The sequence below is a fragment of the Humulus lupulus genome, chromosome 6 (assembly GCF_963169125.1).
Source record: "Humulus lupulus chromosome 6, drHumLupu1.1, whole genome shotgun sequence".
NCBI classification, from domain to species: Eukaryota; Viridiplantae; Streptophyta; class Magnoliopsida; order Rosales; family Cannabaceae; genus Humulus; species Humulus lupulus.
Window position 1 is genome coordinate 34,697,751 of NC_084798.1, and position 72,089 is coordinate 34,769,839.

General features: G+C 38.0%; 1 protein-coding gene and 1 non-coding gene across 2 annotated transcripts; one reads left to right on the forward strand and one right to left on the reverse strand.

Annotated features, from left to right (window-relative positions):
* Window positions 1-24,752: 24,752 nt before the first annotated feature.
* Window positions 24,753-27,101, forward strand: LOC133784961 (uncharacterized). Its single transcript, XM_062224225.1, has 2 exons — window positions 24,753-26,577; window positions 26,674-27,101. Exons 1-2 carry the CDS (start codon window positions 24,753-24,755, stop codon window positions 27,099-27,101), a joined length of 2,253 nt encoding a protein of 750 aa, XP_062080209.1.
* Window positions 27,102-33,706: 6,605 nt separating this feature from the next.
* LOC133787284 (small nucleolar RNA R71) lies at window positions 33,707-33,813 on the reverse strand. The gene has a single exon (XR_009872314.1). It is a non-coding gene; the product is annotated as a small nucleolar RNA R71 (small nucleolar RNA).
* Window positions 33,814-72,089: the final 38,276 nt, after the last annotated feature.

Here is a 72,089-nt window from a genome sequence, read left to right on the forward strand (position 1 = left end):
TCGATCTGCTACAGGTTAAGAACTTTACACATGCCTTAATATATGTCCCTTCATCTCAGGCCATCACTATAAAGCTTTCACATCATGTAACCCTTTCACGATGCCTGAATGAAGCTAATAAAAGAATAGCGTGAGATTCATCCGGAATCTCTCAGTTAATCTCAATGTCCATCGGATCCCAAATCCGATCTCTATACCACCATAAACTCATGTCTGTCACCAAACAACCTTTAGCTAATCCAGCTAAAGCTTTCCATTCAATCTTGCCCGTTTGTGGCTCACTTAACCATCTTTCCCTTTATCTTTCTTGAGATAATAATCTCAAACAATAAACTGGCCACCTGGCCCACCAGAAACTCTACTCCAGTTATGGACATATTCTTTAATCAACATGTTACATAGGCAAACATTTTTTCTTTATCACTAGGATGTCATAACAATCCACTAACTGATCCTGGTCCATACAGACCCAGCACTTTCTTCCCAAGGCACCTGAAATATCTTTACTATCCATGGACCTTCCTGTCCCCAAGGCACTTTTCATCCTTGGTAATTCTCCGCAGAGAAAGCACCACTATTCCATCGTCCAAGACGATCATAAATCCCATTCAAATAAACCTTTGAATGCTCTATTCATCTGACTCACAAACACTTAGTATCAAACAATTCTCAAGATATGCTCAGCACTCGCAGTGCTCTAATCTGATACCAACACAACTCTTTACTTGATTTCCTCACTTTGATCTCTAACTGGTCTTAACCAGATCCAAGATCCACTTCAAAGGATTTCATCTTACTCAGCAATTAAACCTTTAATTCTTATAATTCCACTGAGCCACTCAAAACAGTGTTTACATCTGATTCCATCTCCGGTACTAAACCAATCACCATTCTAATCTTCTTTTAATAAAAAGAAGGCCTGGCAGACCACTTGGGAACACATTCAGAGCTCACAGACTAGTCCAGTCTGTCCTGATCTCACTGGTACAATCCAGGTGATATCCATCACACTAGCTAAGAGTTCCATGCATCCCCCTGCACAAACTCTAGCTCTCACACCCAGTATCATGAACATATCAAACCATACACAGTGCCGATTTCCAAAAGACTTTCTGCTCACAAGCTCAAGAATTACTATACTTTCCTTGCTATTTAAAGTTGTCCCGCAATTACTTAACCGATCCACACCCTAGATCAACCATAGTCAGTCATAACTAACTCATGGAACCAACGATGAGTCCTTTCCATAACCCAACTTATCTCTTAAGTTGCCAATACCGTATTACTTTTCCCATCACAACGTAACCATGTGATCTATATACACCATATTTATACCCTTCTCTGTATACATACCAACAAAAGAATAACATGGTGCCAAAGCCAAACAACATAATTCACAACTTAGAACTAGAAAACTGACCTGTCACCCCCGAGGAACTAGTCTCGGTCTCAGACTCTAATTGCCCTGGAATAAACACTCGAGCTGGAGTCGAGCTGTCTATCCTCCTTTGCTTAAGCTCTCTTAGACTTGGACAAATCCTTCTTAAGATGCCAAACCATTCTACATAAGAAACATGCTTGTGCTCGGCATTCTCCCAGATGATGCCTCTTGCACCGAGTGCACTTTTGACGAGTCTTCCAGCTTTCCCTGTTACTTGTCCCAATAAGTGGAGATACCACTATCTGAGCTCTGTGCTCTACAACACCCTGCTGCCCAACCACTATACTCTCAACAGCAAGGGCCTTCTATACCACCTGAGCATAGGTAGAGACCTCATACACTGGGGCAGCCCTAATGCCCTGAGCTATTCCAGGATTCAACCCCTGAATAAATCTTTCCTTCCGGGCCACGTCTGTGGGTACCTTGTCTAAGGCAAACTTGGCCAACTCATCAAATTCAGCAACATACTCAGTCACTGATGCATTACCCTGAACAAGATTCAGAAACTCATTCATCTTGGCAGTCTTAGCCACATCACAGTAATACTTCTCATTAAACAGCTGCCTAAATTCTTTCCAGTCCATCACAGCTGTGTCTCGTGTTTGGGATACTACCTCCCACCATGTCCGGGCATCATCCCGCAGTACACATGTAGCATAGATCACTCTATCGTGACCCACCAGTCCCATACTATCAAGAATGGAGCTGATCATACCCATCCATTGCTCAGCTCTGAATGGATCTAGGCCTCCCTCAAAGATCGGAGGATAAAACTTCAGGAATCTTCCACAGAGAAATTCCCATCTATTCTCAACCCTAGGCTGAGCTGAAATTGATGCCACCCCTGGCATAGGAAAGGCAGAGGTACTACCCAACAGTCTCCGCTGTTGCTTTAAATACCTGATCTCTTCCTCCTGCCTCTGCAATCTTAATTGCAAATCTGTAAGCGTCTGCTGAACATTCAAAGATGCAGACGAAGAACTGATACCCTGGCTGTAACTCCCAGCCCCTGTATAACTATCACCAGGCCTCATAATCTGCCTTGAACATAAACCTGCTGATTCAATCTGCAGTCAATAACTTGATCCATTAATCACAATTAGCATATCAAGGGCTTTCCCCCACGGGATAAACCTTACCACACCACAATCATAAACCACTTGCAGTGCTGCAACACATGCCCATGGCATTCACACACACTCATAATCCCTGCTCTTCCAATACCCAAACCATGCTTCCAATCCCAGCATGCAAATAACACAATTATATATATATATATATATTCACAGAGCAGGTAACCATATGATCACAGTCATATATACATATATACTCATGGAGCATATAATCATATAGTCAAGAGCCAGGCTCTATCAGAATCTCATGCTTCCTAATACAATATGCAGGTAAAGCATTCACATTTTACTCAAACAGCTATACACATAGCTACAGAAATAGTTACCATTCCTTGAGTGAAGCTATCTTCAGTGATGAGTGTACATGCCCAGCTTGTCTTCAGGAACCATAAACCTTGGCTCGCTCTGATACCAAGTTGTAACGCCCCAAACTCCAGGGACCGTTATGGTGTGCCTTGTAAACAGTGCTAAACTCGCTAATCGAGTCATTTGGCCAAAACGTGTAACTAAGTATGATTAGCGGTTTAGGGTCTAAACATTTTTGGTTAAGATGTAACGTTTCACTAGAACGTTTAATATATACGTTGGGATCCCGAAAATATAATTTCAGAGTCTATTACAGAAAATATTTACAACAGGCCGTTCTAAGCGGCAAAACAGGGTTCAACCCTAGTTCCACTTTAAACCTCGGCCGTGGCGGACGAGCAGCTGCATATGTACACATCATCACCTAAGCTCTCCAACTCAAGGATGGTCCAGCTTCCTTTTGCCTTTACCTGCACCACGTAGCACCCGTGAGCCGAAGCCCAGCAAGAAAACACAATAAAGCATGATATAATATCAACAACGATCATAATAACCATTCAGGACTATCAGTCCAAGCAAATAGGTGACAATAGCCAAAAGTCACAATAATGAGCATCGCTCCTTCAAGCCATGTGACGATAGGGTCACCAGGGCTCAACTGATACATGATCCTTCCATAAGTTTGATTAGGACAGGTGCAAGGTGATTAGTCACCAACATAACCTTCCTCACGACTCTAGAGTCGAAGCTATGGACAACGTCCCTTAGCCATGTGACAAACGGTCACCGGGGTCAATACCTTGGCCATAGTCATCTGGTCGTAGACCAGGCAAGCGCTTATAAGTTCTTCGACCCTTTGGGTCGGTCTAGCATTAATACCCCATATGAGTCATTCAATGCATGATTCTCGACTTAAGCTTGATTAGGACAGGTGCAAGGTGATTAGTCACCAACATAACCTTCCTCACGACTCTAGAGTCAAAGCTATGGACAACGTCCCTTAGCCATGTGACAAACGGTCACCGGGGTCAATACCTTGGCTATAGTCATCTGGTCGTAGACCAGGCAAGCGCTTATAAGTTCTTCGACCCTTTGGGTCGGTCTAGCATTAATACCCCATATGAGTCATTCAATGCATGATTCTCGACTCTAGAGTCGGTCCCTGACTAGTCAGTGTCTTTCACTAGTAAGACATGCCACCAATCACATATCACATGTTCCACATCCATAAACGAGGCATTTAGCATGCTTACCAAACAGATAGTAGTGCTATTAGGGCCATGCATAAACACAGAGGCTCAAGCTCTGAACAGTATCATACTCAGTATATAAAGCATGTCCCAAACACATGTTTCTCATGCATCATATGTAATAAATCCAACAATCCAACATGCACCAATAACAGCCATGCATGTCACGTTTAATAGTCAACCAACATGCATCAAGAATAGCCATGCATGTCTCATACTCATTAATCAACCAACATGCACCATAATAGCCATGCATGTCACATATACACAGGGTGCAGTTTTCTTACCTCAAAGTCGAGCTAGAATAATTATAAGAACAACCCTTGAGAACGATCAACCTTTAATCCTTTAGCGGTCACCTAGTCATAACCAAATATAAGGTATCATCAATAAAAACGATCAACATAAGTTCCCAAATCAATATCTAGCCTCCGGGACATCAATCCCCACTTAACCAAGTAGTAGGATCAACCCCGAGGCCTATGGTAAGCATCCCCAAGTCAAAAACCCTATTCTGGCCAAATCTGCCCTGATGGGCCGCGGCTCGCCATAGCCATGCCGTGGCTCACCTTCCTGACAGAGCCAAACCCTTCACAAAAACGCACGTAGGCCGCGGCTCACCATAGCCGTGCCGCGGCCCATTACCAAAACCAGCAAGCACCAGCTTGCGTTCCCCTGCGTTTTCCTTCGAAACCAACCCTTCAAACCAGTCCCAAACCTCAACCTAATACCCAATTTAACCACCAAACATCATCTACAACTCACCCACATCAAAACCCAAGTTAAACCTCAATTAAACTTCCATTAATTCCAACTCTTTATCAAGAAATGACAAGCTGAAACTTAAATAAAAAACATAGTATAACCAGGGATTTCATGGCTGAAACTTACCTCAAACTTGGTTTTGATTCCCCTTTAATGGCTGAATCACGACCCTAAGCTCCCACCTTTGATTCCCTAGCTTAACTCCTCAAGTTGGCTCCAAAATTCCAAAGAGAAAAGGAAGGAAAATGGTACACGGGTGAGGGAGAGGAAGAAGGTTATTGATGCTCTGTTTTATTTTCATTCCACAGCCTTCTAAAACTCAAAAGGCTGATACATATCCTTTGCCAAATGACCTAAATGCCCCTAGGTCACTTAAGGCTTCTAAAATCACCCCAAGGGCAAAATTGTCCTTTCCAACCTATACCGTTAATTATAATTAACGCTCTCTAACTCCCGCTATTCTCAATATTCCCCAATACCAATAAATCACATCCCATTACCCTTTAATTCCCGGTAATGCTCTAATCATCAATTCCACCTCGAGTCTCACCCCGAGCCTCGAACTTAAACCCGTTATGACTAGACCGAACACTTACATCACATGATCGTCTCATGTCGATTAGCTCGAACCAATCCACCTTATAATGTGGCTATATTAATTAATCACAATCATGCACCCAAAATATACAATTACGCCCGCAGTGGCCAAATTACCAAAATACCCTCATAATTAACATATGAGCCCATATGCATGCATTCACCATCATATAATAATATAATTCACGTAAACATGCATATAATCATTAAATACTATAATAAATCAATTATGGCCCTCCCGGCCTCCTAATCAAGGTCCTAAACCTCATTAGGAAATTTGGGGCATTACATAAAACTTGTTCCATCCCCACCAGTGGTGTTCACAAACTTTCACTCTCTGAAGGTACTTTTCAAGACAAGACACTGTATAGGAGTACCTTGGGTGCCTTGCAGTACTTAACTCTCACTCGGCCTGATGTTGTGTTCATCATAAATAAGCTATCCCAATTCATTCATGTTCCTACTAATGTCCATTGGGAAGCCTGTAAACGGTTGCTGAGATACTTAAAAGGGACGATCTCTAAAGGTCTTTTTCTTCGACCAGCTCCTCGATTGTCCATTGAAGCTTATTCTGATGTTGATTGGGCCAACTACATTGATGATAGGCATTCCACTGGAGGGTATGCAGTGTTTCTTGTACCTAATCTTATAGTTTGGTTTGCTAAGAAGTAGCAAGTGGTTGCTCGATCCTCAACGGAGTCTGAGTTCAGGGCTTTGGCTAATACATCAGCATAAATCAAGTGGCTTCTCTCATTACTCACTGAACTACAGGTTCAACTTGCTGATATTCCCATCATCTGGGTTGATAATCAAGGTATCGATGCATTAGCTGCTAATCCTGTTTTCCATGCCAGGTGTAAGCACATTGAGATTGATCAACACTTTGTGCGTGATCAAATTTTGAATAATGAAATCTCTGTTCATTATGTCCCTTCTGTTGATCAAGTTGCAGATGTTCTCACCAAATCTCTGCCTAAAAATCGGTTTCATTATCTCAAGACCAAACTCAAAGTTGTGAATACTCCTTTTCATTTGAAGGGGATGATAACCAACTAAATAGTTAGTTCAAATTAGTTGGTTTAGGCTTACTTTTCTGCTATTTTTGCTTTGTGTATTGTTTGTAACTAATTCTGTTATAACAGAATTCTAATTCCTGTAAAGCCTTGATATATAAATAAAATCTTCTCTCTGAATAATGTAATGATTTTTTCAAGCATTGTTTTGAGGTTTTCTCTCAAAACTTCTTCTCTCTGTAATCTTCTATATGCCTCAATTATATTAGGAAATGTTTCAATAACATTGTAACGACCCAAATTTACTAATAAGGCTTAAGGGCCTTGATTAGTGTGTCGGGAGGGCATAATCGGAATATATGTGATTTAATGATTTAAAGCATGTTGTATGGCTATTTGAATATTTGAGATGCATGGCTATGTGTATTAGTATGCATGTAGGCCCTAATTAGTTTAGAAAGGGCATAATTGTAATTTTGGCTCATTGAGGGCATAATTGTATATATATGCGATAATTGTTGAGACCACATTATTATGTGGATATATTTATAATCTGTGAGTCAAGATGATCCTGGTGAGCGAGTTAGCGAAAAAGTCACGGCGAGGATTTATACCCTGCTCGGGGCGAGCCTGGGGGTATAAATGGGAATTTAGAGAGTATATTGAGGTTAATTTTGATAATGAGGAATATAATTGGAGATTATTTAGGTGCTCGGAATTAAGCAGAAAATATTAGAGACATTCGATGAATTAGTGGGAATTAGGGTGAAATGACCAAAACGCCCTAGATGCACTTAAAGGTTTAAAATTAAAAGGGAGGGCATTAAGGTCATTTGGCTTGCAAGAGATAAGTATGCTGAGGCTTTATACTTAGTGGGAATTGTAGAAAAAGGTAGAAGGTTGAGGAAAGAAAGAAAAGAAGGAAAAGGAAGAAAAAGAAAAGGAAGGAAAACATAGCAGTTTTCTTAGGGTCAGTTGGTGATTCTCTCACCCTTTCTCTTCAATTTTCTTGGAGCAAAACTCAGAAGGGAGCTAGGTTAGGCTGAGCAATAAGAGTATTGAGCTAAACTTGAAAGGTTGGCAAGGGATTAGCAAGAACACATCAATATTTGAGGTAAGCCTTTAGAGTTTTCAATTCCTGGTTTGGTTAGCTTAAACTATGGTGTCTAAGCTGAGTTGATGGGAACTTTAGGGGAATTGAAGCCAAGGAATTGGGGAAGAACAAGATAAGGAGGTCAAGAAGTTAACTTGAAATCGAATTTCCATCAAAGGTATAAATTATGAACTTTAAACTTTGAAGTTTTGACTGTGTTTTGCTGAATTCTGAAGTCTAGGAGTGACTATGGTGAATTTTGGGATTGGAGGTGCAGGTGGTTAGATTTTATGTGGTTATGATGCTTGGGATGAGTTAGACATGTTATTGAGCTTGATTTTGAGTTTGGTGAAGGTTTGGGGAAGTTTTGGTTAAGTTTGGCTCGGGAAATCGCAGGAAGGGAAAATGTGGTGTTGGCAGTCTGTGACTAGGGCTACAGCGCTAGCCTTTGGGTGCTGTAGGGCTAGGCCAAACTTGTTGAGGGTATTTCGGTTCTGTTTGTAGCGCTGTAGCGCCCTCCAATGAGCGCTGTAGCGCTACCTTGTCTTCAGAAATTGATTTTAGGGTTATTTACAAGGGTTTTTGACCAAGGGTTCGGGGTTCGATTCCACCACCTTGTTTGGTGGAATTAGGACTTCTCGAGGGCTCAGGATTGGTCCCGAGGCTAGGTTATGGACTTGAGGATTGGTGTTGACTTTGGCCTATGATTGTGATTAGGTTCGCGCTAGGGCTATGGAAGGATCGTTCTTGAGGATTTCATTGAGCAAAGTTAGCAAATTCAAAGGTAAGAAAACTGCACCCGGTTATATGTTTGTGATGGGAATAAGAGCTCCTGATATCTGTATAATGTCAATGATGGTATTATGCCATGGGACATGTGATAGCGGCCTAAGGGTGCTGTACACAATATTTGCGCATAGGGCGCGGCTTGGCCACTGGTACCCGAGGACAGCTTAATATTCACTGAGCTCGATTTAAGTGGGCCGAAGTTAGTGGGATAACGGAGGGTGCGACCTGAGGGCGCTAACCCTAGTTATCATTTGTGAATTGATGTGTGATATGAGTGGATATGTTTGGTATGCTGAATACTTAGTTATTCTGAATGTTTAAATGGTTGAGAACATGTTTATGGAATATGTGGTATTGAATTATCAGTTGATTACTTATGCTCTATTGTTGTGTTTTCTTGCTGGGCCTTGGCTCACGGGTGCTACGTGGTGCAGGTAAAGGCAAAGGCAAGTTAGACCAGTCCTGAGATGGAGAGCTGCGGGGCTGAATGTACATAGTCAGCTGTTCAGTCACCATGATCGAGGAGTGGATCAGGACAGAGATTGCCAAATTGTCTGTTTTTCCTTAATATGGCTAATACTGTATTTATTTCTTGAATCTTTTGTAAATGGTTTTAACCTTAATATTTTTGGGATCCCGTGTAAACAGGAAATTTTTCTTTATAAGAAATGTGACTTTTGAGACCAAAACATTTTAACCCTAGTTCCATTATAGTTTCAGAAACACGTTCTTAATTAAATGACTTGATTAGCAAGTCTGGCACTTTTATAAACACACAGTGTAACGGTCTTGGCTATCCACGGCGTTACAAACATGGTCAATATTCGTTCTTGTATTCATGCTTCTATGTATGAATTCTTCCTTGATTTGTCCACATGTCTCACAAAGCTTCAACCGGAATGCTTTATCACATTTCTTTGGAGGATATGGTATAGAAGGAATAGATGGGTCCATGGGGCTCCATGCTTAAGGAAGAGTTGGTGGTCAACTGATCTTTGAACTATATGGATATAGTTATTATAAAGCTAATGCCACACATGTTATTGGTGACAGGCGGAATGGACAGAGGAGTAATGACCATATACCACGTTGGGTGGTACCCCAAGTTGGAATTTTGAAAGTGAGCATTGAAGCTTCAATCAGCCATGGTATTGGGAAAGTGGGGTTTAGTATGATTATATTAGAGATGCTTATCATAATACATTGAGTTCGGCTGTATGGCCTGTACATGCATCATTTCATCCTGGCTTAGCTGATATAATTCTCATTTTTGTAATGATTTTTATGATATTTCTTTCCATTATTGTGCTAGACTTGCCAATGATACAGCTCATTCTTTGGCAAAACTAGCACTTTCGATGGATGAACATTATGTATGGTGCCCTGGCTACCCCTTATGTATTCATTTGTTTATTCAGGTTGATGCTCATAATCAATAATCAGTGTTTGGTACTCTTTTTTCCTTTGTGAGTTTTTTCCTAATGGGTTTTTCTCTTAAAAGGTTTTAATGAGGTCAAATTTTCTAAAAAAACAAGAAGAAAATATTACAAATACTAATTTTCAAGTTCCTTTCTCTCCAGAAACTGTTTTCCTTTTCTTTTTTTCTTCTAGCAATTGGTCTCCTAACTTCTATACCCTCTCCTCATTGCTAGCCAAAGTTCCGCCATCATACACCATCGCCTTAGTGTTGCTAGAGTTCAGTTGTGTGGTGGGGTGCCTCAAATGTATGGTTATTATGTCGTCGTTTGGTAGAGTTAGTTGTTTTGTGGTCACAGAATTGAATAGGTTGAGGAGAATGGTGAAGATATAGGTTGTGGCTAGAAGATCAAGGTTGTGGCTAGAAGATCAATAGTGCTCGGCCATAGCAATGGATGACGTGTTTGTTGCTGCACTTTTGTTGTAGTTGTGTTGTTGATCTTTTTTTATGTGTTGCTTTCTATCTAAATTTTATATTAGTGTTAATAATGGTATTTTATTTACATGTGATTCTTTGATGAATTTTAAATTTATTATTTATTTGTGAAATTTGTAAAAACCACCATATAAAAAAACAATAATTCTTCTACATCAAGTATTACTCGAAGTAGTAGGATTTTTGTAACGTCTCAAATTACCTAATAAGGCTTCGGGCCTTGATTAGGAGGTCAGGATGGAAAATTATGTGATTTAATTATGAAATATGTGTTTATGTGATATATATGCGTATCATTATATGAGTACGTGAGTTGTATTATAATATGACTAGATATGCATGTGAGGTCGTTTCTTATTAGAAGGGCAATTTTCGTAATTTGGCCTGTCACGGGTATACTTGGAATATATGTGATATATGTGTGAGACCACATTATTATGTTGATATATTTGGATTACTCTACACGAGGCGATCCTAGGGAGCAAGTTAGCGGGAAAGTCATAACGGGACCAAATACCAGACTCGGGGTGAGTCAATGGGTATTTTGGGTATTTAGTACATTATCCGGATATCGGGTAATGGAAATAAATAGTTGATGATATATTTTGAGTTAGTGAGATTATGAGAGAATTTTGGAGATTATGAACATTTTACCCTTGGGGACATTTTTGGTACCTCGAGCCTCGAGATTTACTTAAAGTTACTTGAACTCTAAGTAACCTCACAAAACACAGAACACTCAGCAGCCTTAGAACTCTCATCAGCTCTCTCTCTCTCTCTCTCTCTCTCTCTCTCTCTCTCTCTCTCTCTCTCTTCTAACCGTTCCCTCACTCTCTCTATCTTGGGTGTGGATTTCTTGAGGAAAACTAAGGGTATTCAAGGAAATTGAAGGCTTGAATCTAGGGTTGGATTGGTTGCAACTAGGAGATCATTAAACACAGCTAAGGTAAGCATCAATTTATGTTTTGACTGAGTTCTATTTTGGTTTTTCTAGTGTTCTTGAGCTTTGAGGCTCAAGGGGTTGATTGTGAGTTTTGGAGAGCTTTTGGTCAAGTTTTAGGTTGGGGTTTTGTTGCTGGTAATATGTTGATGTTGTTCTGGGTTGAACTATGGTTTAGGGAAATGTTTAGGATTATTTTGGGTAAGATTTGGCTTAAGGAAAAAGTTGGAAATATGGGTTCGTAAGGTCGCGCTGCAACCTTGTTCTTGGTTACGTCGTTAAGGAACATAGTTAATACTGTATTTGTATTTATTTGGTTGATATATATGATTAATATGTATGCATTGTATTGTCTAAGGTATGCTTATCTGTGTCTGGTTATCTGTTTATCTGATTGTCTGAATATCTGGTTAAGGCATTGGCTAATTAGTTAAGGGCGGAAATAGCGCGTTGTGCCTTGGTCGAGAGGCTTAGGCCTAATCAAGGACGTTGACCGACCCTATTACATTGATCGACCCTATGGTCACTTGGAAAAGAACAAAGCGCTTGGCTAGCTCTATGGCTAGTTACTCAGAGCTAGGGCAAAGGGCCCCTGGTGACTTTATGGTCACATAACTAGGGCATAGGGCCCCGGGATGACTCTATGGTCATCTATTCAGGGCAGCGGGCCCCAAAATGATCCCATGATCATTTAATTGTAATTGAAAGCATGCATGAGTAGATTATTACTACTGGGCATGCTAGATATGCATTTAGAATCTGTATTTACTTTTCGTGCACATGTTTAAGTTTTCTTGATGAGCCTCAGCTCACGGGTGCTATGTGGTGCAGGTAAGGGGAAAGGGAAGTTGGACCAGCCAAGAGTTGGAGAGCTTTGGTGGCCACGTGTACATATGCAGCTGCTCAACCACCATGACCGGGGTTATCTTTGAGGAACTAGGGTTGTATCCCTTATTTTTTCGGCTAGGTCGGCTTGACTTGTATTTTGGACTTGTATATAACCCTTTTAAACATCTGTTTATGTATTTTTAGGATCCCATGTATATACTAAACTTTTAAATGAAAAGTCAACATTTCTTTTGACAAAAACTTTTTAACTCTAACCATTGTCACCAACCTTAATTACACGTTTATAACCAAGAGACTTGATTAACAAGTCTGACACTATTTAAAGTACACAATGTACGGTCCTGGACTAGGAGGATGTTACAATTTTGGTTAGAGATATTGTTTATCCAAAAAACAGGTGTGGATGACTTGGCAAGAATTTTCAACACGTGGCAGAGACGCTGCTCGCCTATCGACCAGAGATACTTCCATACGCGGGGTTCAATATTGGAGATCTTGTACTCCGGAGAGTTTTTCTAAACACCCGTGACCAAGCTGCTGGAGTTCTCGGACCTAATTGGGAAGGGCCATACCAAATTGACGAAGTCCTTCACCCAGACACCTATAAACTTGCACACTTAAATGGAGATCTTGTTCCTCGCTATTGGAATGGAGAATACCTGCGCAAGTATTACCAATAAACAATTCTTCTTAAAGAATTGGCTTATATTAATTTTACCTTTTTACAAGTTTTGAACAAGGGTCGGTCATTTTATGTGACTGATCGATTATAAATGTAAGATCTTATTGATCACTCGTACATGCATGTTTAGCCCATTTATTATGAGAATTATAAGGGACTGTGCGCAGCCAGTCATTTCTTGCCAATTATTGTATTTATTACAAGTATATGCTCATTACGTGTGTTGTTTTGCTGTATTATAATTCTAATTATATTGCTACGAGCAGTAATGTTCGAACAGGTTCTGGTCAAGGCAAGTGAGCAAGGTCCTAAAGCTCCTCGATCACTTGGGGGGCATATAAGGTACAAGTAAGCAAAGCATATCGCTAAAAGGTATGTAAACACATGAGAAAAATAAGTGAAAGCATGCTAGGGTACTTAGAGTATTTTTCAGAATTTATATTTTGATAAATCAATCCAAAGTGCTATGCTAAGTTCGGTCATGTGAACAGATATTATAATAAAATAAAAAGTATTATAATATCAAAAACGAATTACTTTACACCGCGAGCACTACTGCTCGGATGTAATTGTCTGATTAAAAGGAAAATAGATGCCCATGCAGCAATAAAAAATTAGTGTCTTTACATCACGACCAGTAGGTCGTGTAATTAAAATATCAAAAGAAAAAAGGGAAAAAGACTAAGGGGCTGGAGGATCTTGAGGAACGTCCTGGTCGACAGCTGCGTTAGCTTCATTGTCTCCACCATCTATCCTTGTTGTCAGGGAAATCTCCAGGGAAGCAGGTACTTTAGCCCTCTTTTCTTCCTCCAGGTGAATGGCACATTGAGACATTAGAGTCTGCCTCAGGCGTTCTGACACATAGTTGAAGTTAGCCTCCCGGTTGTGCTTCCAGAATTCGTAAAAGCAAAGATGAGTGGCTTCCTTGTACTTCTTCAAGTTCTTGACTTCAGCTTCCTCAAGCTCCTTCACGCATTTCTCCAGCTCCTCCGTCTCCTGCCTGCTCGCAATCAATTCAAGCTCGAGCTATTCGGCCTTCTGGTAGTTGAGTTTGGCGCTTTCCCTGAATTTTTCTTTATCTTCGTTAGATTTCTTCTGGCCATCCCGAACCTCCAGCAACTCTTCGGTCAGAGTGGCTTTTTGCTCGAGCAGTTGCTCTTTCTGCTTAGACAGCTCTGTATTCTTCTCAAGCAACTCGCCATTCTATTTAGTTAGCTCGTTGTTCTACTTGAGCAACTCAGCATTTTTCCCTTCGAGTGCTTTCTTAGCCTCGACGAGCCTGGTGTCGAAATTTTTGGCCCGGGACACCATCGCTCCAGCACGGTGCCAGCCAGCATTCATGGTCAATAGTCCCTGTAATCTGATAAAAAAAGGATAAAGTGATGGCAGAGAATAAAAAATAAATTATCCAGCACCAGGGAGTGTCTTACGCTAACTATCTCATTCAACCCGCAGTTGAGTATTTGATTAGGCTCCATAGAAATGGTTTCAGTAATAGCCTCCTGATTACATTTATGTTTGGAGAGCTTGTATATCCTCTCCCTGGCTGAGCTAACCACGATGCTGGACAGGGAGCCTTCGGGCTGATTATGCCGCATCTGACTGCTAGGGGTCTGAGAAGTAGGCTGCTGGTTTACGGGTGTTGGAGGATTGGAATTTTGGTCGACCAGAGGGGTTGAGGCTGGCTGCTCGAGTGGTGATGGCGGTGGTGTGTTCTCCTTCGAAGGGATGGCGGCTGGAGGGTCATCGGTTCGAGCCTTCTTTGAGGTAGTTTTACTGCTCTCCCCTCGAGCCCTCTTGCTGTCCTTTTTCTTGCCAGAAGATGCGGCAACAGCTTATAATGCTCAAACACATCCTCAAAGTCCATATCTACACAAAAGGAAACAACACGAATAGTGAGACAAGGTATTTGTATGGGGCTAAAAATAAAAGTGAAGAGATTATAAGTAAAGTACCCGCACTACAACTACTGGTCGCTACATTACTTAATGAACTACTCATTGCCTGGAAGAAATCTGAACTTAAGATTGGAGTATACTTAAAGTTGCCATCCCCGTCAAATAGATGACAGGGAATTGACAAACTATCTAAAAGCGAAATATCAGTACCGTTCTCATCGGAAGACTCGTCAATGGGAGCGGGAGGTTCAGTGGCCTTCTTTTTTCCTTTTCCCTTTGGGGCAGGGGGAGCACCAGCCCGCGGGGTGCTGGAAGGTTCCCTGATTGTTACTCCAGTGGCCCTCATCGGAAGAGGTTGTTCCACGGCTGTGTGCTGCTTGGGAACCTCTCTGCCGGTAGCACTCCCCGCTGTTGACTCCTTCATGTCCTGATGAGGGGCCAAAAGGCCGACCAGCCTAAGGTTAGCCTCTATGACCAGATGTTTGACGCTTTTTTCCACGTCAGTCATACTGGCCAAGAGGGCTGATCTCAACTCCATGTCTGGAGTTGGGTCTGGCCGCAGTCATGGGCCTGAAATGCATTAGAAGTCTAAGAAAATGTGGAGGAAACACTAAATAAATATCAACAGCCACTGGTACAAAGGCATTACCTCCTTGCGTGAAGGCCAGATTGTGCGCGACCATGTCGGTCGTGAAGAAGTACTCCTGGTAGTACCTCCCCACATTCGATATATGGGTGGTGTCAGTCAGGAAGGTGCGCCCAGTTTCCTGATGACAGAAGTGAAAGAACCCCGTACCTTCTTGGTTGGGGTTAGATTTGAGGTCAAACAAATAGTTAACCTCATGAGGAGTTGGCACGGGCCATTTTTTGTGGCTGTAAAGGATATAGAGTGCAGCGAGCATTCTATACCCATTAGGAGTTATTTGAAAAGGGGTGACTCCGAAATAGTTTGCCACCCCTTGGAAAAATGAATGAAGAGGCAAGGTAGCCCCTGCCTTAATATGGTATCTCGACCAGGCGCTGAAGGCGCCTCCGGGAAAGTTTGCCCGTTGGTCGTGGTTGGGTTGGACTAAGGTTACCCCCGTGAGACCATACTTCTTGATGTAATTGGCGATCATCCTGCTCGTCACCTGGCTCTCAGGTACTAAATACCACTCAACATTTGGTTGAATGGCATGTCGGGGCTGAGCGTGTGTTTGGATATTGGGGTTAGGAATATTTTCAGCTCGACCACTGGTCGAGGGAATTTTAGCCCGAGGAGCAGACCGATTTGAAGGATTGGGAGTTTTCTTTTTCTGGGCTGTAGTTTTAGCTCGAGCCATGTTTTGAATAAGGACATATGGAGTGTTTAAAGTGGTACGAGAAAATGGAATGTTAGTTATCAGCGATGATGGTTGCTCTTTGCATTCAAGCAGTTGAGCCAATAAGTCGTCGTCGATGGGTCTTTCTCCTCCCCACAGATATTGCATGAAAGCTGCGAACAGAGAAAGGAGGAGATAAGACACACATCTTAAAAGCTTGTGTTAAAAGTTGGAATAACGTTGCTCGCATATACGACCAGCAGCATTCTGACAAAAACACTAAGTTCTATGCGAGCAGTTTGAAAAATAGATTGAAAAGAGGAAGTAAAAAGTTTTTTTTGGGAAAAGCTTTTTCAACTCCGGAGGGGTGGGAAAAACCCAGTTTTTCACCTAGCCTAAAAATCAAATTTTTACTTTGATTTTACGCCTTAAACTTACGATCTTGACTATTAAACTGGATCCTAACTCCTACAGAGCAAAACTACGCTACCCTATCAAGCATCAATCGGTATACACACAATCCTCATGCATTTCTACCCAAGAACACGAAAAATTTCAGAACTCAAAACAAGCATGTAACAGTATGCATGGCATGTCAGAGAGCATGAAAGTTGAAGAAATTTACCTAGATGAAGATTGGAGGTTTTGAAATGAAGCAACTTTGAGCGTGCGAATAGAGGATCTTTAGAACAAGCGACGGATGATCTTCAAAGTTTCTGAGCTCTAGGTTGAAGTTCTTGAGGGTTCTTGGCAAGGAAATGGCAAGTAAAAAGTGAAAAAGTAAATTTGGGGATTATTTATAATGGTTGAAAGGTGATAAAAATGGGTAATCATGAGTTACCTTGTCAAGGCATGGGGAAGTGTAATAGCCGTCAGAAGGGTTACTTGGAAACCGAAAAAGGCATGATTGGACGTGATTAGGTCACCTTTTTCGAGGAAGCACGAGTGACTCTAACAGATTTCGTGGGGCATTCGAAAGGTCAGTTCCCTAAGTTTACTTATTGCTGGTCGCAATAAATAAACTTGGGGGGGGGGGGTAAATGTTTATCCAAAACACAGCTGTGGATGACGTGGCAAGAATTTTCAACACGTGGCCGACATGTGGCAGAGATGCTGCTCGCCTATCGACCAGAGATACTTCCATATGCGGGGTTCAAGTTTTATATACGACCAGCCTGGTCGTATACTCCATTTATTTATGTATAAATTTGTATAGTTGTAATGATAGCTGAGAATATCTCTTCATTATAACCTGAATATCTGTTTATTAAGGAAAGATATGATTGATTGACTCATGTAACCCTCATTGAGTCTATAAATATGCAAGAAATAGCTCAAGGGGGGATCTTTTTCAAATCCTCTTTTCTGATCTGAGAAAAAGAGAATTGTATTGCTATTATCCATCGTCTGTATTGTTTCTCCTTCTAAGGTTTGTGAAACTCAAGAACCCTAGTTCTTTGATCACACATTTGAAGCTCAACATTAATAGTAGCATCAAGTGGACGTAGGCCATTACCAAACTTTAAGGCCAAACCACTATAATTCTTGGTGTTCTTTACTTTCCATTAGATTGTATTTTCAAGCATCGTGCTATTTTCCTATCGTATATTTGACTCCGCGTCGTTGGCTAATTTGATGGTCAACAGATATCATATTGTTCTTTCTTTTTATTAGGACTTTTGGGTTTATTCATGGCTTATACTATATAGTCATTTCTTTTGATGGATTTATATTTGTTTTTTCATGAGCATTATGTGTTCGACCAATAAATAGACTATATATATTTTTAAGTATTGGTCAAATGCTCAAGGTCTAGTTGGCTATTATTGGACATCATAGCTGAATATTCAAAATTCAGTTATGACAGTTGGTGCTCGGGCCTTGGAGGTGTTTTTTTTTCAGTCACTTACATCACATGTCTATATATAAGGCTCCTCTTCTGTCATTTCTTAATTCAATTCAGTTTTCAATATTCTTGTAATATTGAGAGTGAGTTTTAGAGAGCCTAGAGAGTTTTTGTTCTACTGTAATAGAGTGGTTATTGGAGCAAGACTCCATTGATGTACATAATTGAGAACTCAGGTTAATAAAGAGACTTCATAGCCCTTGTGGCTGGTTTGGCTATGGAGTAGAGTGGTGTCTAGCCAACATTCACTTGAACCACGTATGTGCATTGTGTTCTTTATGTTTTCATTTTGTTTTGGGTATTGATTCCTTGATTAAAACCAGTTTGTGTTTTATGCTTGATAATTGATATCTGATCAATTGTTTCTGGTTTTGTCTTGTTGTTTTGTTCTTGGTTTTGAGGTTGTGTTTACAACATATATATATATATATACACATATATAGGAAATTTCTCTTGTGCGGGCTTCAATTTCGACCATACCTATAGGGCTTATTTTTTAGCCTTTGATTTTGGATCTAATGGCTATAACATATTTGGTTTGTTGGGTGTAGGTGGGGCGTACACTAAACCAAAATGTATGTGATTTATATAAATGGAATGGAGGGTGTGTGGGGCCCAATGATCTTGTCAGGCATTAATTGAATGCCTCCTTAATTTACTCCTTTATATTAGTTGTCTTTTCCAAAAGCATTTTTTCTATCTATGTTTGAGTGTCTTAACTTGTCCACAGTATGTCTCATTCTCAAGCTTTTGCAACATTCTTTGAAGCTGAATGATGAACAATTTGGAGACCAAGGGAGGGAAAGGCAGCATGATTTGAAGCAGTCATTGTAGAGTGTAGATGGCTCCGACGAATGGGTTAGTTTGGGTTTGAATCATGCTCTTGTATATTTCTTGGTTGGGTTTTTTTTATTCTATGCTTGGTGGGTCTATTTGCCTTCAGAAAAAAATAAAATTCATTTACAGGGGTGGAACAAAATACTTTACGAAATGAAGACATTAGCTTTGCTGGAGGTTGTTCTGGCCAAAAGCTTCAATAGTTTGCTCCAACAGTGACTCCAACAGTGATTTTATATGTATATGTATATATATATATTTCTGAATATAGTTGCAGAACTTCATCCCACCATTCTTCCTCCTCCCTTCTATTTTTTCCTTAAGCCCGAAAGAAACGTCTTCCAACCTTCCAAAAAAATCTCACATCTTTAATCCATTAAAAAATTGGCCTCACCAATTGTACTCATCATTAATGCATATCCCAAAAAATCTGACTAATTTTTTGAAATAGTCAAATTGATTATTAATTACTAATTTGGTAAATACTATCCTACACGGCTCCTCACGAAACACCAAGACAAAATAACAATGTGTCAAAAGGAGATGGGTCACAAAACAGTCCTATGGTACGGTTGAAATTGAAGCCCGCACAAGAGAAATCTCCTATATATATATCCTTAATATTACTATTGAATAGAATTTTTATTTATCTTTAAAAAATACAAAAATAAAAGCAAAAATTATTCAAACAATTATTTTTTAATAATAATAATAAACTAAATAATATAAAAGTTTTGTAGATGTGCTAAAAGCTAAATGCTTATTTAGGATGACTTTTTTTGTGGAGACAAAAAAGAGAGGTATCGATCCCACTAATTTTTTAATTTGTATATTCGTTATAATCAATTTTCTGTACGATTTTTTTATCTATTATATTTATATTCATTCATGTTTTTAAATTAGAAAAATTCTATAGAGTTTCATTCCACTATAAAATAATATTGATATCACATCATAGAGCCAATGTCCAATTAGCAGTTCTCATTCAAAGATGGAGCATAACACCAGCGATGACAAAAAGACAAATAAGAAGCCGCAATAATAAGAATATATGACCATAGTAATGAGAATAAACACAGAACAATCTATATCGCACATTAAAAATTCTGAAAATGATCATAATACGACATCAAACAAATTCTAATCCCATTTTACTTCTATAAGATATATAATGCATGGATATGGCTTAACCTCTGGATGATATGGAATACTCATCCCAAGAGAAAAATACCTATTTAAATATTATTATATATATTGGACAATTTTTCTACAGGACTTCACTTTAAGCCCTATCGATAGGGCTCTCAGTGTTTCTTGATCCGTGAACAGTTTTCGGCGCGACTTTTTTTTATGACCGTGTATATTGTAGCTATTTAGAGCATCCTGCAAATTTTCAAAAAATTCCGAATAGTTTACAGTACTGAAAACTAGGTTCAAACATGTTGTTTTCCACGCGCATAAAAAAAATTAGTCATGCGTGCAAGAACATGTTTGAACCTAGTTTTCGGTACTCTAAACTATTCAGAATTTTCTGAAAATTTGCAGGATGCTCTAAACAGCTACAATATACACGGTCATAAAAAAAAATCGCGCCGAAAACTATTCACGAGTTGTAAATACTGAGAACCCTACCAGTAAAACTTAAAGTAAAACCCCTATAAAAAAAAATTCTTATATATATATCAAATAGTAGAGTTCTTTGGAAACAATTAACGATAATATATTTATTATTAATATATATATTATTTAAAAAAAAAAGATATCCTTCATTAAAATAAATCATCTAGTGCAAGGTCAAGGATCTTAATCGGTAATAAATTAACACCATTCCATTCCCTATTATTATCACCTAATTAATGGACATTTGGCATTAGAATAAGCTACTATATTTGCCTTTCTAGGAATAGGAATATAAATTATCCCGGCAGGAACCCATACTCAATGGGGCATGGATTCCCCACCTAAATGAGGGTGGGAATGAGAACAACTTCTTATTTCATAATGTTAAACGGGACAGGAATGAGGATGACACTCTCGCTCCCTCCAACGAGGCCCTGTTAATTTTTTTTGCAATTTTTTTTTATTTTATATATATATCTCTTTATGTGTTTTATAACATATTAGTAACATTTTAAAGATTTTTATTTTTATTTTAAACAATATTTGGTATTTTGAATTATTAACATAATACATATAATTTTTGCGTAATTCACTTTTTTTATTTTTATTTTTTAAATAAATGGGTCCTCACATGGATTTTTCGCCCGCCTCCAGCGAGGCATATGTGAGGATGGGGCGACAAATGTGAATTAAAATAGTTAATAGAGAGGGGACGAGTAAATGGGAGCACTCCTTGCCCCATTTTCATCCCTATCTAGGAAAATAATACAAATTTACATTAAGCAAAAGACACAATGATTCTTTAAGACAATTAACAAGATCAATAATAAGGAGAGAGAAAGATCATAATTTGAGGAAACCTAACTAATTTTTTGCATTACACTCAATATAGTTGATGAGTGCCTATTTTATACACTTATTTATGTCTTTTTTATCTTGATTTGGTGTGCTTATTTCAAGATTTTATGTGGATTTGACGTGTTATGTTAAAGTCTGCAAGAATGAACTTAATTGATGATTTTGTGGCCAACTTGGAACTTCAAGCCGAATTTTGACCATTATTCATTTATATTATGGAAACCTCTTAGAAATGGAAGTTGTAGATCTTATTCTCAGATTTCCATAGCTTTTTAAACTGTTGCATGTGGAGTTTGGATGCAAAATTATGAATGTTTTACTAAGCAGTGTCAAAATCGATGAGTGAAACGAGCTGAAAAAAATCAAGTCTACTAGAATTGGAGGCGCCAATGCACGTAGACTGCTGCCAGTTACATTTTGCGAGCCTCGAGTCAGAGCTTCAGGCGCCATTGCGCCTTGCGCTTAAATTTAAATTTTTAATCAATTTTAAATGCAATTTTGAAGGTAATTTCTTGTGGGCTATAAATATAAGCTCAAGGTTTCATTAAAGAGACTTTTGGAATGTTTTGGACGCAGATAATACATTTGGAGAACAAGGAGAAGACGAATTCAAGTCAAATTGAACATCTAATCTAGTTTTTTCCTCTTACTTTTATTTTTAGTTTAATTAGTTATGAACATGAATGCTATTGACTTAATGTTTGTGATCATGAACTAAACATATTTTCTAGAGTATTGATGGAACTATTTTAGGTTATTGAATTAAGGTTTTGATATTATTCCCATGAAGTTTCTCTAATTTGGTCGTGCATTCTTTTGTTTAATGTTATGTTTTGAATGATTGATCACCATTGAATTGAATTGAGATTTATGATTTTACACTTGAGATAGTTAATCTTAGATTGGACCTAGAATTGCATGACATAGGAAAAATGTGAGATTGAGAGCTTTCATGGTGTCTATGAGTTTCATTAAAAGAACCATATTGCTTAATGAATTCTTGTTTAATTAATATTGAATAGAGATATCTTGTTTATTAATTAAGAATGACTTCATTTACACTTGGGAAAGGTAGATAATTTAAATTAGGGTTCTTGAAATTACAAATTAGGGGAAATAGATTGTGATAGTTGATAAACTAAGATTCGTAATTTGAAATAAGAAAATCAATATTCTAGGTTTACATTCCATGACTTTCAATTCGTTCATCGTTCTTATTTTATTATTTTATTTATTTTATTAAACATTCCTATTTTTATTTCTCTAATTAAAATTAAAGGCTTAAAAGTTTAGTAATTAACAAAATTAATAAATCAAACAATGTAAGTTCGACATCCTTTTTTCAATTAAAAATATAATACAATAGCATCGTACGCTTGCGGTTAATAAAATATGTATCAATTTTTTGGGGCCATTGCCGGGGAATGAAATTTTTTAATTTTTGCTAATACTATTTCTACAAGTTTTTGTTTTATATTAGATTTCATTTTTATTTGTTCCTAACTTCATCGTTGCTCTAGAATTGTACACAGTTTATGCGAAGAGTTAGAAGCTCTACTTTAATTGAACCTTTTGATCCTGAAATTGAAGGTACACTCATAAAGATTAGGGCAAGACGAAGGTTATTTGCAATGGAGAATAACATTCAAGTAGACAACAATGCTGGTGCTAATGATGGTGGAGCTAATGTCCAAGCAAATCCACCACCATAACAACAAATGGCATTTCGTGACTTTTGTATGCCCGTTTTTAATGAGAGCCTCAGTGGATTTGCTAATCCCACTATTCCTGCTAATAATTTTGAGTTGAAGTCGGCATTGGTAAATATGGTGCAATAGAATCAATTTGGGGGTACTACTGAATATCCTAATATTCATCTAGCAATTTTCCTCGAGGTTTGTGCTACAATGAAGGTGAATGGTGTTTCTAATGCTGCCATTAGATTGCGTCTCTTTCCTTTCTCTATTAGAGATAGAGCAAGGAGTTGGTTGCAATCTCTACCACCAGACTCCATTACTACATGGGATGAAATGGAAAGAAAAATTCTAGTGAAGTTTTTCTCGAAGTTTTTCTCTCCATCAAAATCTGCTCAATTAAGAAGTAATAGGAATATATCATGCAATTAAAAATATAAAATTATACATATAATATCTCACAATTAATTGTACCAAAAATAAATTTTGTGTGAACAATAACTAAAATAATCATCCAAAATTAGCACAATTAGCGACATTTATATGTATGGAAATAATAAATGCAATGAATCCATATAATTAATTTACATAATTTATTAGTAATTACATGCTAATAAAGACAATAAATTATTCATACAATATTTGGTAACTTAATAAAATAATTGTATCATACTTAATTGTAAAATATTAAATATAATTACATTTTCCAATTAGCTCAATTATTTAATTGCATGTATAATAAATAAATATCATGTCATAAATATACCAAATCAAATATGTTTGCACAATTTAAATTAAGGAAAAACAAATTTAATTCATACAAACTAAATATGAGCATAATTAGAGTATTTCACACAATTTAATTCATCCAAATATTGTATATATTTATTTTAAATATTCATAAATAACATAAGCAAAACTAAAATAGGCATAAAATAAAAAAAATGCCTAAGAATTAAATTATGAATTTTTTTCCAAAGTTAGATTTAAATATATCTGAAAATCTGGGTAAGAATATCTAAAAATGATTTTTCTAAGATGAAGTAGTAAAAATGGTATTTTTGCAAAAACAATGGTACTTTTCAAAACTATCAGGAAAATGGTATTTTTGCAAAATAAAGTCATCTTCAACCTACATCCGTGTCATTTTTCCCGGTTGCAGAGCCACAAACCCATGAACATGATCCCGCACTGAAAGTGCTCATCCGGGGGCCTATAGTTGACTTTTTTCGTCCAAAAAGGTTAGAAAATCCATTTCTTAAGGATTTCAAATGTTATTTTGCACCAAAAGCAACTTAAAATTCGACTTATTATATTTTAAATCCACAACCAAAATGCAAAAATAGATTTAGTTATTTAACTTGGAATTTCTTAGTTTTTAGTGCTCATAAACATTAGAAATTGACAAACAAATAACAATATGTAATAAAAACGATTCAAACATGAAGCAAAAATTTCCATAAGAAAGTTTTTAAAAATGTATATAATCGAATTCAATGTATAACAAGCCCAATTGAAGAATATGTATATATATTTTCCAAGAACACTCAAATCTTAAAATTTGTTTTGTCAATTTTTAATTTCTCACATATATTAGAAATCTATAACTAAATGGTTTCTAAAATCATTTTGATTTAAAAAATAACTTAAATTTGAAAAACAAATTTTGAGGAAATGGAAACTAAAATATATATGGTTTATACGAATTCATAGGCCATCATAAAAAAAAAAAATTGCACAAATATTAGAAATATTAAGCTGAATCATTTCTAATAAAAAAACATGCAACAAAATACTATTTTTTGCCAAAACAAAATAAAGAGAGCATCTCCACAGGTAAACAGGGGTACATGGCCCTCAAATTAGATATGAGCAAAGCATACGATCGTGTGGAGTGGGACTATTTACAGGCGGTGCTTCGTAAGATGGGATTTGATGAAAAACTGGTGAGATTGTTCATGGTCTGTATCACTTCTGCCAAGTATCAGATTACTCATGCTGGTAAAGTGTTTGGTCATATTATTCCGGAGAGAGGGTTGCGCCAGGGTGATCCTTTATCCTCATATTTATTTATTATTTGTACAGAGGGCTTTTCAGCTCTGTTACAGGATTATGAGGACAGGAGTCTCCTTAATGGCATTCAGGTTGCTAGGGGTGCTCCTAAGGTATCTCATATGTTCTTTGCAGATGATAGCTACATTTTTTGTAAAGCTTCAAATATGGAGGCACACCAAGTTTTGCAGCTTCTGGGCATCTTTGAGAGGGCTTCTGGGCAGAAAATAAATTATGATAAGTCTTCTATTTTCTTCAGTAGGAATACATTGCCCCAGGTCAGAGATACAATATGTGGTGATATGTCCATTCATGAGGCTGACGATAATAGTACCTATTTGGGGTTACCTAATATATTGGGACGCAATAAGTCGGTGATCCTAGGCTATCTCAAGGATCGAATACGTCATCGAATCCAAAGTTGGGAGAGTAAATTTTTATCAAAAGCAGGTAAGGAGATCTTATTGAAGACTGTGGCTCAAGCTCTCCCTAACTATGCTATGAGTGTATTTCTTCTCCCTTTGGATACAAGCAGGGACATTGAGCGCTTAATGAATAAATATTGGTGGTCCTCCTCATCCAAGAAATCTAAAGGCATTCATTGGCAAAGTTGGAGTAGGCTTAGCAAACCCAAAGAATCGGGTGGCCTTGGTTTTTGCTCCTTACATAATTTCAATCTTTCCTTTCTTGGGAAACAAGGTTGGCGTCTCTCGAAACATCCTCAGTCACTGGTTAGCAGATTGTATAAAGCCAGATATTATCCTCAAGACTCTTTCCTTTCAGCCAAGATAGGCGGCAGCCCAAGTTATATTTGGAGAAGCATAATGGCATCTCAAGAGCTCATTCGGCAAGGGGCAGCGGTTCGAATTGGGGATGGTAAGTCAATCAACATCCTCGAGGTTCCTTGGCTCCCTAATTCAGACCCATATATCCACACCACTTCTACAGTACTAGTCAATAAAAAGGCTGTCCAGCTAATGAAGGTTGACCAATGCGAATGGGATGAGGATTTACTTCAAGATCTTCTTATTGACAGGGATATTAGTATAATCAGGAATATCCCAATACATGCAAATGAAGCTGATACATGGTACTGGAAGATGGATAGGCTTGGGCATTACACAGTAAAAAGTGCTCATTTATTGACTCAACAGAGGGAGCGCACAGAGGTGGATCAAGAAGCTTCGGTATACTGGAAGAAATTGTGGAAGCTGAGCATCCCCCCCAAAGTCAAAACCTTTTTATGGCAGGCCTCAACCGATTGTCTTCCCACAAAATGCAATCTCCAACTAAAAGGAGTACCAGTGAGTGATCTCTGCCCGTTCTGTAACACATGCCCTGAGTCGATCCCTCATGTTCTTCTCTCTTGCTCATTCTCGCAAGTTTGCTGGAATATCCTTGGCGTTCAAATCGACCCAGATGACCCAGGTGTGTTTGTTGTCCAATTAGCTAAGATTCTGGAGAATACCCACGCCGAAAATCTCCTGCATATACCCATGCTTTGTTGGGCGTTATGGAAATCAAGAAATGAGCTCATTTGGAATCAAAAGGGTGCAGAGGCCCCTGACATTGTGACTCTTGCCCGTGTTACCTTGGAGCAATGGAAGAACGCCCAAGACCGTTCTTTTGATCTTTCGCTCGGTTTTACCTAGATTTCAGACGGTGCAGTCAAGTGGAAGCCTCCTAACCCAGGTATAACTAAAATAAATACAGATGCAGCTATCTTTGTTGGTCCAGACCGATTCTCTTTTGCTCTTGTTGCTCGGAATCAAGAAGGGGGTCTGCTGGAAGCCAGGGCAAGCTGTATTGGGGGATTAGTTGAACCTGAATTTGCAGAGGCAATAGGGATAAGAGAAGCCCTTAGCTGGATAAAAGACAAGAATTGGCACAAAGTTGAAGTGGAATCAGATTCATTGGTGTCAATACAAGCTATTCGAAGCCCCACTGTGCTTCTATCCTATTTCGGTAGAATTGTTCATGAATGTAGACAGTTGTTGCTTGATCTCATTCATCATGAAATGTCCATTAAATTTGTAAAACGATCTGCAAATGCTGTAGCCCATTCTCTAGCAAGGTCTACTAGCATTATTTCTGATCGTGTTGTTTTAGGGAGTGATATCCCTTTTGAGTTGAATGTTGTATTGTTGAACGATTTACTTGATTAATACAAATTCATCTTTATTGGCAAAAAAAATAAAAATAAAGAGAGCATCTAGGAATTATGGAAAAAAAAATGCTCCATATCAAGAGAGAGGTATCTAACGAGGCTACTAATACCAAATGTAAGAAAACTATAACCGTATGAACAATCCTATTTGTATGCAGATTGTACATATTAAAATATTAAGGAGGGATCGATAATATGTAGCTCTGGTCATTGATGCAATTCCTCCCTATTCAATTGATCTTTAGATATGTAAAAATAAAAGGAAAATAATTAGTTGGGTATAGATCTTCCAAGCTCTCACTTGCTCTATTTGATGATGTTTATAAATGAATTAATGAATCTCAACAGTGAGCTTGGGAGACCAAAACCTAATATTTCTATGGGTGAGACATTCCATTAAGCTCTCTACCACAATTGATGTCAGAATATTTGACAATCAATATGATATGCAATATTGGGTAACTCAATATATGAAATTGAATAATTAAATTAATACTAAATAACATTTTTGCTCCCTGAACTTTTGACACTACCAGATTGTGCCCCCTAAAATATACGGTTTGTTAAAATTTCCTCCTGAACTATTGATACTATCAGATCGTGCCTCCTGTTATGATTTGCATAAAATAATTAACAGTTTTGCCCCCTGAACTTTGATAACTACTAAATTGTGCCCTATTTCATTATAAAAATTTAAAAATCTATTTTTTCTATTAGTTCTTAAAAAATTATTAAAAAAAATTCAATAAAAGTATAAATTTATTTTTTAAAAGAAAAGCTAAATTATTACAATTAAAAAAGTTATATTCCCTTCTTCTTCTTTATTCTTTTTTAATTAATTTTTCTAATTACTTTCTATTCTTTCATTTTTGCCCCTTAAAATTATTTTAAAAATTAAAGATATATAAAATATTATAATTTAAAACGTACTCATTTTAAAAGAAATATATAAAACATAATTAATTAAAAAAAATTAGGAAAAATGAAAGAATAGAAAGTAATTAGAAAATATATTAAAAAAGAATAAAGAAGAAGGGAATATGTTTTTTATTTTTATTTTTATTTTTAATAATTTAGTTTTTCTTTTAAAAAATATTTTTAAACTTAAATGTATTTAAAATGGATTTTAAATAATTTTAGTCTTTCATTGATTTTTAAAATTTTTCTTAAGAATCAATTAGAAAAATAGATTTTAAAATTTTTATAATTAAATGGGGCACAATTTGGTAGTTGTCAAAGTGGGGGAAAATACAAATCATAACAGGGGGCACGATTTGATAATATCAATAGTTCAAGAGAAATTTTAACCGATCATATATTTTAGGGGGCACAATCTGGTAGTACCAAAAATTCAGGGGCCAAAATGTTATTTATTATTAATTTAATGTTGATCATATTGGAATATTTGTCAATTAATCCAAATATTAAAAATGAAATAGAATTATAGTTTTTAATAATTATAATTAATTCATAATAATATTATACTAGAATACTCATTTATATATAAACTAGGAAATTTTTCATATGTACGCTCCCACACTACAAAATAATATGAGTTTTATGACTACATGTAGAAGACATTGTAGACATTTAATGTCTCCTATAGTGGGAGATGTTGTTCTAGGAGTCATCTTATGCGATCCTACAATGATTAGGTAGCCTTTAAATACATTCAACGTCTCCCCCTCGGAGACATCGTAGGGTGTAAAAATATACCATATGATGTCTCTTAGTTTAAATCAAGAATTAATTATTTAATATTTTTAATATATTAATGAATAAATTAAATTGAATTATTGTAACGCCCTGGATAGCCAGGACTGCTACACTGTGTACTTATAAAGTGCAAGACTTGCTAATCAAGTCATTAATTTGAAAACGTGTCATTAGTTTAGGTGTTCTAGGGTTAAAAGACATTTTGGTCTCAATAGATATACTTTATAAATCATAAACAGTTTACAGAAGAGATCCCCAAAAGATCAGTGTTTAAAAGATGGTTTACAAAACTCAACAGTTAAAAGTATACATTAGCCACACTAAGGCAAAATACAAGGTTCTGGTCTTCTTGTCCCTATAACCTCCTCAACCGTGGCGGCTGAGTGGCTTGCCATGTACATTCACCCTGCAGAGCTCTCCAATCAAGACTGATTGATCTTGCCCTTGCCTTTACCTGCACCACGCAGCACCCGTGAGCCGAGGCCCAGTAAGAAAACAACGTACACAACATATATATGGCAATCTCAAACAGACATTCTAATAAGCATGCTCAGTTATCAAATCCATAACATATAGGCATATTTCAAGGTACAAGCAACTTCAACCACACTTGGATATTCAACAATCTCATATATAGCCAAATACAACATTCAATTTACACAAAAACTAGGGCCGACACCTTAGGCCGCACCCTCTGTTTAACTCACTAACTCCGGCCCGCTTAAACCGAGCTCAGTGCATAACAAGCTATCCTCGGATACCAGTGTCCGAGCAGTGCTAATTGCACAAGTTAACTGTGGCTCGCTTAGGCCGTTGGTTATAATTTACATGGCATAATACCATTCTTTCAATCATTTATATTAGGGAGCCCTTAGTCCCGTTCAAATATTCAAGGGTGTAGTTTTCTTACCTTTAATTGTACGGTTATTGAATTATGAGCAACGCCCCTCAAGCACGATTCGTTCCCGAGCCTAAGCCTTTATCACCTAGTCACAACCAAAGTATAGGGTTCCATTAATACTCGAATATAGGTTTCTGGTTACAAAACTAACTCCCGAGACTCCAAATTCCACCAAGCACGGTGGTGAAATCAATCCTGAGCACACTAGACCACTTTCCCGTGCCTAAAACCCTCAAAAGCTCATGTGTGCAACCAAGGGCTGCGGCCCTTGAAGCTTAGTCGCGTCCCTAGCCTCAAAACAGAACCAATGACATCTTAAACAAAACACGCGCCGCGACCCTTGCTTTGGGCGCCGCAGCGCCCTCCCATGGCCGAGCCTCCTTGGCTTTTTTTCATTCTAGGGCCGCAGCGCTCTAGAACAGAGCCGCGGCCCTTCCCTTCGTGCCCAGAAAACCCATCATTTTAAAGCCCAAAACCTCAACCAAAACCACCCCTAAGCTTCCTACTTCAACACCCAACATATCCCCAACTCATGCTACACAATTTCAACAGAAAATTCAGCTCAATAAATCATAGAAGATTCACCTCCAATCCTTGAGACTCTAAGAACACAAACACCCTGTTATAACCAATCAAAACTCAAACTCAAATCATCAATTCATGAAACAAAGCTTACCTCCTTGATTGAACTCCTCCCTTAGCCAAAACTCAGCTGATTCCAAGGATTTCCCCTGCTCAATTCCACCCTAATCATCAATTGAACAATACCCTAAATAATCTAGTTGAAACTTAAGGTTGAATTTCAGAAAAACAGATGGATTAAACTCTTACCTTAGTCTTGATTCAGTCCTGGTGTATTCACTGAGCTAAGCCTCAAGATTTACTCCTGAATCTCACTAAACTTCCAGCAATTCTTCAGCTCCAATCCCCAATTTCCCTGAGTGCTTCCAGTTAGTTCCCTTTGTTTTTCTTAAGAGTAAGAGTGAGAGTAACTAGCTAAGTAGAATTTAGGTCATTTTATTTTTCCCTAAAGGCTTCCTAACCCTTGTCTTACTTGTTAAGCTAATCCTAAGGCTCGGGGTGCCGAAACTGTCCCCGAGGCCAAAACGATAAAATCCCTCAATATTCCCTCCTAGACATCCTAACCTCAAATATATCTCCATAAATTTATTTTCATGACCCAATAGTCTAAATCACTACCCGATACCTAAAATACCCCTGACTTGTCCAAAGTCATATCTTAAGTCCCGTTGTGACTTTCCCCGCTATCTGGCCCTAGGATCGTCTCGAGTTGCGCTCTATGAACCTGGCCACATAATAATGTGGTTCTCACATACATCACATAAATATTTCATATTATCACATAATATCTTAATTATCATATGATCATCATCAGTCACATATTCACACATTTAAGTCAACAATATTCACTCTAATCCCTTTTATGCCCTCCCGGCAGACTAATCAAGGCCCTTAAACCTTATTAGCGATTTTGGGTCGTTACAATTATTATCCATTTGTTAGTGATTAGTACTCAAAAATATCATTTTATTAGTCTTAAAGTGTAAAATTAATTAAGTATTAATTAATATTTTCATGGATTTATTGTCATATATTTTATATTTGAAAATATTAATTTTAATTTAATTTGTGTTTAATTTTCAGGAAATAAAATGTATTTTGACACAAAGAAAAAGAAAGAAGAAAGAAAGAATTAAAATTGAAGAAATCATGAAGAAAATGATATTTTTGAAGAAGGAATGGCCCAAAATTAAGCCCAAACAGCCAAAGCCCAAGCCAACATCTGTTCCCCCACCTTGCCACATGGTAGCTTGCCATTCGCCCAGTCGAGCCACGTCGCCGCCTCCAGCCGAGCCGCCTGTCGCCTCCAGTCAAGCCGCCTGATGCCATTGCCCACCTGACGCGCGCCTGACGCACCTGACGCGCCTGCCCACGTTGTCCCATTAGCTGCCCACCTGACGCCACACCTGCCACGCATCCCTGCCGAGCCAACGAAAAGGTGCCACGTCACCTGCTATCTCCCACTCCACCAGCATCATTTTTCCTTAGCCAATCCGAGGCCGACACGTGTCCCACTTGTCCCTTTTTCCATCAGATTTTGAAGCCACTTTCTCCACTTCCTAATGCACGTGTATACACATTTTGGGTCTAATTTTCACTATAAATAGAGGACCAAATGTAGGGAAAAAATGATCAGATAGTGGAATTAAGTGTGGAGAGTATAGTGAGAGAGAAAATCATTTTTGTTCTTATTTTTCTTTCATTTCTTTTACATTACTTTGAGTGAAAACAATGCCTATTTTAGGCTAAATTCTCTTGTGGAAAGATTAGGGTGAAGTTCATGTTTCACATTATATTTTTAATATATTGATTCTTTATTTTGTTCTTCATTTCTATATATTTGTTACAATTAAATTTATTTTCTTCTAATTTTTATTCTAAATTTATTAGTATCTTTTACATAAGTCTAGTCATGCTCTTCTTATGTAATTTAGGCTTTTAATTTAATTTAGGATATTTGTTATATTATATGCTTTTTACTGCATTCTGCCATTGGTATTTTGTCGCTCTAAGGTATATAATATGATAGATTTTTAAAATTAGAAGTTAGTATAATTTAATTAAAGAACATATTTTAAGGTGAGCTTTATTATATATATTTTCCAACTATAATTAATGGTGTAGAATTATAGCTGAGTATAATGAATCAATTTTATTAATATATATATATATAAATATATGTTTGCATGAATGAAACTTATGCCTTCCATATTTTCCTTCTGATTTTAATTCATCGATTTTGTTTATTTAATGTTTATATTCTTTTTCAAAGTTTATTATTTCTGATTTACTAGTCTTTCTTTTTACTTGTATTTTACCTCTCTGTGGATACGACATAGCCTGATTACTACTGCGACCGCTTAGGAGTTATTGGGCGATATCAATTTTTGGCGCCGTTGCTGGGGAGGTAATTCTACAATTAAAGGTTTGCATAGTAATTTATTATTTTTTCTATTTAAAAAAACTAGTATAATTTTTTAATCTCTCTTTTATTTTATTTTTCCTTAGTAATTTTTATTTTATTTTTTATTTATTCATTTTTTTATTTATTTTTAGGTTTAGAATTTTATTTTCTAGATTTAGGTTTTTGCTGAAAAAAAAAGCATAAAATTAAAAAAAAAAAAACAAAGTATTGAGAACATTTGTGTAATTTTGGAAATTAGTAAAAACCAAACTTGTTCTATCTTAGAAAAATTGGTTCTTAGATAAGGTCTGTGTTAGTGTTACCCTCTAACCTTTTCTAAGAACCTCGGGGAGTTCTAGAAAAGCTCTTGGGCCTAAAGTGGTACCTTGCAGCCTTCCTAATTGGTCTGGGAACATTTTTGGTGTATACTTATTACATTATTACACACTTGCGCTTACAATACTTACAAAATAAAAAAATATTTATGCCACAAAACTGAGACGCACTAGGGAGATTTGTGAGACAACAAGTAGAAATTTTAGAAAACTCTCTTAGTTCGTCGTTTTCTTCCATTCGTTCAAACACTCCCAATTCACCGAGACTTCCTGAACCATCCACGATGGCTCATCAAGATGAAGTCCAACCAATAACGCTACAGGAATATTTACATCCTACGTGTACAGCCACACCATCATGCATAATGTATCCCAACAATATGCCAAATTTTGATTTCAAACTCGGCATGATTAACCTCTTACCAACCTTCCATGGGTTGGAAAATGAGAGTCCATACGTGCATATACGGGAATTCGAAGAGGTGGTGGCTACATTCAACAACCGAGCTGATGTCACCAACATTGTGAGATTGAAATTCTTTCCTTTCTCGCTCAAAGACAAAGCAAAAAGTTGGTTGTATTACTTAAGGCCTAGATCTATCAGAACATGGGACGAAATGACAAAAGCATTCTTTTCCAAATATTTCCCACCCCATAAGACTAGCAGCCTTAAGAGGAAAATCTCTACCTTCATCCAGAAAGACCATGAAACTTTCCATCAGGTCTGGGAGAGGTTTAGAGATTTGATAAATCAATGCCCACATCATGGATACAAAAGATGGCGTCTGATCAGCTATTTCTATGACGGTCTCACAACCGGACAAAGATAATTTGTACAAATGATGTGCAATGGCGAATTCCTTCAAAAAGATCCCGATGAGGCTTTCGAGTACCTCGACGATCTTGCTGAAAAGTCCTACACATGGAATGGACCGACTCCTATGGACAAGCCGCAATCAACTGGAATATACCAATTAAAGGAAGATGACAACGTCAAAAGCCAAATTGAATCATTGAGACAACAATTCGAGGCTTTCAAATCTCAAGAAGGTAGAGGAATCCATATGGCTGCAAAGGTAGAGACACGAGATCCATGCTTCATATGTGGAGGGACGGAACATCAACCGCAAGAGTTCCCAGCTCTTGGTGAGTTAAGAGGAGGAAATGAGGAACACTGCAATGCTTTAGGGGATTACAAGAAGCCTTATAACCCTTTCTCAAACACTTACAATCCTGGTTGGCGCAACCATCCAAATTTCAGCTGGAAGGATTCAAACCAAGCATTTGGGAGCCAATGGAGGTCTGAGCAACAACAACCGTCAAAAGCATACATTGCTCCTCAAAATAACATGCAGTCAAGTAATTCTCTTGAGAATACTTTGCAAATACTTGCATAAACTCAAATAGCCTCAACTCAAGAGCTCAAATCTTGTTTCACACAAAGGATAGAGGAAATGAAAGACATGAAAGTCCAAATGACAAAGCTAAACACTACTTTGGAAATTCAAGAGCATGGTAGACTTCCCACTCAACCTCTAATCCATCAAAAAGGGCAACACATGGCACAAACCTCCTCCTCTGCAGATACAAATTTCAAAGAGGTTAATGCCATCTCTACTTGAAGTGGTCAAAGTACGGTTTCACGGTTAACTAAGACGACGAGTATGTTAATGCCCGCTCCAGATAATGATGTGCCAATAAGCATTCCAGTAAAGGCACCCTTTCCTTAAGCTTTGAAATCCACTGGAAATGTACTGGAAAATCATGGTGAAATCCTAGACCTTTTACCACAAGTGAAGATCAACTTGCCATTGTTGCATGTGATCAAACAAGTTCCGACTTATGCCAAGGTTATCAAGGATTTGTGCACTGTTAAAAGAAAGCACCATGTCAAGAAAACTGCATTCTTAGCGGAACAAGCTAGCGCGGTAATTGACTGCAAGACATTGCCTAAGTACAAGATCGTAGTTGTCCCACCATCTCATGTCAAATTGGGGAGCAGGAATTTGGTCAAGCCCTTCTAGACTTAGGAGCAAGTGTAAATCTCATGCCATATTCAATATACTTGCAATTAGGTCTAGGAGAACTCAAGCCCACATCTGTGGTGCTACAATTGGCCGATCGATCAGTTAAGAAACCTCGGGTAGAAGACGTTCTAATTCAAATTGAAAAATTCTATTACCCTGTTGATTTTCTCATCTTGGACACTCAATCTGTAATGCCCCAAATTTCCTAATAAGGTTTAAGACCTTGATTAGGAGGCCGGGAGGGCCATAATTGCTTTATTATGTTATTAAATGATAATATGCATGTTTAGGTGTATTAAATATGCATGTGAACTCATTTATGAGTAATTGGGTGATTTTCATATTTTGGCCATTTCGGGCATATTTGGCATATATGTGATGTGTGTGTGGTGCTTAATTATTGTTTGGTTATGCTAGGGTTACTCAGCACAAGACGATCCTAGGAGGTAAGCTAGTGGGAAAGTCACAACAGGATTTATTCTTGACTCGGAGTGAGTCAAGGAGTATTTAGAGCATTACCGGGTTATTGGGTAATGGGAATTAATATTTGGTGATAAATTGAGAGTTAGTAAGATCAGGGGGAAATTCAGGAGGTTTTGACTATTTTGTCCCCGGGAGTGTTTTCGGGACTCCGAGCATTAGGATTTGGTTGAGGCTACTTAAGCTTGAAGTAACCTTTTAAAAGAATAAAAGAACGTTATGTACGTCCTCTCTCCCTAAAAGTTCCATTTTCGTCTCTTGATCGCATTTTCGAAGGTAACTTGAGTTCTAGGACTCGGATTCAAGCGAGGATCGAGGCATAGCAATCCTAGGGAAGATTGGAAGCTTATTAGCTGGAGGATTTAGTTGGAAACAACTCAATCGGAGGTAATTCAAGTTTTAAGTTTTTAAAGTTTTTAAGCTTGAATTGGATTTTGTGTTTTGATGTGTTTTTGGGTGATTTGAGACTTGGGTTTTGTTGGTTTTGGATCATGGGGATGTTTGGTAACTTTGATTTTTGAGTTTGGAGATGTTTGGATATGTTTTTGAAAGGTTTTTAGATGAAGAAATGGAGTTTCTTTGGCTGGGTTCGAGGTTGAGCCGCGACTCTATTCTTGGGCGCTGCGGCTCAAGCTTGAAGAAGCTGGTGGTTTTGTGATGATGGGCTATTTGAGCTGCGGCTCTATTGGATAGAGCTGAGGCTCTAATCGTTGTCAGAGAAGAGTTTTTGGGCCTGACTTGAGTGGGGCTGTGTCTCTAATGGTTGGGGCCGCGGCTTAAAAGAGGAAAAGTGACCAAAGTGGGTTTTTAGTCATGGGAACTCAAACCTTAGGCCTCGGGATCATTCCTACTACCTGGATTGGTGGCGTTTGATGTCTCGGAGGCTAGGTCTTGGTTCCGGGATTGGTTTTAGAACTTGAACTCATTGGATCACCATTTATGGTTGTGACTAGGTTATCACTAGAGGCTTGGAATCAGGATTGTGCTTGTGGCTCGTTTATTGGTAACCTGTTCTTGGACCAAAGGTAAGAGAACTGCACCCCATATGTGACATGCATGGTTATTCTTGATGCATGTTGGATGTTTAAATATGATGCATGTGATGCACGAAAAACATGTGATTAGGGCATTCCATGAATATTGAATATGAGATTGTTCAGAGCTTGAGCCTCTATGTGTATGCATGATCTTAATTGTGCTAGTAATTGTTAAGTAAGCATGCTGAATGCCCTGTATTTGGATATTAGACATATGATATATGTTTGGTAGCATTGCTTACTTGTGCATGGCCCTGATCACTCAGATTTGGCATTGGTCGTGTGTTACCGACCTGGGAGCCAGTAACGGCATAAGCGCCATGAACGTAGGGCCGATAAAAGATTATATCTAATCGACATTCTGCATTAGATGACTCAACAAGAGCATTAATGCCGGACCGACCTCAAGTTCGATGAAAATTAAAAGTGCTTGTGTGACTTACCCATCAGTCACTCATCTGTTAAGTTGGAGACTTACCCATCAGTCTCTCATCTGTTTAAGTTAGAGACTTACCCATCAGTCTCTCATTTATTTAAGCTAGTGACTTACCCATCAGTCACTCATCTATTTAAGCTAGTGACTTACCCATCAGTCTCTCATCTGTTTAAGCTAGTGACTTACCCATCAGTCACTCATCTATTTAAGCTAGTGACTACCCATCAGTCACTCAACTATTTAAGTTAGTGACTACCCATCAGTCACTCATCTGATTAGAGCCATTGTAGGAAAGCCTAGGTAACGGTTTCGTTACATGGCTATGGGCACCAAGCCCCATAGTGACTTGCTTGTCAGTCACTCAGTATGGTTAACAGAATCTCAAAGTGATATTCACTCATCTATTTAGAGCTATAAGCTTTGTATGATCATTCTGATCATCATTTTCATGGCTTTGGGTACTGAGCCCCGTAGTGACTTGCTTGTCGGTCACTCAATATGGTTTACCAGAACCTCAAGTGTTAAATCACTCATCTGATTAGGATTTACTTGATATTCATCCAATCAGGAGGGAAAGATTTCTTATCCTCGATTCCCCAGCATTATCTGAATTTATTTGCATGCTTGAATAGAGCTATGTTTGCTAGGCATGCCAGATATGGTTTGATATCATGATATGACTGTTCATGAGCATATTGAGTTTTCTTGCTGGGCTTCGGCTCACGGGTGCTATGTGGTGCAGGTAAAGGCAAAAGAAAGTTGGACCATCCTTGAGTTGGAGAGCTTAGGTGACGATGTGTACATATGCAGCTGCTCGACTGCCACGGCCGAGGTTTGAAGGAGAAGAACTAGGATTAAACCCTGTTTTGCCGCTTAGATCGGCCGGTTGTAAAATTTTTGTTGTAATAAACCTTTAAATTATCTTTGTGGGATCCCAATATATACAGTAAACGTTCAAGTGAAACGTTATATCTTAACCGGAATTTGTAAATCCCTAAACCGCTAATCATACTTAGTTACACGATTTTGGCCAAATGACTCGATTAACGAGTTTAGCACTGTTTATAAGGCACACTGTAACGGTCCTTGGAGTTTAGGGCGTTACACAATCCGAAGTAAGTATATAGTCCTAAATTCTCATCATTCTCGGTAGACCTTTCCTCGCAATAGCTAATGCACTCATTAACTGTAGGAATGGTCTCATGAAAATCTCTTTCAGGAACATGACTCCAGAAGTGAATGTTTTCCACATCGGCAAACAACCACCTGACAACGATGAGTGTTTCCAATCCTATCTGATCGATACACTTATTTCGGAAGAGGTCGAATCGAAATACACATCTAATCATTTTAATCACCTCTTCCAAATTTCAGAAAGTTCTGAGCCCGATGAGTCTTCAATCAACCCTGAAATCGTCAAACACTCACAGGCTAGAAGAACCATGTTTTGGAATCCAATCTTTGAGGAACTCCCTCAACATTGAGAAACACCAAAACCATCTATTGAACAAGCTCCTCAACCAAAGTTGGCACAAATTCCTGAGGGTCTTAAGCATGTTTTCCTGGGAGCTGACAACACTTTTCCTGTCATAATAACCTCCAAGATCAATGCCACACAAGAGCACCAACTCATCAATGTGTTGCAAGAACAAAGAGATGCATTAGGATGGACGATAACTGACATCATTGGTATTAGTCCTTTAATTTTCTCCCATCACATTCAATTGGAAGAAGGGGCTATACCACGACGTGACCCTTAAAGAAGATTGAGCCCAACGATGAAGGAAGTAGTTAAGACTGAAGTCTTGAAACTTATTGATTCTGGCATAATCTATCCTGTTGCTGACAGTAAATGGGTCAGCCCAACTCAGGTTGTTCCCAAGAAATCCGGGGTAACAGTGGTACAAAATGAAAATGGGGAACTTGTTCCTACCAAGGTCACAACTGGGTGGCGCATGTGCATTGATTATAGAAAATTAAATGCAGCTACCCGCAAAGACCATTTTCCACTTCCATTCATCGATCAAATATTGGAACGTGTGGCAGGTCATCCTTTCTATAGTTTTCTCGATGGTTATTCAGGGTATTACCAAATCGATATTGCCTTAGAAGATCAGGATAAGACCACATTCACTTGTCCTTTTGGTACTTTTTCCTTTCGATGCATTCCATTTGGTCTGTGCAATGCTCTAGCCACTTTCCAGCGATGCATGATGAGCATATTTAGTGATATGATCGAGAGATGTATGGAAGTATTCATGGATGATTTGACAGTCTTTGGAGATTCCTTTGAATCAAGCCTTCTCAATTTAGAGTCTGTGCTTAAACGTTGCAAAGAGAAAGGCTTGGTACTCAACTGGGAAAAGTGTCATTTCATGGTGCCATCAGACATTGTCTTGGGGCATGTCGTGTCAGAATGAGGAATTGAGGTTGATCAATCAAAGATTGAACTCATATCAAAGCTACCCACCCCTAAGACTGTTAAAGACATTCGATCTTTTCTTGGGCATGTAGGATTCTATAGGAGGTTCATACAAATTTTTTTGATAATTGCTCACCCTTTGTCAAACCTCATAGCAAAAGATGTCATGTTTAGTTGGACACCTGAGTGTGAGGAATCTTTCTGAACACTCGTTGCAAAACTCACTTCCGCCCCTATCATTCAGCCACCATATTGGAACTTACTGTTCGAAGTCATGTGTGATGCTAGCAATTATGCTATAGGGGCCGTCTTAGGTCAAAGAAGGGAAGGGAAGCCCTTCGTTGTTTATTACGCAAGTAGAACTCTTAACAGTGCTCACATGAACTATTCTACCACTGAAAAAGAGTTACTTGCTATAGTATTCGCACTTGACAAGTTTCGTTCCTACCTGATTGGTTCACCTATCACAGTCTTTACAGACCATTCCGCCTTAAAATACCTCCTTTCCAAAAAGGATGCTAAGGCGCGTTTAATTAGGTGGATCCTTCTGTTACAGGAATTTGATCTGACCATAAAAGACAAGAAAGGAGTTGAAAACGTGTTAGTGGACCACTTATCTCATCTTAAATTTTCCGATTTCGCTGATGGCCCAGCATTCAAGATGACTTCCCTGATGAACATCTCTTCGTAGTCACTAAGTTGCCATGGTACGCTCATATCGTTGATTACTTAGTGACTGGCGAACTTCCAATTGCATGGAGTGCACAAGATAAACGTAAATTTTTGGTCGAGGTTCGTAACTTCTATTGGGACGACCCATATCTTTTCAAGTATTGCCCCGACCAAATTATGAGACGTTGCATTCCAGATGATGAAATTTTTAGTGTTCTGAAATTTTGTCATAATGAAGCTTGTGGTGGTCATTTTTCTATGAAAAAGACTGCTACAAAAATCTTACAGTGTGGTCTTTATTGGCCCACTTTGTTCAAAGACACTAACAACTTTTGCCGATCATGTGAAAGGTGCCAGAAATTAGGTGCCCTGTCCCGGAAATATATGATGCCATTAAACCCAATTCTTGTAATAGAAATATTCGATTGTTGGGGGATGGACTTTATGGGATCATTTCCACCTTCTTCTGGCTACCTTTACATTCTCCTCGCCATAGACTATGTCTCAAAATGGGTGGAAGCTGTGCCTTGTCGAAATAATGATAACACAACTATTGTGAAATTCTTAAAGGAAAATGTGTTATCTAGGTTTAACACACCTCGCGCTATCATAAGTGATCAACGCACCCATTTTTGCAACTATTCTTTCGAGACTTTAATGCAAAAAAATGGTGTAATTCATAAGATTGCATTGCCTTATCACCCACAGACAAATGCCCAAGCGGAGTTAGCTAACCGAGAAATTAAGCAAATTTTAGAAAAGACAGTTAGTCCTGACCGCAAAGATTGGTCCTCACGACTTCTCCATGCTCTCTGGGAATACCACACTGCTTACAAAACTCAACTTGGTATGTCTCCTTATAGGATAGTCTATGGTAAAGCCTGCCACCTTCCTGTTGAGCTGGAACACAAAGCTTATTGGGCAGTTAAAAGCCTAAATTTTGATCTCAAGGCGGCAGGACTCAATCGTAAGCTTCAGTTGTCAGAAATTGAAGAATTAAGAAACGATGCTTATGAAAACTCTAGGATCTACAAGGCTAAAATGAAAGCAGCCCATGACAAGCAAATCCTAAGAAAAGAATTTGAGCCAAACCAACGAGTGCATCTTTATGACTCTCGTTTGCATATCCACCCTGGCAAGCTGAGATCAAGGTGGACTGGCCCATATATTGTGAAAACCGTCTTTCCCAATGGTGCTGTTGAGGTCATAGACCCAACTGATGGGAGAGAATTCAAAGTAAATGGCCAACAACTGAAACACTACATAGAGAGGGTTACCCAGCCTAAAGAAGTCACTCTCGTGGAATCAGTTTACCAAATCTGAGTAGTGTTCCAAATTGTTTGTACATAGGTTTGTTTTCTATTCATTTCCCTTTTGTCGTTTTATTTTATTTGTTATCATTTTGTGTTTTCAGTTTTTCATGTTTTAGAGAATCAATAATCGCTCTTTCACTCGACGCTCGCTATCAGATGTTCTCTTTCCCTGCTCTTTTACATTTATTATCTTTTGAGACATTGAGGACACTGTCAGATTTTGGTTGGGGGTGGGGAGCATATTCATGCACGTTCATGTTGATTTTTTTCATATTAATATTTTCACGATCAAATTTTTTAAAAATTATTTATTTATTTTTGCAAAATGTTACTTTTGAGTCAAATTTTGTTACCTGTATTACTAAGATTTTCTCTAGAGTTACCTAATGCACATGCCAAATGTTGTGGTAAGATGGTTGCTAGTACATATTTGCTTAGAAATTTTCCATGTTTAAGTAATTCATTCTTTTGTGTGAGAAGTGAGACTTGAGAAAACAACTTTTAAATTTTTATTGATTCTTAGAAATGGTTATAATTATTTGGACAAGGTATTGTGGTATGAATGGATGATATTTAGGGATAATATTTTCTATAGAAAAATCTTATTAGAGAGCCTTTTATTATGTTGTTCATGAACAAAAAGAAAGAAAAAATAGAAAAAAAGGAGAAAGACACAAGAGCAATATTTCTATCATTTTCAATTATGTTGTCTCTTGTGTCCAAGAAAAAAAAGTGTGTTTATTAATTTCATGTTTTATTTTATGGCTCTTAGAATAAGTATAAAGATTGTCGATTTAACTTAAAATCCCGAAAAACTGGTTATGTGGTACTCTTTATGGTGGTTGTCCAAATGGTTTATTTCCTATCTTCGTTTCAATAATTATTTAAGAGTTTGTCCTAAATATATACTCATTTGATGAGTGCTTACTTCTTTTCCAACTCCATGGCTGAAATCCTTAAACATTAAATATTTTCAATTACATGAGAGGTTAATTGAGTTTAGACTTTTACTTGGCCTAATTTCGAAGGCTTTATGTGCTATGGTTTGCGGTAAGAAGGTTCAAGTTTGATGCACACACTCAGAACTCTAGATTTATTCGAAGTAATTTTGATAACTCTTGTTGACTAGTTACTAACATTTTGTGTTAATACTTAAGTTCTTTTATCATTTTTGACCTGAAATAGATCATGTTGACATTTCTTATTTCGCTTGAATTGCTAGAGACTAGCAATAAGCTGGTTGGGGGTTGTGATTAGTGCTCAAAAATATCATTTTATTAGTCTTAAAGTGTAAAATTAATTAAGTTTTAATTAATATTTTCATGGATTTATTGTCATATATTTTATATTTGAAAATATTAATTTTAATTTAATTTGTGTTTAATTTTCAAGAAATAAAATGTATTTTGACACAAAGAAAAAGAAAGAAGAAAGAAGAAAGAAGAAAGAAGAAAGAAGAAAGAAAGAATTAAAATTGAAGAAATCATGAAGAAAATGACATTTTTGAAGATGGAATGGTCCAAAATTAAGCCCAAACAGCCAAAGCCCAAGCCAACATCTGCTCCCCCATGCTGCCACATGGCAGCTGTAACGCCCTAAACTTCAGGGACCGTTACGGTGTGCCTTCTAAACAGTGCTAAACTTGCTAATCAAGCCATTTGGCCAAAATCATGTAACTAAGTATGATTAGCGGTTTAGGGATTAAAATGTTTGGTTAAGATGTAACGTTTCATTAGAACGTTTACTGTATACATTGGGATCCCAAAAATATAATTTAAAGGTCGATTACAAGAAAATATTTACAACAGGCCGATCTAAGCGGCAAAATAGGGTTTAACCCTAGTTCCTCTTTCAACCCTCGGCCGTGGCGGTCGAGCAGCCGCATATGTACACGTCGTCACCTAAGCTCTCCAACTTAAGGATGGTCCAGCTTTCTTTTGCCTTTACCTGCGCCACATAGCACCCGTGAGCCGAAGCCCAGCAAGAAAACTCAACATGCTCATGAACAGTAATAACATGTCATCGAATCATAATGTGCATGCCTAGCAATAATAGCTTCCATCATGCATGCAAATAACTACAAATAAATGATTATGGGGTCCTGCATCTGAATAGAAGACTAATGAGTCATTCTCTGAGGACCTGCTTCTTGAATAGATGACTAGTAAGTCAATCTCAGAGTGGGTGACTAATGAGTGACAACCTGCATAGGTGACTAATGAGTCACACTCTGTATAGATGACTAATAAGTCATACCCTGTGTAGATGACTAATGAGTCCATCCCTGTCTAGGTGACTAATAAGTCACACTCTGTATAGATGACTAATAATTCTATCTCTATGTGAATGACCAATGAGTCATACCCTGTATAGGTGACTAATGAGTCACACTCTGTATTGGTGACTAATAAGTCGCACTCGGTATAGATGACTAATAAGTCAATCTCGGTGTGGATGACTAATGAGTCATACCCTGTATAGGTGACTAATGAGTCATGCTCTGAAGGTCCCATACCCTCCTAGCCATGTGACATGTAGGTCACCTTAGCCATAGTGGCTCTAGCTCTAATTAACTATCCCATAGACTAGACAAGGGCTTATAAGTTTTATCGACCTTAGGGTTGGTCCGGCATCGACTTTAGTAGGGGAGAATTGTAGAGTCCAAGAACTTTACTTAGCTAGTTAGATAATAGTAATAATAGTAATTGTAGTAGTATTTTTATGACTGTGGATTTTGGTTCAGACCGGGATTTAATTGGACACTCGTAGTAACACTTGTAGATTTTCTAATTTTGACCTATAGTTTAAGAATATTAATTTTAACCTAAGGTTTGATTATTATGACTGATATTGATGATGATATTTATTATATTATATGGTTTAGTTAGACCCAATAAGAAAGTACACTTGTCACGTGTATGTTTAATGATAATTAAGTATTTTTGAGGAATAAGTTTATTAAGATTAAAATTTGAATATCCTAGGGTCTGTCAGTAGCTTTGAAAATGTTAGAGGACTTAGTCAAGGCTGTTTACTCAATTCAAATTAAACTGAAAATGTGCAATTTCGTGTTTAAATATTCAGCGTATGCCGATATATCGCAGCTATAGGGGGCGATATATCGCAGTACAGGGATACGAAAAATACGTAACTTCGCACGATCACCCTTGATGAGCCTCGGGCATGCTGGCCCAGGCGATATATCGCCTACAAGGGGTGATATATCGGCTCCCTTGCTATAATTTTGAATGATTTTGAAAACATTCTCATTTTAATCTTTAACCTCTTGATAAGTCCAGCATCTTTCTGACCGAGTCTTCAGCCTCTGCTGAACGATAATTCAAATATTTTTCACTTAAAAAGCCATCATTTTATTCAAGTTAAATGAAGATCTTTTCATTCTTGAGCTCTATAAATAGGACCTAGTACCCAACCATTTATTCATTCATCAAGCTAAGTTCAGAGGCTGCAAGCTGCTAGGATATTTTCGAGTGTGTAAACACTTGGGTTGGGGATTATAAGCTTAGCAAACACTTGGGAAGTAAGGTTTATAGCACATTTCGGTTCAAGATTTAGATCGTTAATAGAAGCATTCAAGGTATTCCAAACTCTAGTTTATTTTGGTTTTGTTTTCCTTAAGTTCTTTTAGTTTTCTACTCAGCACCCTAACTTTATTCTTTATTCTTGGATAGGAAATCTAAGATCTTGAACATAAGGTTTTTGGTAAGTATATTCTTGATGGTATAGTTCGTCCATTCTTTTCATTCCTTTTTCTTCAGTATACTCACCCTTTCAATTATGGTTTTTAGGAGTGTTCCAAAGTCCCAAACCTGTTCTCATATCCCGGTACTTTTGGTAAGGAAAATAGGATAGGATATTATGTGTTATGCCATATGTTATCTTATGATTTATGTGTTATGTTAACTATGATTTGTGTGTTATGCATGTTTGTAGACTCGGGCATATGACCTGTACAACTAACAAGCCCCAATAAATTTATGGGCATATGACTTGCTTAGCTAGCAAGCCCCACAAATCTAATGGGCATATGACTTGTTTAGTTTATGGGACCCCAAGTAATAATGGCCATTATAGTCCGTGTAACATATGTTTATGATATGTTTTATGTTGCATTATGAATTTTATGTATATGGTTTATGTGTTAGATTTTCCTTGCTGGGCATTAGGCTCACTCCTTTTATGTTTATATGTGCAGGAAAATAGCTTTGGTGGCGGGAAAGGTTCTTGGAAGCTTGGGGATGTGTATTGAGGCGAAATGGAATCGAAGGACCCATAGTTCGATTCGAGGATGAAGTTTCTTTAATTATGGTTTTATATGTATTTTCCGCACTTTATTATGTAATCCATTTTATTTACAATTATGTTATGTTTTTCTTTTACAAACAATGGGATCCCATATCCTACTTTAAATTTTATATTGTTTAACATTTGTTTTTACAAGTTTTAATGAAGTTATAATTATTTCACTTGTAAGTACTTTAAAGGTTAGTGTCTTTGTATAGTAGTCATTAGTGGTGCAAAGTCTAGAGTAGTTGGGTCATTACAAACACCCCCGGGGACATTATAGTCAAAACTCCCAGAATGTCCTCCTGATCTCAATAACTCCCAATTTATCATCAAATAACATCCTCATAACTCAATATCCCAATAAAAGACACCCGTTATGACAAAACCGCTAATCAATAATATAAGACCGTCTCATGCCGAATAGCTCGAGTATATCTCCATAATAATGAGATCTCATTCACAAATCACAATGTGCACCCAAATATACAATTATGCCCTCAATGGGCCAAATTACCAAAACACCCTAATAATCAAATGTGGACCCACATGCATGCATATAACATCATATTATAATATAATTCACATAAACATGCATATTATCAGTTAATGGCATAATTAAATAATTATGGCCCTCCCGGCCTACTAATCCAGCCATTAAACCGCATTAGGGATTTCATTACAACTATCCCCTCCATACAGAAATTTCTTCCTTGAAATTTACCTGAACCGCACAAAATATAAATTCCGCACAACTGACTCCAGTTTCCCAGGTCGTTCCCTCGACCTCACTGTCTCTGTAACATTACCCAATCCAAGGTAAACTTTGTTCCTCTGATCCTTATTCTTTCTGTTCCATATCTGGACTGGCTATTCTTTACAGGATAACTTAGTTTCAAATCCCCAATTCTCATAACTCAACTCATGAGTTACTTCTTACCCATGTCCTTAGCATGGAAATACAAAATACACTGTATATATCTGGCAGTGCCAAAGATAAGGTCGAACCAAAATCAACCTAACTAGTCTTATCTAGGACTCAAACTGTTCTGCTACTCTAGGGCTCAACTTGCCCTTAACCCGTCACCCCCTTTCCATGGTGATACTTTTTAAAGAAGATATAATCTTCTACTTGAAATTCCATGTTCTTGCTTTTCAATTGATCAAAACTTTTCCATTTACTCTGAGAAGTGAGCATCCAAGCTTCAATCTTTAGTCATCTCAATAGTCCCCTGAACCACCTCAGGATCCAGATATATATTAACTCGTTCATCTTATAAGATGTTCTTCCAATAATAATTGGATAACCCTCTCTCTCTGATTTATCATTAGTCTGAGAGTAATAAACTGTACTGAATTTCATCTATATACTCATCGCCTTCTTAACCCTTCCAAAACCTGGAAGTCACAATAGAGTCTTCATCTGATAAGATACACCTTAAGTTTCATGAAGGCGCTATATCCCTCTCACAAAGAGATCTGAATACTGATCAACTGTACTATTCATCCTTGTTAAAAAAAAAATATACTCACTTGGACTACTAGTCCACAATGACTCAATGCCAACTCATACTGGCCCACTAACCTAGGCAATCCCACTGCGAAACCCATCGCAATGCTATCTTATTTACATTTTAAAATAATCAAATGCTACCATGGCCTCACCAATTTCGGACACTATACAACTCTTAGCTAATCCATCTAAGACTTTCCATTCAATTTTTCTTATCTGTGGTTCACTTAGTCATCTTTCCTTTTTATCCTTTCCGAAATGATAATCTGAAGCATGAAACTGGCCACCTGGCCCACCAGAAACTCTACTCTAGTTCTAGTCAGTTCCTTTAACCATCATTTGCATAGGCAATTTATTTTCTTAGTCAGTGAGATGTCATAATAACCTCCAACTGATTCTGATATGCAAGAAGACTTAGAACTATTTCCTAAGGCACCTGAAATATCTTTACCACCCAAGGACACTCCTGCCCCTAAGGCATTCTTTAACCTTGGCAAATCTCTGCAGAGAAAATACCATAATACCATCATCCAAGACGATCACAAATCCCTATTCAAATAATCCTTTGAATTCTCTGTTCATCTGATTCATAAACACTTGGCATTAAACAAATTCCCAAATCAAAACTCAGCACTCCCAGTGCCCTTATCTGATACAAACACAATCTGTTATATAACTTCCTCTCTGGTCTCTACCTGGTCCTAACCAGATCCAAGATCCACCTTGGAGAACACCATCTTACACACTGCTGAGCTTTTAATTATAACAATTCTATTGAGTCATACAAAACAGTGCCCTAAAACCTAAATCCATGCTTGGCACCAATCCAATCACCATACTATCTCTCCATATAAAAGAAACTCTAGCAAACCTCCTGGAAACACATCCAGAACTCATAGATTAATCCAGTATGTCCTGACTCCACTGGCATAATCTAAGTGGTATCCACCACACTAGCTAAAAGTTCCATGCACCTCCCTACAATAAAACTCTAGCTCTCAATACAGTTACCCTAAGCATACAGAACCACGCACTGTGCCAGCTATCACAAGGCTTTCCACTCTCAAGCCCAAGAGTTACTATACTTTCCTTGCCATTTAAAATTTCCCCACTCTTGGCTAACCAATCTAAATCCAGAATCATACCAAGCCAGTCATAAATAGCTTTACCAAAACCACTGATGAGTCCTTTTTATCATAACCCAACTCATCTCTTAAGTCACCAATACGGTATTGCCTTCCCATCAAAACATAATCATGTTGTTACACCCAGATTTTGAGACTTTAGGTTGTGACCTCGAAAGCTGGATCCGTCAGGTGTGAGTTCGCGATAGCTAAAATACATGTTCGTAATCTAGACGCCGAATCTTCAAAGTAGGTGGCATCCTCGAAGATGGGTAGCCTCGAAGTCCTTATAAGCTCGAAAAATAGAACAAACAGAGTATATCCATTGTCGGGCAGCCTCGGATAAAGTGGACCGTGCTTGGCATGAGTGTGAGCTCGGAGTAAGGCGGCCTCAGTGGTATTTACCCACTCCGAGCTGGTCTTGGGAAAATAATGCAACTCATAATTTACCCAGAGACTTAGACTGGCATGATGCTGATTGCTGATCTCGAATGGCTTAACAGGTCACTTGAGGAGACGCAGTCCATGTATTTAAGAGATATTTATTGTTGTAACTTCCCTACAATAAAGGGATATTAACTAGTCGGTTATATCCCCCTGGTCTTCAGGGGGAGTTTTCTTGTATATAGGAGGTACAGGCTTTAAAGCCATTAAATTTATTAATATACAGAATAACTTCCCGAAACGTGTGGGAAAGTATTATGAGATCTCCTCTATAAATAGAGAATTCATGTACCATTGTAAAGGACCAAAAATTTTGTGATCTTGAGAGAATCTCTGGAGAATTCATCCCTGAAGAATTTCCAAAAATTTCCTAAGTTCTAATAACAAAGACTCGTGGACTAGGCAGAGTTAACTGCTGAACCACGTAAAAAACTCTCATTGTTTTATTGTGTTATTCTTGTCATAGTTTTTGTTGTTTACGTGCTCTACATTTTAAGTTGACGAAAAATGGCGTCAACAGTTTGGTGCTTTCATTGAGAGCCTTAAGCAGTACAATCCCTCAACAGTTATGGCTGCGAATGATCAAAATATTCCTGAAGAAAACTATCCAAGACGCCCTGGGGAGCAACCAATGGTAAATCCAGAGACTGAAGAGAGAAGCGAGTCCTCCAATTCTCGAGGACCTCCAGTACCTCCGGCCCCCAGGGACGATGAGGATATGTACTATAATCCTGAACGGTATGTCCCCATTGTGGAACTTGAAAACCGGCAGCTGAAAAAATAGTTGGCTGAGGCAATTAAGCGGAACGAGGAATTGGCTAGGTTAGCCGCAAAGGCCCAGGCGGCTCAGCCCATACCTCCGCAGGAGAACCAAGCCCCTCCTCCGAGGGACGTGCATGTTCCTCTCCGAAAGCCTCGTGGACGACCTCGAAAAAATGCTGCCACGAGGAGACCAGAGCAACCTCCGGCACCAGCAGAGAAATCTGATCACTCGAGACCCCGAAGAAGTACTCGAGCTAGGGCTCCAGTTAATTCAACTGCAGAGCTACCAACGGGAACTGGGAATAACTGAGCCCCTACAGATGCTCGGACATAAATCCCTGGTAACACGCAGAATGTTACCAACCCAACACGGGCGAACTCAGGACCGTCTAGGCCTCGAAATGGGTGGCAGCCACCGTCACCCATACGATTCCCTCCATCGCCTATAAGATACCCTTCACCGCCTCACATGAACGCTCAGCCTGTTCAAGGTGATGAGGAAAGGCGTGCAGGGAGGAAACAAGGAAATAGAGGAACCTTCAGGGAACGGAGAGGCGCCCAGCCTACAAGAAGTCAAATGTCTCGGTCTCGCACTGCGGAGACGAGGCATCATGAAAGAGATCCGTCTCGAAATAATCATGCAACGAGCCTTGCCAGTGACGACTCAGGAGATACTAGATCAGTCAGTATGTATGATCGAGGTCGAAAAAATACTGGGAACCACAGGAACCGCTCCGACCTGCGGGAACACTTGAATCAGAATCGGGATAATGGTAACCCATCGAACCCTGACCTAAGAGATCGCCTAAATGGGCGCAAAGATCCCCTGTGAAGTCGCGAACCTGGAATTGTGATCAATGATAGCCAATTTCAGGCAAGACCCCTTGCGGACCCGGTTCAAGAAAGAATTGATCAGTTGGAAAAGTCCTTTAGGCTTTTGCAAAATGAGCGAGGTCGAAGTCGGGATGAGGATTCTGACGAGGAGCTCGAACCGTTCGCTCTCCATATTTCCAACACTCCATTTCCCCAAGGGTTTCGGATCCCTCATGTCCCGCCTTTTGAGGGGAAGTTCGACCCGTACAGTCATCTGAGTACATTCAATACCATAATGAGAGCAAGTAATGTGGGTTACGAGCTCAGATTCATGTTATTTCCAGCATCGCTTATGGGACCAGCAAAAAGCTGGTTCGAAAAATATAAAAGGCATTTGATCACTTCTTGGGATTAGCTATCAAAGGATTTCAAGAAATAGTTTAGAGCCATGATCGGGGTAAGACCTGAGGCATCAACTCTGACCAACGTTCGACAACAGCCAGGCGAGACGTTGAAAAGCTACCTTACGAGGTTTAATTTGGAAGTTGCCCGAGCTCGAAATGTGGATGACAGCGGTCATCTAATGGCTATCCAAGCTGGAGTAATGCCAGGAAGTCCTCTCTGGGACGATATGCAGAGAAAACCGGTGAGGACCTTAACCGAGTTTAATAAGCGAGCTCAGAGGTTTGTCAATGCAGAGGAGGCGGGGTCAACACTGAATATGACTTCTCAGCCCGTAACTACAATGATAAACTTAAACTCTGCCTCAACCTCGGTGGACCCACCATTTTGAAAGCCTACTGCGGAAAACCCTTCCAAAAGGAAGAAGAACGAAGGGAGTAACCCCGAGGCCGAAGGGGGAAAGAAGAAGAAGAAGGGGGAAGGGTATTTCTCCGTGTACAAAGTGTACACCGAGCTCAACGAGTCTCAGGAGAATATATACCTAGCTAATGAAAACCAGGTCCCTTTCAGGTGTCCTGACCCCATGAGAAATCAGAAGTCCAAGAGGGACTCTAGCAAGTACTGTCGATTTCACAGAGACACTGGGCACACTACTGATGAGTGTAGGCAGTTGAAGGACGAGATCAAAGGATTGATTTCGAGAGGATATTTCAAACAGTATGCCAAAAACTAGAGTAATAATCAGGCTTCTACTAGCCAGAGGGCAGCTGCACCGCAACTTGCCCAAAACAACAATTCCCGAGCAAGGGAAGAAGATAGGCCCCCTCCAATTGATGGAGAAGATGTGATAACCATCTCGGGCGGGCCTTATCTCGCAGGAATGCTCAAAAGCAATATGTGAACGAGCTAAAAACTGGGGACGGGTCTCCTTATGAACTCGAACCTAGAGCTCCAAAATGCCTGAAGATTGAATCTCAGTCGATAACCTTTACTGAGAACGCGCATCCCATGTTCAGTTTCCTCACAATGACCCACTGGTCATCACTCTCCAGCTTGCGAATAAGAGAGTTCACCAAGTTCTCATAGACAATGGGAGCTCAGTAAACATTCTCTATAAGGCCACCTTAGAAAAGATGGGACTCGCGCTTCGAGACTGCCTCTGCAACGACCTTATACGGTTTTTTCAGGAGAAGGGATTGCCTGTATGGGGTCCATTGAACTCCCGGTAACCTTGGGAGACTACCCGGTCTCAGTAACCAAGATGATGGAGTTTGTAGTAGTGGACCTGCCATCGGCCTACAATGTGCTGCTCGGGAGACCCGGCCTAGTAGGGCTAGGGGCAGTCTCGTCTGTAAAGCATCTGGCCATCAAGTTCCCGACTTCTAGTGGCATCAGGACGTTGAAGGGAGACCAGTTAGCCAGAAGGGAATGCTATAACATTTTCGTAAGAGGAAAGAAACAGGCGAGCGAACAAGCACTCATCGTTATTCAGAATAAGGACTGGACGGTCTTGGAGATAAATGAAGAGATCGACCCGAGAGTGGAAGAAAAAGCTGATCTCGAACCATTGGAAGAGCTCGAGGAGATCAAGCTCGAAGAGTCAGATCCCTCGAGAACGGTAAAGGTCAGGAAACATCTACGTGAAGAAACTAAATAGCAATTGATTTGCTTTTTGAAGAAAAACCAGGATGTCTTCGCGTGGTCACATTCGGACATGGTAGGAATAAGTCCGAATTTAGTGAGCCACGCGCTAAATATCGATAAAAGCTTCCCACCGAAGCAACAAAAGCGAAGATAACTGGACGACGATAGAAAAAATGCACTGAAAGAGGAAGTCGACAGGTTAAAAGCAAACCGATTCATTAGGGATGCTTTTTACCCCGATTGGGTAGCCAATCCGGTAGTGGTCCCGAAGCCCAATGGGACATGGCGAACTTGCTTTGACTATTCAGACCTCAACAAGGCCTGTCCAAAGGACTGCTTTCCCTTACCACGGATTGACCAGCTCGTGGATGCCACGGTAGGGCATGGACTAATGTCATTCATGGATGCCTATTCTGGATATAACCAGATTGCCATGTATGCCCCTGACCAGGAACATACGAGCTTCATAACAGATAAAGGGTTATAATGTTATAACGTCATGCCATTCGGGCTCAAAAATGCTGGAGCCACATACCAGCGGCTCGTAAACATGATGTTCTCGGAGAAAATAGGGAACAACATGGAAGTTTATGTTGACGACATGTTAGTCAAGTCTCGACTTAATGATAACCATGTTGATGATCTCGAAGAGTGCTTTGCCGTGCTTCGGAAATATAACATGAAGCTTATCCCTCAGAAATGCTCTTTTCGGGTATCTTCAGGAAAATTCCTGGGTTTCATTGTAAACGCTCGAGGAATAGAAGCTAACCCAGATAAGATCCAGGCCCTGATCGACATGCCCTCACCTCGAATTCACAAAGATGTCCAGAGTTTGACCGGCAGAATGCCGGCACTAAGTAGGTTTATCTCGAAATCTACAGACCGTTGTCTTCCGTTTTTCAACCTGTTAAGGGGAGGCAAGAAATTTGAATGGATGGAAGAATGCGAGTTGGCCTTCCAGGAGCTTAAGAAACACCTCGCAAAACCCCGTATCTTATTAAAACCTATTACGGGAGAAGTGTTATACTTATATCTAGCCACTACCGAGCACGCCATAAGTGCAGTGCTCGTACGAGAGGAAGAAGAGGTACAAAGGCCCGTATATTACGTCAGTAAAAGGTTACTGGGGGCAGAGTCGAGATATCCCTTGATGGAGAAGCTAGCTCTCAGCTTGATTCATTCATCTCGAAAACTTCGACTCTACTTTCAAGCACACCCTATCCATGTGCTAACTGATCAACCGCTAAGACAAGTCTTATTTATGCCAGAAGCTTCAGGTCGACTTCTTAAATGGGCAGTTGAACTCGGGCAATTCGAGATCACTTATCATCCAAGGACGACCATTAGGGCACAAGCCTTGGCAGACTTTATAGTGGAATGTACTGGCACGACCAATGATGAAGTTATAACCCCAGCCCACAAGATGTGGAAACTTTACGTTGATGGGTCATCTAATGAAAATGGATCGGGGGCAGGAGTAATTTTGATCACTCCTGCAGGAAGCAGATTTCATTCTGCCTTGAGATTTGACTTCAACGCATTAAATAGCGAGGCCGAATATGAGGCTTTACTGGCGAGACTTCGTATTGCCAAGGAGCTCAATGCTAAAGCAATACATTGCTACAGCGACTCCCAGCTCGTGGTTAACCAAATTTTGGGAGAGTACCAGGCTCGTGGCATGAAAATGGCAGCTTACCTAGAAAAAACAAGGTCAGCATTGGAACATTTCGAGTTTTACGCGATAGAACAGGTCCCACGAGAGCAGAACTCGAATGCGGATGCCCTGGCCAGGCTCGCAACCTCTACCGAGAGTGATGAGCTGAACGTCGTACCAATTTAACATCTCTTGGCACCTAGTATTAACGAGCCCGAGCAGGAATACGTGTGTATGATCGATTCTGAGCCTACCTTGATGACTCCAATAGTCAAATATCTCGAGGCCGGTGTCCTTCCAAAAGATCGGAACCAGGCTCGAAAATTGATGTATCAAATTCCCCGTTACACCATTATGGATGGAAGGCTGTATAGAAGAGGATATTCCATGCCCTTACTTCGGTGTGAGACTCCACCCGAAGCCAAGAAAATCATTGAAGAAATTCATGAAGGGTTCTGTGGAGACCATACTGGGGGGCATAGCCTGTCCAAGAAAATCATACGCCAAGGTTATTTCTGGCCTACCATCAAGTCAGATTCTTTTGAGTACGTAAAGAAGTGTGATAAGTGTCAATGATTTGCCCAGATTTCGAGACTTGAGGTTGTGACCTCGAAAGCTGGATCCGTCAGGTGTGAGTTCACGATAGCTAAAATACATGTTCGTAATCTAGACGTTGAATCTTCAAAGCAGGTGGCAACCTCGAAGATGGGTAGCCTCAAAGTCCTTATAAGCTCGAAAAACAGAACAATCGGAGTATATCCATTGTCGGGCAGCCTCGGATCAAGTGGACTGAGCTTGGCATGAGTGTGAGCTCGGAGTAAGGTGGCCTCGGTGGTATTTACCCACTCCGAGCTGGTCTTGGGAAAATAATGCAACTCGTAATTTACCCAGAGACTTAGACTGGCATGATGCTGATTGCTGATCTCGAATGGCTTAACAGGTCACTTAAGGAGACGCAGTCCATGCATTCAAGAGATATTTATTGTTGTAACTTCCCTACAATAAAGGGATATTAACTAGTGAGTTATACGCCCCCTGGTCTTCAGAGGACGTTTCCTTGTATATAGGAGTTACAGGCTTTAAAGCCATTCAATTTATTAATATACAGAATAACTTCCCGAAACGTGTGGGAAAGTATTATGAGATCTCCTCTATAAATAGAGAAGTCATGTACCATTGTAAAGGACCAAAATTTTTGTGATCTTGAGAGAATCTTTGGAGAATTCATCCCTGAAGAATTTCCAGAAATTTCCTAAGTTCTAATAACAAAGACTCATGGACTAGGCAGAGTTAACTACTGAACCACGTAAAAACCTCTCGTTGTTTTATTGTGTTATTCTTGCCATAGTTTTTGCTGTTTACGTGCTCTACATTTTAAGTTGACGAAAACGGCATCAACACATGTGATCTGCATAACAACTCTATGCTTCTCTATATGCAACAAATAAAGAAACAGCATGGCACCAAAACCAATCAGTATAACTTAGAAATCAGAACTAGCAAACTAACCTGTCACCCCCGAGGAACTAGTCTCAGTCTCAAATTCCGACTGCATTGGAATGAACACTCGAGCTGGGGTCGAGCTGTCCATCCCCTTTTGCTCATCCTTCCTTCACATTGGGCAATCCTTCTTACGATGTCCAAACATATTACATGAGAAACATGCACTTGCTCGGCATTATCCTAGATGGTGCCTTTTACACCAAGCGCATACTGGATATGTCTTCTGGCTTTCCTTTTTACTAGCTCCAATAAGTGGAGGTACCACTATCTGAGCTCCGTGATCTCCAGATCTCTGCTACCCAATCTGATGTCCTTCGCTCTCAACAGCAAGAGCCTTCCCTACCACCTGAGCATAGGTAGAGACTTCATGCACTGGGGCAACTCTAATACCCTGAGCTATTCGAGGATTCAATCCCTACACAAAATTTTCCTTCCAAGCTACATCTGTGGGTACCATGTCAAAAGCAAAATTGGCCAACCCATCAAATCTATTAACATACTCGATTACTGTTGCCTTTCCCTGAACTAGATTCAGAAACTCATTCATCTTAGCAGTCTTAGCTACATCACAATAATACTTCTCATTAAACAACTGCCTAAATTCTTACCAGTCCATCACAGCTGTGTCTCGTGTCTGGGATACTACCTCCCACCACGTCCGAGCATCATCTCGCAGTACACATGTAGCACATATCACCCTATCGTGACCCACCAGTCCCATACTATCAAGAGTGGAACTGATCATGTCCATCCATTGCTCAGCTCTGAATGGATCTAGGCCTCCCTCGAAGACTGGAGGGTAATACTCCTGGAATCTTCCACAGAGAAATTCCCATTTGTTCTCAACCCTAGGCTGACCTAAAGCTAGTGCCACTCCTGGCACAACAAAGGAAGAGGTGCTCCCCAACAGATTCCGCTGTTGCTTCAGACACCTAATCTCTTCCTCATGCCTCTGCAATCTTGATTGCAAATCTGTGATCATCCGCTGAAAATTCATAGGAACAAATGAAGAACTGATACCCTGGCTATAACCGCCAACCTCTGTATAACAACCACCTGGCCTCATTATCCGCCTTGAATATAAACCTGCTGATTAAATCTGCAGTCAATAACTTGACCCATTAATCATGATGAGCATATCAAGAGCTTTCCCCACGGGAACAATCTTACCACACCACAATCACAACCACTTGCAGTGTTAGAGACATGCCCATGGCATTCATACATCAATCATAATCCCTACTCTTCCAACATTCATACCATGCCTCCAACTCCATCATGCAAATATTACAATTATATACTCACAGAGCAGGTAATCATATAATCACATCCACATATATATACATATATATATATATTCACGGAGCATATAATCATATAGTCAAGAGCCAGGCTCTATAAGAATCTCATGCTCCCTAATACAATGTGCAGGTAAAGCATTTACATTCTATTTAAGCAGTTAAGCACATAACTACAGAAATAGTTACCATTCCTTGAGTGAAGCTATCTTCAGTGACGAGTGTACATGCTTCAGGAATTATAAACCTTGGCTCGCTCCGATACCAAGTTGTAACGCCCTAAACTTCAGGGACCGTTATGGTGTGCCTTGGAAACAGTGCTAAACTCGCTAATCGAGTCATTTGGCCAAAATCGTGTACTAAGTATGATTAGTGGTTTAGGGATTAAAATTTTTGGTTAAGATATAATGTTTCATTAGAACGTTTATTATATACATTGGGATCCCAAAAATATAATTTAAAGGTCTATTACAAGAAAATATTTACAATCAGCCGGTCTAAGCGGCAAAACAGGGTTTAACCCTAGCTCCTCTCCTTCAAACCTCAACTGTGGCGGTCGAGCAGCTGCATATGTACACATCGCCACCTAAGCTCTCCAACTCAAGGATGGTCCAGCTTTCTTTTGCCTTTACCTGTACCACATAGAACCCGTGAGCCGAAGCCCAGCAAGAAAACTCAATATGCTCATGAACAGTAATAACATGTCATAAAATCATAAGGCACACGCCTAGCATATATAGCCCTAGTCAAGCAGGCAAACAAATTCATGTAATGATGGGTATCCAGGATAAGAAATCCCGCCCTCCTGAGTGGATGACTATCAAGTCAATCTCAATCAGATAAGTGATTTAACATTGGTGGTTCCGGTAACCATACCATGCTGATAGCCTTGAATAAAAGAGTGATAGTGGTACAAGTCATAAAGGTGGGTTTCGTTTCCCTTATAAATAAGTGATCCTTTCACTGGCTTAAATGGGATAGGTGCATGATGATTAGTCACCAACACAACCTTCCTCATGACCCTAGAGTCATAACTATGGAACACTGTTCCCTAGCCATGTGACAAGCAGTCACCTAGGCCTTAGGCCCTGGCTCTGAGTAACTAGTCCTAGACTAGCCAAGCGCATATAATTTTCATCGACCTTCGGGTTGTTCCAGCATTAATACCCCATATGAGTCATTCAACGCTAATATCGATTAGATCTAATCTTCATTCGGCCCTGTGTCCTCGACACTTATGCCGTTTCTGACTCTCAGGTCAGTGATACGCGGCCAATGCCGATCCTGAATAGTTGATGCCACACACAAGCAAGCAATGCTACCAAACATATATCATATGTCAAATATCCGAATATAGGGCATTTAGCATGCTTACTTAACAACTACCAACATAATTAGGACCATGCATAAACACAGAGGCTCAAGCTCTGAACAATCTCATATACAATACTCAAAGCATGCCCTAGTCACATGTTTCTCGTGCGACACATGCATCACACTTAATCATTTGACATGCCTCAACAATAACCATGCATGTCACATTTAAACATCCAACCTGCATCAAGAATAACCATGGATGTCACATATACACAGGGTGCAGTTTTCTTACCTCTGATTCGAGCGAGAATTAATATAAGAACGACCCTTGAGAATGATCAACCTTTAAGCCTTTAGCGGTTGCCTAGTCATAACCAAATATGGGACACTATCAATAAAATGAACACCAAAGGTTCCCAAACCAAGATCTAGCCTCTGGGACATCAATCCCCACTAATCTGGGTAGTAGGAATGATCCCGAGGCCTAAAACCAAGTTCCCGGGGCCAAAACACTCAAACGGCTCAAACTTGTCCAAGGGCTGCGGCCCTAACTCCTTGGGCCGCGGCGCCCAGCAAGGCGAAACTTGCTCCACCAGCTTCTTCGAGCTAGGGCCGCAACCCCCAACCTAGAACCATCCCCAAACTCGTTCTCCTTCATCCCAAACCCTCCAAAAACATACCTAAACACTTCCAAATCATCAAATCAAAGTTCCCAAGCTTCCCAATGATCCAAAACCATCATATCCCAAGGCTCAAACGAACCAAAAACTCAACGATTCACAAAGTCCAAATCTAAGCTTAAAAAATTTAAAAATTTAAAACTTAAAACTTGAATTACCTTCAATTGAGTTGTTTCCAACTAAATCATTCGGCTAATAAGCTTCCAATCTTTCCTAGGATCGCTATGCCTCGATCCTCGCTTGAATCTGATTCCTAGAGCTCGAGATTTCTTCGAAAATGCTTCAAATGATAAAATCAACTATTAGGAAGAGAAGAGAGGATTTCTAACATACGGTTCTATCTGACAAGCTACTTCAAGCTTAAGTAACCTCAAATAAAACCTAGTGCTCGGGGTGCCAAAAACACCCCCGGGGAGATTATAGTGAAAACTCCCAGAATTTCCTCCTGATCTCAATAACTACCAATTTATCATCAAATAACATCCTCATAACTCAATATCCCAATAAAAGACCCCCGTTATGACAAAACTGCTAATCAATAATATAAGACCGTCTCATGCCGAATAGCTCGAGTATATCTCCATAATAATAGGATCTCATTCACAAATCACAATGTGCACCCAAATATACAATTATGCCCTCAATGGGCCAAATTACCAAAACACCCTAATAATCAAATGTGGACCCACATGCATGCATATAACATCATATTATAATATAATTCACATAAACATGCATATTATTAGTTAATGGCATAATTAAATAATTATGGCCCTCCTAGCCTACTAATGCAGCCATTAAACCGCATTAAATATTTCGGGGCATAACATTTATGAAGCTAAATTACAAAACTTGTGGGTGGAAACATTACTCACATGCTGAAAATACATTTAATTAAAGACAAAAAATAAATCAACACTACAACAATATAAGAGTTTTATTACTTTATTTGGGAGACACTAAAAGTCTACAATGTCTCCCGCTGGGGAGACATCATAGGTGGAGTCATTGTAGGTGCACATCCCACGTCTCCCTGTGGGAGACATTGAAAGGTGTCCAAAAACGCGGACTTTCAATGGTTCCCACTAGGAGACGTGTGATAAAGTTTTTTAAAATTATTATTTTAATAATATTTATTTTTAATATATTAATTATATTGAATTAAATATTAAAATAAAAATTATAACAGGAAAACGAAATAAATAATAACCATTTTTTAATTTTAAATTAGTAGTAGATTTTTCTTTTTTTCTTATTTTAAAAAAACATGGAGTGTTAATTAAACAACAATCTAGACGGCTGGATTGAATCAAAATCCCAACAAAAACAAAATCATCAGATACATCATCAACATTGATAAAATCCTTCATGTCTATACAAAAGTTTAATTTTCTTTCTCCTTGTCGATTCTTCATGACTATTTACCCAAAAAATTCAAAAATTAATTAGCAGATATTCACAAGAGTGAGAAACATCAAAGGCCTTATTCTTGGACTCTCCACCTTCTCTATTTTTGGTTCCTTCATTTTTGGCTCCTCCTTGATGGTTTGTTTCCAGATCCCATTTGGAAACTCTGAAAAATACCATCAAGCACAAGAAAAAACAAACCATAAGACCAATCAATATAAGTGTAATTAATCAAACCCAAACACCAAAAAAAAAAAAAAAAAAAAACTGAGTGAGAAAATCCTTACCATTTGACCTCACCCACTGCCTAAGCCCGTCCTGCCTTCACGCTCCACCAGCGGCCATGACCTGCACCAGCGCGCCCCCACTGCGGCGACCCTCATTTGCGCACCTCCACCATCGCAAGCATCATCGCCTACATGCCGTTGACCTGCACCAGTGAGAGACGGAGAAAGAGAGTGAGAGAGGGAGAAACATTCGAGAGAAAGAGAGAGTGAGAGATGGGAATCAAAAGGGGTGCAACTAGGGTATTACCTAGAGAGAGAGAGAGAGAGAGAGAGAGAGAGAGAGAATGAAAGAGATAAAGGGACATTAAAGGGTATTTAATGCATTTTCAAATATAAAAATATATTAAAGGGATATTGATAACGTGGGAGAGAGATGGTTAGCTATTTGTTTTGTTTTTTTAATAAAAATAAAATGAATAATTAATAATAATAAATGCATATGTATTATACCACTTGTAAGGTCTCCAAGTGAGAGACGTGCTAGTTTTGTGTAGGGACTTCCAACGTCTCCCACTAGGAGACATGGGACACATGGCACGTCTCCCAGTGGGAGACGTTGGATGTCCTCCCTGGATACGTGTTTGGCCTTAGTTTTTTAACGTCTTTCCAATTCTTTAATGTCTTACAATTTTAGTCATTAATAAAAAAATTCAATGTCTCCTAACACAAGACATTAAAAATTTCTCCTAATTTTTAATGTCTTACACCAGTAAAAAAAATTTGTTGTGCAAAGCAATGGTTCAGAACAAGCAACATGATCTTATCCTTTTAGCCTCTCTATCTCTTTAAATACAAAGAAGAAATCCCTTGTTTCTGCATCCCAATAATACATATATCTTCTTTCTAAATATCAAATCTTGAAATATTCAATATTAATTCAAAACCAATAAGGCCTTCAACAAGGTTTTCTTGGTGCAACTATTGGTGGTTGTTGCCACCATCACAGCTCGTGCTAGCCTTGACACTATTGATGATGTTTCCGAGTGTCCAGTTAGTATGTATATTTATTCATTTATCTATAATATTATACCGATATATAGTTATCTTTTAAGTTAATGTTTGAAAAATTTATTTAGAAATAAAAAATATACTTAGTACATGCTGAGTTTAGCTATATAAGTGGCGGACCCACATGAAGATGAGTGTGAAAAAATATATATAAAAATATTTTAAGAAAATGTATGTATTTTAATTAATCAATGTATATATTTTTTAATTAAAGCTAATATTTAATAAATTAGAATATATATAAATCACAACCCAAGTGAGGTTATTTTTTCTTTTATATATGCAGTTAATTATTCTTATTTTGGCTTATTATATTATTATTAATTTTTAAAACTTCGCCCCCTAAAGTTAAATACTACGTCCGCCACTGACTATATTACTTCATTTTCGCAGAAAATGTATCAAAATAATAAGTATATAAATATTAGATCTTATATTAAATAAGTACGAAAACATTACTAATAAGTTTTGTGTTTGGTAAATAGGAACAACTAAGTGTGCTAGTTGTGATTGCATAATCAGAGAATTTGGGAAGGTGAGTTGCATTCGTACAAATGAGAGAAGAGGAGCATGCCCATCAACCTACGGTAGTGCACTCTGCTTGTGTGACAGATCAACATGCCCAAGTTGTTTCTGTAGATACGACATGGTTGGATGCCCTAGAATATGCCCGACCACCACCACCGCCACCAAGTTCAAAGATTTGCTCTCTTCTAAGACTGACAAAATTGTCTCTCTCTATAAAAAAAATATAGGGCATGATGTAGTATTTGTTGAAAATTAAGATGAATTTGGGAGAGAACTTGAAGACTTTGTTGAAAACTAAGGTTAATATGGGACATAATATTATGATGGAAGATGCTTTTTTATAGAACTCAACTTGTGTTTTTAGCTTGATACAAAATGGTATGGCTACATCTCTATTTATAGGACTTTATGGAACTTTCTAGAAATACAATCAAATTATTAGCTAGTAGATTATTATAGATAATTCTCATCTACTAACTATGAAAGGATAGTTATAGAATACTATAGACTCAACAAACTCTAGTAAATACATGAATAATCTAGAAACTCTACTAAATACATGAAGACACTAGAAACTCTAGTATATACATAGAAACTCTAAATTCATGAAAATTCTAGAAACTAACAATAATAAATTAAGTTTAATATTTCAACACCCCCATTAAACTTGATTTGTGACTCCAAGAATGCTTCGTAACTTAGCAAACATTTCTCCCTTGAGTGGCTTGGTGAAGATGTCAGCCGCTTGATCTTGAGACTTCACTTACTCCAACCTCACTTCTTTTCTTCCATTGCATTCTCGTATGTAATGATAACGTGTGTCGATATGCTTGCTTCTTTCGTGAAAGACAGAATTCTTTGCTAATGAAAGTGTTGATTTGTTGTCAACATGAATCTTGATAGGCTGCTTTTATGGCACATTCAAATATTTCAAGAAGATTCTTAGCCAAATAGCCTAGGAAACACATGAAGTTGCAGCAACATATTCAACTTCACAAGTTGATAGTATGACAATTGGTTGCTTCTGTAATGACCCACCACTCTAGACTTTTGGACCATTAACGAAACTATACATACAAATCCTTAATAAAACTTACATTTGCGAAAATACCATAATTTATTAGAAACTTGTAGAAATAAGAGTTACTTTCATAAAATAAGTAGGATATGGGATCCCATTGTCATTAAAACAAAACATAATTTAAAGTGAAAAGGAGTTACATAGAAAGTGCGGAAAAATACATGTAAAACCAAAAAAAAGGTAAAACAAGACTACATCCTCGAAAATCGAACTCTCGACTCCTTGACTCCATTCACCACCGATACACATTCTCCCAAGCATCCATGAATCTTACTGCCACTATAGCTATTTTCCTGCACATATAAACAAAAAAGGAATGAGCCTAATGCCCAGCAAGGAAAAATCTAACACATAGTTCATATACATAATTTCATAAGAAACATAAAAACATAACATAACACTTATTACATACACATACTATAATGGCCATTATTACTTGGGGTCCCATAGACTAAACAAGTCATATGCCCATTAGATTAGTGGGGTCCTACTAGCTAAGTAGGTCATATGCCCATAATCTATTTGGGGCTTGTTAGTCAAATGAGTCATATGCCCAAGCCTACAAACATACATATTTCATAACATATTTTATAACATATTTCATAGCATAAAACATAAGACAACATAAGCATATAACATATAGATTCTATCCTATTTTCCTTACCAAAGTTACCGGGATGTGAGGACAGAGTTGGGTCTTTTGGAACACTCCTAAAACCATATATAACAGGGTGAGTAGATTTGAAGAAAAAGAAATGAAATGAATGGAAGGACTAAACCTTTGAGAAACATACTTACCAACTTTTTGCTTAAGAACTTAGATTTCCTAACCAAAATAAAAATTAAGGATAGAGGCTGAGTAGAAGACTATGAGAACTTGAAAGAAAGGTACAGAATTGAACTAGAGTTTTGGGTTACCTTGATGACTTGTAAGACCAATCTACACCTCAAACCGAAATACTATAAAACCTTACTTCCCAAAGTGTTTGATAAGCTTATGATGATCAAGCTTATGATTCCCCAACCTAGGTGTTTACACTCTCACAGTCACTTAGCACTTGCAGCCTCTGAACTTAGAGCAAAAGATGAATAATGGCTGGGTACTAGGTCCTATTTATAGAGTTTAGGAATGAAAGGATCTTAATTTTACTTGAATAAAAATAATAGCTTTTTAGGTGAAAATAATTTGAATAATCGTTCAGCAGAGGCTGAAGATTCGTTCAAAAAGGTGCTGGACTTATCAAGAGGTTGAATGGCTGAATGGAAAACAAATTCAAAATGTTTCAAAATATGCTGAAGGAGGCGATCTATCGCCCCCTGTAGGCGATATATCGCCTGGGCCAGTATGCCCGAGGCTGTCGTGCATCGCCTCGTGTTTTCCGTATCTACGTGCTGCGATATATCGCCCCCTATAGCTGCGATATATCGGCACACGCTGATTAATTAAACACGAAATTACACATTTTTAGCTAAGTTTGAATGGAGTAAACATCCTTGACTAAGCCCTCAATGTATTCAAAGCTGCTGACTGACCTTATAGCATTCAGACTTTTACCCTTATTAAATTTAATCCTCAAAATACTTAATCCTTAATCATCCATACATAACATGTGCTTAAAATCCTATTGGTCCTTATCTAAACCTTATAGTATAATAAATATTATCCTTAATATCAGTCATATAATCAAACCTTAGGTTATTATTAATATTCTTAAACTATAGGTTAAACTTAGAAAATCTACAAGTACTACTATGAGTGTCCAAATAATTCCCGGTCTGAACCAAAAATCCACAGTTACAAAGATAATGCTATAAATACTATAATACTACTATCTAACTAGCTAAGTAAAGTTCTTGGACTCTACAGCTTCTTTGACATCCAAGTAAAAGCAGTGCTTCCCATGAAAAACACAAATACGGCGGTGCTCTTTCTATCATCCAAGTCTCCACTCTAATCGATATCACTATATCCAACTATCTCATAGTTGTTAGAAGATGAATAAAACAAGCCATAGTTGATTGTACCTTTGATGTACCGAAGTATTCTCTTTGCATTCTTGAAATGAGTTGTTGGAGCTTCCATATAACGAATAATGATTCCAACAACACAGAGAATATCCGACCTCGTACAAGTTAGGTAGCGCAAACTTCCAACAAGGCTTTTGTAGAGAGTCGGATCCACCTTTTCTCCTTCGTCATGCTTTGACAACTTGGTTCTACATTCCATCAGGTGCCAACTGGATTAGAGTCATCCATCTTGAACCTCTTAAGCATTTCTCTAGCATAACCTTCTTGAGTGATGAAAATTCCTTTGTCATCTTGCTTCAATTCAATCCCGAGGTAATAAGACATTAGCTCAATGTCTGTCATCTCAAACTCTTTTGCCATGTCTTTCTTGAACTCCTCAAACATACTCGGGTTACTACCTGTAAACATACTTCCGGGAAACCATTCAAGAAAGCAGAATTAACATCCATTTGGTATATCTTCCATCTATTTTGGGTTTCCATGAAAATTATTAATCTAACAGTTTCAAGATGAGCAACAGGAGCAAATACATCGTCATAGTCAATGCCTTCTCTTTGACTATAGCCTTTTTGCAACCAATCTTGCTTTGTAGATTTCCACGTCTCCATTGACGTTCCTTTTTGTCTTGTACACCCATTTTACTCCAATCCCCTTGTGTCCTTGTGGAATCATAGCTAGCTCCCATGTGTTGTTCTTCATGATTGAATTGATTTCTTCATCCATGGCGTCTCTCCATTTCTTGCTTTTTGTTGCTTCTTGGTAGCTTAGAGGTTCACAATAACCAAATAGACACATAAGAGAGATGTCATTTTGGTTTTCAGTTACCTCATAAAGCTCTTGTAGGCTTATGAAGTGTGGTGTCTTCTCATTCAAACTTTCACTTGATGAACTTCATGTAAGTTTCCGGTTGGTGAGATCAGTGGAGTAGTAGGATCTTGAGGTTCTTCTTCAATCCTTGGTTATTCTACTTCTTCTTCTTCCTCAAAGTAAGGACGAAAATCATACTCGTCGTCTTCTTGTGTGTTCCAATCCCAAGAATCTTCTTTGTTAAACTCTACATCATTACTAATGAGAATCTAGCTGGTAATTAGGTTGTAAAACTTGTAGCCTTTGGATCTTGAGCCATAGCCGATGAATACATACTTCTCACTTTTGTCATCAAGCTTGGTTATCTTCTCACCGGCCACATGAACACAAGAAATAATTCCAAAGACTTTGAGGTGAGAAATTCTAGGCTTTCTTCCACTCCATGCTTATTGAGGTATCTTCTCATACACATTTCTTATTGGATAGCGATTTTCCAAGTAGACCGCACAGGCCACTGCTTCAGCCCAAATCTCGTTGGGCATTCTTTTGCTTTTGAGCATGCTACGAGCCATGTTGATTATGGTTCGACTATTCCTCTCTGCCACTCCGTTTTGTTGGGGGGATCTCGACACTGTTAAGGGGCGACAAATTACATGCTCGTCACAATACTTTTGGAACTCGTTTGATGTGAATTCTCCTCCTCGGTCAGATCTCATGGCCTTAATAGGAAAACCACTTTCTTTCTCAATAAGAGCTTTGAACTTCTTGAAATTCTCGAACACTTCCGACTTCTCCTTTATTAAATAAGCCAATGTTTTTCCTTAAAAAAGTCATCAATGAAAAGGAGAGAGTATTTACTCTTACCAAAAGAGTTTGGTTTTATCGGTCCACAGACATCAGTATGTACGAGCTCGAGCGGCTTGGTGACTCTTGAAGATGACTCCTTCGAGAAGCTTCTCCCCGATTGCTTTCCAAGCAAACAACCTTCGCAAAGTTGATCTGGTTGGTTGATGCACGGAAGGCCTCTCACCATCTCCTTCTTCTCCAAAAGTTTGAGCCTGCCAAAATTAAGGTGTCCAAAGCATAGATGCCAAAGCCATGATTATTCGTTATAGCAGGCCTTTAGGAATTTTGGAACATCATATTGAATATTCAAGAGGAACATTCTATTCTTTGACATGGGCACCTTGGCAATCAAATTACTTTTATCATCTCTTAAGAAAATGTGTATTTTCTTTTAAGTGAATATAATAACCTTTCTCTTGCAATTGCCACAAACTCAAAATATTATTCTTCATGTTGGGCACAAAGTAAACGTTTGAGATGAATTGTTGGCCTCCATTTCTCAAGTGTATGAGAATTTTACCTTGGCCTTCCACGGGTATTTTTGACTCATCTCCAAAAGAGACATTTCCTTTTACTGCTTCATTGAGCTCCACAAACATTCTTCTTTGTCCACACATGTGATTGCTAGCATCGGTATCAAGATACCATCTATTTTCTTGGCCTTCATCTTTGTCTTTGCAAGCTAGTAGCAATGTTCCTTCTTCTCCACCTTTGTCTTTGACGAAATTGACTTTTTCTTCAACCTTCCTTGATCTACACTCGAAGGCATAGTGGCCAAACTTATTGCAATTGTAGCATTTGATGTGGGATTTATCATTCCTTGACCATAAGTTGCCTCTTCCGCGTCCTCTTGTTACTTGTGGATTTCTACTTCTTTCTCCATTATTAACGTTGTTAAAGCCACCCCTTCCTTCTCTTCCTTGTCCATAGCCACGTCCACGTCCACGTCCGCTTCCTTGGTCACGTCCTCTTGCTCTTTGTTCTCTATTATTGCCAAAATTTTCTTCCTCAAGTTGAGTTGTTGTAATTGCTCCACAGTCTCCTTTTGCTTATTTTTCCTCTTTTATATCTCCTCATAGGCTTGTAAAGAACCCATGAGTTGCTCAACAGTCATAGTTTCTAAATCTTTATTTTATTCAATGTTTGTAGCAATGTATTCAAATGTTGGAGTTACAGTGCGAAGAATTTTCTCTATAACCTTCACTTCACTAACGTCTTCACCATTTCTTCTTAATTGATTGACAATTGCCAATACTATAGCAAAATAATCATAAATTGATTCAGATTCTTCCATGAACAAAAGTTCAAACTCACCTCTAAGAGTTTGAAGATGAATCCTTTTAACTTTCTCCACTCCTTTGTTGCAAGTTTGAAGCTTCTCCCACGCTTCTTTGTCTGTAGTTGCATTTGAGATCTTCTCGAATGCATCTTCATCCACCACTTGATAGATGAGGTAGAGAGCTTTCTTGTCTCTCTTTCTTGAATCCCTCAAGGCTTCCCATTGATCTTGAGAAAGAGAAACATATTCTTGCTCTTTATGGCCTTTTTCAACAATCTCCCAAACATCTTGAGCTCCTAGTAGCGCCTTCATCTTAATGCTCCAATTGTCATAGTTGCTCTTGGTGAGCATTGGAACTTGGAAGGGGACTATTCCTCCACTTGCCATTTTTCTTCAAGAGCCTTGCTCTGGTACCACTTTGTTGAAAATTAAGATGAATTTGGGAGAGAACTTGAAGACTTTGTTGAAAACTAAGGTTAATTTGGGAGATAATATTATGATGGAAGATGCTTTTTTATAGAACTCAACTTGTGTTTTTGGCTTGATACAAAATGGTATAACTACATCTCTATTTATAGGACTCTATGGATCTTTCTTGAAATACAATTAAATTATTAGCTAGTATATTATTATAGATAATTCTCATCTACTAACTAAGAAAGGATAGTTCTAGAATACTATAGACTCAACAACCTCTAGTAAATACATGAACAATCTAGAAACTCTACTAAATACATGAAGACACTAGAAACTCTAGTAAATACATGGAAACTCTAGAAACTCTAAATTCACGAAAATTCTAGAAACTAACCATAATAAATCAAGTTTAATATTTCAACAGTATTATCGTTCCATTATACAAAATTAATGAAATGTTATTCCTAAATAGCTTTAGTGTTACGATAAATTATTATTTCATAATGTAACAGTACCGTTGCTGCAACGACATGACATCTGAAACCTATATATATATATTATATTTGCAAGATAATCTTTATGCATTGTTATGTTATATCTTTATATATAAAAAAAAATTATCTAACAGATTATTAGTTTAACATAACAATATTCTTTTTTATCTTATTTTTTCTGTTAACTTTAACAGAATATTCTTATATTTAATGGAATATTTTTATATTTAACGGTAGATTGAAAACATGACTTAAACTTAAATAAATAAATAATTAAACAAATTAAAATATGATATTTTTGAGATATTTTAAAATAATAATTAGATAAAAATAATAAAGTCATAGTTATCATATTTTTACAACTTAAATAAAATTTTATTAACTTAAATTGAAAATTCACGTATAATAATAATATTACTATATTAAACGTATAATATATAATTTTATTGACAATTTAAATAATAACTTTATTTAAAAATAATAAACTCATATGTATCATAGTTATATAACTCATAGAAAAAAATTAATTAAATTTATATCAAGTGATTAGAGCTCTTTTTCTTCTATCAAATTCATCGAAAGAAATTGTGAGATACATTAGAAACCAAAGATAGTTGATGCAAGTACACTAATATTTTTATTTTATTCTATTATTAATTTCTTTTTATAAAAATTATTATAATTTATACATATGTCATGTAGCTATGTAAATATATATCTATATCAATATTGTATTCAGATTTCATTTATAAATATTTATGTATGCTATAGAACTGTAATTCATTATAATATTTTTTTTAAAAAGTGAACCAGCTTTTATTAAAACTATAGACAATGCATTGCCTTAATTTTTTTAATATGTTTATGTCATGCATTATATATTAAATCTCTTTTATTTATTTTTATGATATTGTTTGTTTATTTTAAATTTATATGATAATTAAAAAATATAATAAAATTAAATACATGTTTGAATAAGAATATTTTCGATTTTAAAATTAAGCAAATATATATTGCACGTTGTTGCTTCTACCTAGTACATTTTATAATGTACATTTATAGTGCATCTATATGCTTACCCTTGCTAATAATTGCGTCAATTTGAGGCTTATTAATAAAATGTAAGCTTTTTATATTTTGAAGAACATCGATCCATTGTTGTAACTTGGATCACGTGGTTGCAAATATCAATGGTTCGTAAAAGTGTTGTTCACTGGAACTGAGATAAAATTGATTTGTTTTTTATTTTATATTTTGTTGCTATTTCAAAATTTAGATATAAATAATCTGAAGTTTATAATAATCCTATTTAAACAAGCACATGAAAAATAATTTTGGATATAATTTATGGATTATTTGTATGGAAGTCCTTAAACTTTATATGTTTTGGCAAATTAGTCTACAAACTTTTATTTTGGCAAATTGGTCTCTAAATCTGTTGGCAGTCGTGACCCTACTCATTGTTAAATGGCAAAAAATTATGTCCGTACACAGATGTTTTAGGGACCAATTTGCAAAGAAATTTTTTTAGGAATGTTAAAATAAAATTTAAGAACTATTCATACAAATAAATATTATAAATATAAATAAACCTTTAGAAATATACGATATATTAACTTCTTGTTGTTTGTCCCAGAACTAACTTAGTTCTTTATTATTTAGTTAACACTATTTTACTTTATCTTGTTGTTTATCTTAACACCAACATAAAAAAATACTAATAAAAAATATTTATAACTACTTTTCAAATTAAATTAAAAGTAAACTAATAAAAACATATTTTAAAACCTGTCGCAAAACAAATTTAAAATTAATTGAGTTAAATTAAAACAAATCTAAAAGTTAAATTAAAATACATTTAATATATTGAACACTAAAAAAAATTTAATACAAAATAAACCCGAACTTTAAAACTAAACCAAACCCTAAAACAAAACTAACCCAGATAATTCCCTCTACCGACATGTACCCAGGGAAGGATGGCCAAGAGTGATGGTAAGATGAGAACCTAGGGGCAACAAATCTAGGTTGGCAAGTGAGTGCAGCGAAAGCATCACAACTAGGATGGGTAGCTTTGTGACTAAAGGCTTCGTAGGGTGGCAGCTTCACAATGAGTTTTGCGATGAGGCCAGCAACTTTTTTAGACCTGGTCGCTAATGATTGCTCTGCAACTGAGACTTTGCAACAGAGGTTGGGTAACTTCATTATGGGGGTGGCTTTGCGATGTGGTCTACGACTGGGTTCACAACGTGGATAGGTGGCTTCTTCAAATCTAGCAGGTGAATACGGTGGCTTCAAGACTAAGGGTGGGTGAGGCTCGGGTGACAAAATCTAGATGGTTTGGTTTTTTAGGTTTGAAGATTTTTGCTGGTTGTATATTTTATTGTTAGATTTTAGTTTGTGTGATTTTTTTGACTTGTGAGATTTGAGTTTGAATGAAAAATTTAGGTTTGTGTAATTTTTTTAAAGTGATTTAGTTTGGATTTGTTGTTTGATGATATATATATATTTGTAGGACAATTCTTCTATAGGGGCATCACTTTAATCTCTACCGGTAGGGCTCTCAGTGTTTCTCGACCCGTGAACAGTTTTCGGCGTGACTTTTTTTTTTTATGACCGTGTATATTGTAGCTATTTAGAGCATCCTGCAAATTTTCAGAAAATTTCAAATAGTTTACAGTACCGAAAACTAGGTTCAAACATGTTGTTTTCCCCGCGCATAAAAAAAATTAGTCACGCGTGCAACAACATGTTTAAACCTAGTTTTCGGTACTGTAAACTATTCGGAATTTTCTGAAAATTTGCAGGATGCTCTAAATAGCTACAGTATACACGGTCATAAAAAAAAATCGCGCCGAAAACAGTTTATGGGTTGTAAACACTGAGAGCCCTACCGGTAGGGCTTAAAGTGAAGCCCCTATAGGAGAATTCTCCTATATTTGTATTGTGGATTTATTGTATTAAAGAATTTGAGATTTCTATTGTGTTTGGTAATGAATTCATCATTTGTGTTCATATTT

Bases quoted from the DNA above. Each gene is read 5' to 3' on its own strand.
- LOC133784961 (XM_062224225.1), top strand. From the start codon at position 24,753: ATGAGCAAAGCATACGATCGTGTGGAGTGGGACTATTTACAGGCGGTG. The intron at 26,578-26,673 runs GTTTTACCTAGA...TTGTTGGTCCAG, and splicing joins TTCTTTTGATCTTTCGCTCG to ACCGATTCTCTTTTGCTCTT.